This window comes from Stenella coeruleoalba (genome assembly GCF_951394435.1).
Source record: "Stenella coeruleoalba genome assembly, chromosome: X".
In the NCBI taxonomy this organism is placed as follows: domain Eukaryota; kingdom Metazoa; phylum Chordata; class Mammalia; order Artiodactyla; family Delphinidae; genus Stenella; species Stenella coeruleoalba.
The window spans coordinates 20,309,167-20,381,255 of NC_137152.1; positions in this window are offsets into that span (position 1 = coordinate 20,309,167).

Genomic DNA, 72,089 nt, shown 5'->3' on the forward strand with positions numbered 1-72,089 from the left:
AGCGGCTGGGCCCGTGAGCCATGGCCGCTGATCCTGCGCATCCGGAGCCTGTGCTCCGGGACGGGAGAGGCCACAACAGTGAGGACCCGCATACCGCAAAAAGCAACAACAACAACAACAACAAAAAAGTGCTGAAATGAGCTCAGGACAGAAATAATAACCTTGATTCTTATTTTCTTTAGAAATGTTATTTATATACAAAATGAAAAATAGATGCTATATAAGATTTATTAATTAGGTGCTTGAGCAACTTTTCCAGTTTTCTTGCCTTGTTTGTCTTTAATTTACAAAATACTTTTCATTAAACATATTTATTTTTTCTTGAATAGAGTCAAGTAGTTTAATAAAGACATCATTACCTCTGCATACTCTCCAACTCCCACAGAGACAGAAAATGTAAAATCTAAAATAAATTCTATGGCTATGAAACAAGTAGCTTAATTGAAGTACATTAATTTTGGTCTGCTTTCAAAATTAAAAGTTATTTCAGTTAACAGATGGGGAAAAGTCTGGAGGTCTTAAACCTAATACTACCCTAATAAACTCAGCATAAGGTTCTTATTTCTCTAACATAAAGCGACTTAATGCAAATGAGGATACACAGTAAATATTACTTAGCGCTCATTATGAAGTGTTAAATCCATCATCACAGCATGTGGCTCAGGACCTACGAGTTTAATCTACCGAGTAACATAACATTGGTGTATAAATATGTACTCTCTACAAATCTAAAGTGTATTTCATTTGTTAAAACCTGTAATTTTTAAGTACTTTCTAACTAGCACCCTGTAAACAGAATGATTAAGATTAATTACAATTCTCTGACTTTTAAATAAGAATATTTTATTGTGTCTTGGTTCCAGCACTGAAAGACCAGATGAACTTAATGCCCATCATTAGCAAGGACAATAAGAAACTTTATGAAACATGCTTATGTTTGTAATTTTATTTACCTTTCCACTTAATAATTATCAACCGATAAAACTCTTGTATATTTTTGTCCCAACTTGAAAAATGTAAGCTTATAAATCACACAGATCTATTAATTAATTATTAAAATGAATAAAAAACTAATATTTTAAAAACTTTCATATAATTAAAATAATTTGAAATAATATTCAAATAATTTTATTAATTGGTAATTACATTTGTCTGGTACGTGTACCTGTACACACACCCCTATATCTATTTATGTCTCTCTCTATATATATAGATACTCTCTCCCTCTATATATATATATAGAGAGAGAGAGAATGAATAAATTAGAGCAAAGCTGTTCCCAGTGACTGTAAAATAAGAGAATCTAGCATATAACATATCAGTTTTCCTTTCATTAACTGTCCACAGAAATGGAAACTATTTCAAATGAATTTTTATATATCATTTTCAGAATGACTTCTATCTTGATCTAAGTTACCTGCGCAGATAGTGTTTCAGTTCTCCTTTGCTTATATCAATGAAATTAGCCATCTTTTAACAAAAGGTATGAAAAAAAATGTATTATGTAGCTGTAGACAAAAAAGGAAAAATGTAGTAGTCATTTTTGACTGATTGATGATCCTATTCGTATGAAGAATGTCATTAGGTGTTGAAGACTGTCGAAACTCCTCATATGAAAAACAAGGATGTACCCAGACTCATTTTTAAAACCTAAGAGGGGCAATCAACCTTCTCATGCTTCTCCTATCCTCACCCATCATGGCCTTGTGAGCAAAGTTTTCTCTTTTTTCCCCAATGTTGTTGCATCACAGGTGGTAACTCCTCTCTCATTAGTTAATTTCCTGCTTCCCCACTCAAATCACAACCATACTCTGTAGGACAATTCTGAAACAGAACTTTCCTCCTGCTTTGCTTTAATTCACCTCAATTAAGGTTAGTCAGTAACATAACCTTAAAACATCCCTATAAATGGCTAATGCCATTAGAATGCAATTGGAATTACATGATTTTAAAGTATATTTGAAAGAATTTGTGTAATCTAACATCACTACTTTTCACATAAACACAGTGAGGCTCTGAGAGTCTAAATGACATGCCAGACTGGTGCCCATTCCAAGTGTCCAGTTAGCTCTCACCAATATTGCACCATATTAATAACTAATTTTGTCACTATTAGTTGGGTATTCTATTACATGTGTCCAAAAGCGTGCTGATTGATACAACTACTACTTGAATATGAAGTATATAGGGCTTGCTGTAGCTACCTGGAATATGAAGTCAACTATCCTGTCAAGACTCAACCAAAATACCTAAATGTTAAAGATTATTTTAACTTTGGTTTCCATATTATCATCAGGATCTTATGTATTTATGCAAAAGCTGTCCTATCAAAACTTAAATTACTGATTTATCTAATAGCCAACATGTGATGCATAGTCCCTATAAAGTGCTAGGTCTTCCAATATAAAGAATACTTTATCACCAATGCTACCTTCGTTTGCATGAATATTCTTAAGTTCTAAGAGATAGCAAAGTGTGATAGAAAGCAAAAATGTTTAATAATATATATTTCATTTATTGGCACTATGAAATGAACAATGGCAGCGTGGAAAAGCAAAACTTAAAACATCAGTGACATAATTAATAGTGATGTAATTAATCACACCATAAAAATGTTGAAAATAAATTTTCAGAATACAACCAGATATTCTCACTGAAGATTTAGCAACTGTTCCAAATTTTCAGGATGTTAAATTATCTGGGTCCTATAAAATTTCTTAAAAGTTTTTTATAGCATAATGTCGGTCAAAGGGTACAAACTTTCAGTTTCAAGATGAGTAAGTTCCAGGGATCTAATGTAGAGCGTGATGACTATAATTAACAATACTACACTGTACGCCTGAAATTTGCAGTAAAGATCTTAAATGTTCTCACCATAACAACAAAATGGTAATTATGTGAAAAGGAGGATGTGTTAAAGAACTTTACTGTGGTAAACATTTCTCAATATACATGTGTATCAAATATCGTCACTTTGTACACCTTAAACTTATACCATGTTATATGTTGATTATACCTCAATAAACCTAGAAAACATTGTTTTTTTATAAAATCATTCTTCTAAATGTCACGACATTCCAAAGTTTTTCTTCTATTTATGAGTTGTGTAGGACTGTATTAATCACCCATACTTGTAAGTTACCTTTTAAGAAATAACTCCATTATAATAGAGATTATCAACAAATTTTTTAATTTATTTATTTATTTATTTTTGGCTCTGTGTTGCACTGCGCAGGCTTCTCATTGCGGTGGCTTCTCTTGTTGCGGAGCACGGGCTCTAGGCGCGCGGGCTCAGTAGTTGCGGCTCATGGGCTTAGTTGCTCCGCGGCATGTGGGATCTTCCCCAACCAGGGCTCAAACCCGTGTCCCCTGCATTGGCAGGCGGAGTCTTAACCACTGCACCACCAGGGAAGTCCCTCAACAAATTTTTTTTTTAATTTACTTTTTGAACTTTAGATTCAGGGAATTCTGTTAATCCTATTTATCAGATTAGCAGGCTGTGCAAGGTCCCCACTCTTGGCTTATTTCACTTTTTTAATATGACTTGATGTTTGTCCATTTATCCTAATTTCCCCTCTCACTTCCTCCCTCCATATAGCACCACCAAGGGTACTCACTAGAATGAGTTATATTCTAACATATGTATACTTGAATAACATATTATTGTTTATGCATTTTAATAATCACATTATAATATTATTTTGTATTTCTTACTGTGTGTCACATTTTCTTAATATGCCCAATTTTATGATTTATTCTTGGGCTCTATGTATAGCTAATTAATTGTTCCTTAATTCTGCATAGTATTCACAGAGTTTATTAGAGTTTTAAAAATAGTCCACTTTTACTCGTCTTACTTTTCGAGAATACCTATTACTCACTACTGCAACATACAATTTTCTAAAAGAATAAATATAGGCCTTCACCGGTCATTTTTATAAAGATTTTATAAGAAAATCATTAGGAAACAAAAGCCAGCAATGTAACATAATGAAAACAGAGTCTTGATGGTGATTCTTCAACGTTCCTTTTCAGCGCCTCCAGTCGAAAGAGCACAGGACTGGGTGTTAGCGCCTGTGGATTTAATCCAAAAACTGCCCGACAGAAGCTCTGATCTTTCATTAGTCACTTAATGTCTCTAGACTTTTTTTCCCCCACTAATAAGATTTGTCGTTAGATTATATCATGTTAAACTTTTAGGTTCTAAAATTCTAAGCTACTCTCAATTGTTTAGAATACGTAGAAAATAGAAATTTTGTCTAACGAGGGTTTAAACATGAAAGGCACGGGATTTGCATTGTGCTCAAGATGCTGGCACTGGTATTCTTCCTCATAGGAATATGCAAAACATAATCCTCTTGGATTTCAGGAATAATCAAACCTGTATCTATACACTTAATTGTATTAACCTTGTTGAAAATGTTAAATAGTAACACATATAGAGTTAATCTTAAAAGAACAACATCTGTTAGCAATTGATAAATTTGTGAAACAATTATTTCTGAGAATGATACAGGTAATCTTCTCTTGTTGAAAGTAAACTTTGGAGCAAAGTAAGTCTAAGTTCAAATCCCAATGTTGTCACTTAAAAATTATTTGACTTCTGACAGATTATTAAATAGCTACGTATACTAGAACCTGTGAAGTGAAGGTAATGGAACTGTTTTGTGTAAATTGTTATTTGTTTGTTGTTAAACAATATACCATGAATCACTGGTAGGCAGGAGTGACATTTACTTTTCTTTTCATCCTTTCATTTGAGAATAATGTCTACAAAGATACTTAGTCCATTTTCTCCAAAAATTGAGCAAATTATTGAATCTTAATGAATCTATTTCATGTCTTTATAAATGTACATTTTTAAAATACAAGGAATCTTACTCTATTGAGAATAAGAACTGTTTGGCAGCTAGGCACTCAATTAACATTATTTCCACTTTCCCAATGCATATAGAAATGAATCATGAACAATGATCAAGCCATACTGTGAATAAAGTGTGGCATTACCTGTTCATTCGCTTGAACTTTTATTAAAAGAACATTTTACATCAGATACTGATCCAGTAAATAATCTAGTATTTTGTTTGAACATTTGGAAATTTCTGTTTATCTTCAGGCAGATAAAGCATCTTGGTGGTTAAATATTTTTTTCACTTGGACATTTTTAAAACCTGTAGAAAAGACCTACAGCTTTTGTCCAGAAATAAATAAAACCCATTATAGGTTAATAAAATGAACTAACTTGACCTGTAAGATTGGTATTGTTAAATTCTTTATTTTATCAAAGAGCACACATAGTTTAACAAATTAAATGTGACTACAGTTTAAAATAAAATACAATGATTTCACTTATATGTGGAATCTAAAAAACAAAACAAATGGACCAATAAAACAAAACAGAAAAAGACGCAGATACAGAGAAGAAACTGATGGTTGCCAAAGTGGAGAGGGGCAGGGGTAAAATAGGTGAAGGGGATTAAGAGGCACAAACTTCCAGGTATAAAATAAGTAAGTCACAGAGATGTAATATACAGAGTAGGGAATATAGTCAATAATGTTGTAATAACTTTGTATGTTGACAGATGGTTACTAGACTTATCATGGCAATTTGTAATGTATATAAATGTCAAATCACTACGTTGTACACCTGGAACTGATATAATATTATATGTCAACTATACTTCAATTTCAAAAAAAATAGAATAACAGTGTCCCATCCCTCACCAATCTCCCAATCTGGAATTTTATATCTCCATATTTCCACGTGATGTGCATATGGCTATTTTAATTCAAATATTATTACCAAACTTCAAGTTTCAGCATAAATACAGTTGCCACTTAGTTCTAAATCTTCCCTGAAAACCATACAGATGAATTCGGAGAAAACACACACACACGTGCATGCACACATACACGTAACACGAGGGAGGCTGCTATTGTTTTCATCTTCTGTAAGTGATAGAACAGCTCTTCACATTGTCACTCGTGTGTTTTCCTTCTTTCAAATACCCATTATCGCTATAGCACAAATTTTAATTACATTAGTATTTAGAGTAACTACTATCATGCTTTAATCTGGACGGGTGCACACTTGTAACCCTGTAACCTCCCTTCCTGACCAATCTGGAAACTCCCTTTGAGTCCTTCCTGTGTTGTGGCTCCTGTTTTCTGAAGGCCATTTCTTCCCCTTTCCTTACTTACTGGCTTGTGATGCTGGAGGTCATACTTTACTAAGTTACTTTTTTAAAAGGTATACTTTTGAGATTTTTGACTGTCTGAAAAGTATTTTTATTTTCATCTCATGTGCTTAATTATATTTTTTAACATATTGCTCCAATGTCTCTTTGTTCTTGTGTCATTGTTAAGGTGGCCAAAGCTATTCTGATTACAGATCCTTTGCATGTGACATTCATTTTTCTTCTGGGAAATCTTATGGGAACTTCTTTTTGGCTCTAGTATTCTGAAATTTCACCATTATGTTATTTGGAGGGAGTCTGTTTTCATCTACTGTGCTAGGCACTCAGTGGATTCTTGTGACCTGGAAATTCACATACTTGAGTTCTGGGAAATTTTCTTGAAATATTTGTCTATTTCTTTCCATGGATTTTTGTTTTCTCTTTCTAGGATGCTTATTATTCAACCATTAGGCTTCCTGGAACAATCTGCTAATTTCCTAATTTCTTTCCTTTTGAAGATTTACAGAATTTTATCTTCTAATCTATTCACTGAGATTTTCATTTCTCCTAATTATGTAGTGTCAGAGTCCTTTGAGGAGAAAGAAATTCTCTCCTTTTTTGAAAGGAGAGAATTTAGTAGAAAAAAAATTACCTAGCCAATAAACTTATAGCCAATTTGTTGTTTGTTGACTAGGTAACTGAAAGGTTAATCCCACTACTGGGCATATATATCCAGACAAAACTATAATTTAAAAAGATATATGTACCCCAATGTTCATAGCAGCACTATTCACAATAGCCAAGACATGGAAACAACCTAAATGTCCATCAACAGATGAATGGATAAAGAAGATGTGGTACATACAATGGAATATTACTCAGCCATAAAAAAAACTAATGGCATTTGCAGCAACATGGATGCAACTAGAGATTTTCATGCTAAGTAAAGTAAGTCAGAAAGACAAATACCATATATCACCTGTATGTGGAATCTAAAATATGACACAAATGAATGTATCTGTGAAACAGAAACAGAATCACAGAAATAGAGAATAGACTAGTGGTTGCCAAGGGGTAGGGGGGTGGAAGAAGGATGGATTGGAAGTTTGGGATTAGCAGAGGCAAACTGGTATATATAGAATGGATAAACAACAAGGTCTTACAGTATAGCACGGGAATTATATTCAAAATTCTGTGATATTGGAACCATAATGGAAAACAATGTGAAAAAGAATGTATATATAACTGAGTCACTTTGCTGTACAGCAGTAATTAACACAACACTGTCAGTCAACTATACTTCAATTAAAATTAATTAATTTAATTAAATTTAAAAAAGAAAGCTCACAAAATTAGTGATGGCAGGAAGTGGCCACCACCCTAGTGTTAAAGGAACAAAGGTAAGAGGCTGAAATAATTAAAACCTAGAAATATACAAGAGGGGTGTCCTGGAACTGATTTCTGAGAAGATACTAGTGCATTGGTGCTGGTGTCTCTGAATTCAGAGGAAGGGCCTTCTGGGCCTGTGACTGTGACATCTGAGGAGGGGCTCCAGTAGACAAGCACTGATACCTCTGATGTGGGAGGGCATGATGAAGCTAGTTTTGCCAGTGTTGGAAAAAAAGATGCCAACTGTACTTATCTAGACGTTGCTATTAGAAGAAAGCGATGCTGCTGGGGTGGAGAAGCATTTTGGGGAAGCAAATGGGAATAAGTCCTCTGTCCTTGCCCCAGCCTCACAGCCTCCCTCTCACCGCCCCCTACCCTAGTGACAAAGTCTAACCTGGAACAGCTGGTAAAGCAGAAACAGAGTTTACAGAGTCCCTGTTCCACCATCACAAAGCAGAGGATAGAAGGATGGGTTTGGAAGTGAGAAACAGTAACTCTTTTATTGTTTTTGAAGATTTCATTTTTTATAACATTCTGACCAAATATCATGAATGTGGCATTTTCTATCTCTGTAGATACTGAAATTTTCTTCTCCCTATATAGTGTCTGTTCCTCTAAGTTATAGTTCCTGTTTTTTTTCTTTGCTGTTTTTGTTTTATTTTTTGTCTTCCTCCACTTCTGATTATTTTCTTTCCAGTTATCATATTCTATGTGTGAAACTTGCCAGGAATACTTGGGCATCTGCCTACACTTATAATTGAGAGACTAAAACTCTAAGTATGTGGAAGAAACTTAGCAAATTTAAGCTTATCTTAGATCCTTATGAATAGGGATTTCTTAGGGAAATCCTGGTGGCAGTACCTCTCCTTTTGAGCAGGTCAGTTTCCCAGAGGACTCTCTCCTTTTGAGCAGGTCAATTTCCCAAAGGACTTTCTCAGTCTCTGGCCTGAATGTAACACTCTGCCACTGAACCCAGAAAGGCAGATTTCTGTAATCTAATTATTCCGATAAATCAATTACTGCCCATCCACCTGCTTTACAGATTTTTCTTTTTTCTGTTTTACTCTCATTTTTTCAAGCTATGGCCATGAGTGCTTTATCATGAAAATCTACTCAATGTATTAATATGGTAATAATGACAGTAGTCCAGTGAAAGACTCCATGCTAACATAGATGATGGGTTGTTATATTTGAGCTGTTTATTAACAATATCCACAAAAATGATTTTTAAATGAAGTGCTAAATAATTGAGGCTAGAAAATTTACGCTAATAGAATCACTGGAAGTTTTCCTTACTATCCTTCTTCAGACACGTTGCACCTCAATGGTCTTTACAAAATAAACTCTGAAAACATTTTTAAACTTTTAGGATAACCAAGTATATAATCCCACTTAATTCTCTTCAACTTTAAGTACAGGTTGCCTGAAATAGTTATTTCTTATGAATGAGAGTTTTGTAAAATGCTCAGCACAGAATCCTGCAATGTGTAATGCTAGAGGATTTATCTTATCTGCAACTTTATTTAAAAGGAAGGAAAGAAAGAATAACACCCTCTAGAATCACTTCACTCTCCAATTCTATACTGCTGTAAAGAGACGGTTTTATCAGAGTTTCTGTGTGTACTGCGAAAATCTCTGTGCATCAAGCGGATTAGGAAAATAAATGGTCAGATCTTATCTCAAGGAAATTGTCATTAACCAAGACTGATACCTTAATAATACTAGAGATGTAATTATAGTTTAATTTGGAATTGAATTTCGATCGGTTCTTCTGTAAAGAATGAGTTATTATCAAGCAATACTAGAACCTCAAAATCTTATTTGTATTTGTTTTCAAATCAATAAAATGTGCTTTCAGCTTATCAAGACTTTAATATTAGATTTTTTTGAGATTAGCTAGAGACGAATGTAATTGGAAAGTAGTATTTGTAGTATTAAAAGAGCATGCCTCTGTATTTGATGACTCAGATTAATGTAGATTCAGTGTGAAAATATGAGCTTCATTTATTGGCTTGTATGTTCTTCATATACAGCCAGATTGCATAATTTGAATTTTCCCTGCTGTATCAAAGAAACAACCTAGTTATTTTAGGTAGACATAATACCTAAACTATAGTCATATACAAGGCACACAAATAGTTTAGTATAATAATACACATAATAGATACTGTTTATTAGTCAATGTATATCAGACACCTGCTATGACCTTTTGACAAAATTCAACACCCATTTATGATAAAAACTCTCCAGAAAGTGGGCATAGAGGGAACCTACCTCAACATAATAAAGGCCATATACGAAAAACCCACAGCAAACAGCATTCTCAATGGCGAAAAACTGAAAGCATTTCCTCCAAGATCAGGAACAAGACAAGGATGTCCACTCTCACCACTATTATTCAACATAGTTTTGGAAGTCCTAGCCATGGCAATCAGAGGAGAAAAAGAAATAAAAGGAACACAGCTTGGAAAAGAAGAACTAAAACTGTCACTGTTTGCAGATGACATGATACTATACATAGAGAATCGTAAAAATGTCACTAGAAAACTACTAGAGCTAATCAATGAATTTGGTAACGTTGCAGGACACAAAATTAATGCACAGAAATCTCTTGCATTCGTATACGCTAATGATGAAAAATGTGAAAGAGAAATTAAGGAAACACTCCCATTTACCACTGCAACAAAAAGAATAAAATACCTAGGAATAAACCTACCTAGGGAGACAAAAGACCTGTATTTCTTATAGAACACTATAAGACACTGATGAAAGACATTAAAGATGATACCAGCAGATGGAGGGATATACCATGTTCTTGGATTGGAAGGATCAATATTGTGAAAATGACTATACTACCCAAAGCAACCTACAGATTCAATGCAATCCATATCAAATTACCAATGGCATTTTGTAGAGAACTAGAACAAAAAATCTTAAAATTTGTATGGAGACACAAAAGATCCCAAATAGACAAAGCTGTCTTGAGGGAAAAAGACGGAGCTGGAGGAATCAGACTCCCTGTCGTCAGACTATACTACAAAGCTACAGAAGTCAAGACAATATGGTACTGGCACAAAAAGAGAAACATAGATCAAGGGAGCAAGATAGAAAGTCCCGAGATAAACCCACACACCTATGGTCAACTAATCTATGACAAAGGAGGCAAGGATATACAATGGAGATAGGACAGTCTCTTCAATAAGTGGTGCTGGGAAAACTGGATAGCTACATGTAAAAGAATGAAATTAGAACATTCCCTAACACCAAGCACAAAAATAAACTCAAAATGGATTAGAGAATTAAATGTAAGACCGGACACTATAAAACTCTCAGAGGAAAACTTAGGAAGAACACTCTTTGACATGAATCACAGCAAGATCCTTTCTGACCCACCTCCTAGAGTAATGGAAATAAAAACAAAAATAAACAAATGGGGTCTAATGAAACTTAAAAGCTTTTGCACAGCAAAGGAAACCATAAACAAGACCAAAAGACAACCCTCAGAATGGGAGAAAATATTTGCAAATGAAGCAATTAACAAAGGATTAATCTCCAAAATTTACTAGCAGCTCATGCAGCTCAATAACAAAAAAACAAACAACCCAATCCAAAAATGGGCAGAAGACCTAAATAGACATTTCTCCAAAGAAGACATACAGATGGCCAAGAAGCACATGAAAAACTGCTCAACATCACTAATTATTAGAGAAATGCGAATCAACACTACAATGAGGTATCACCTCACACCAGTTAGAATGGGCATCATCAGAAAATCTACAAACAACAAATGCTGGAGAGGGTGTGGAGAAAAGGGAACCCTCTTGCACTGTTGGTGGGAATGTAAATTGATACAGCCACTATGGAGAACAGTATGGAGGTCCCTTAAAAAATTAAAAATAGAATTACCATATGATCCAGCAACCCCACTACTGGGCATATACCAAAAGAAAACCATAATTCAAAAAGACACATGCACCCCAATGTCCATTGCAGCACTATTTACAATAGCCAAGTCATGGAAGCAACCTAAATGCCCATCGACAGACGAATGGATAAAGAAGATGTGGTACATCTTGGAATACAATGGAATATTGCTCAGCCATAAAAAGGAACAAAACTGGGTCATTTGTTGAGACATGGACGCTTCTAGAGACTGTCATACAGAGTGAAGTAAGTCAGAAAGAGAGAAACAAATATCGTATATTAATGCATGTATGTGGAACCTAGAAAATGGTACATATGAACCGGTTGGCAGGGCAGAAGTTGAGACACAGATGTTGAGAACAAAGGTATGGACACCAAGGCGGGAAAACTGTGGAGGGGTGGGGATGGTGGTGTGATGAATTGGGCGACTGGGATTGACATGTATACACTGATGTGTACAAAATTGATGACTAATAAGAATCTACTGTATAAAAAAGTAAATAAGATTAAAAATTTAAGAAAAAAATTCTCTTTTGTTCTTTAATCTAGCTCAAATGGGGTGTTCTTCCTTGCAATCAAGGAGTCTTCTGCATTATTTGCCTGAAAGTGACTGTACAGGATTTTGATACAGGGAAAGGGAAACATTTTTCAGCTTGAATATCAACCTCTTAAATTGGTAGTAGTTGAGAAGTAATATGAATGATGACTTATTGTCTAATTTACTTTATTTTCTGAAAAAATAGCATGTGAAAAACCTCAAGAAAGGAGTCGTAATCTTGTTTCTTAACTGGATCCCCATCAGCAGCTAAAAGGCTGTGACACTCACTAGAAGGTAATGTCAGCTTAATATGTATTGATTAATGGTTTTGTAATTTTCAAAGTGCCTGTATTGTTCCAAATCTTGTTAGGATTTTACACAACATTGATATGACTTCTTTCTGTAAAAAAAGAATATACTCAGTACTTATTGGTGACCTTCCAATTTTTTTTTTTTTTTTTTTTTTGCTAAACTGAAACCATGGCAACCTGTAGATGCAGCGTGTCATTTTTTCTCTCCTGAGTTAAAGGAATTTCAATCTTCTTAGACTAACCTTTCAGATAAAAATTGTTTTACTACAGATATATAGCAGGAGCGTATTTTCCTAAAACTTGAAATAGCTCCAAATATATTATTTTGCATACTTTAATAGTATCTAAACTAATTAAATACGTCAAAAAAAGTGACTCTCTTCATTTTTTAACAGTTTTCAAAATATGTTTTCCAAAACAAAACTGCAATTTCTTTAACACGGCATGTTTTCTCTTTCCTTGATTAACTATGAGCAGTAAAAATAGGACTAACTGACTAAATTCTCTAGCATGGGTCATGATCCAGTTTAACTACAATGTGAACCTGAGAATACTTGATGCAGATTACATGTGAGCACGCAGCACCTTCTTAGTTGTGCTAAAGCTGAGAAGGCATTTTATTTAGTTTAGGTATAAAACCAATCTATGGGAACTGGGCTTCCCTGGTGGCACAGGGGTTAAGAATCCGCCTGCCAGTGCAGGGGGCACGGGTTCGAGCCCTGGTCTGCAAAGATCCCACATGCAGCGGAGCAACTAAGCCCATGCGCCACAACTACTGAGCCTGGGCTCTAGAGCCCACGAGCCACAACTACTGAGCCCACGTGCAGCAACTACCGAGAGCCCCTGCTCTACAACAAGAGACGCAACTGCCATGAGAAGCCTGCGCACTGCAATGAAGAGAGGCCTCCGCTCACCGCAACTAGAGAAAAGCCCACGCGCGGCAACGAAGACCCAACGCGGCCAAAAATAATTAAAAATCTATAGGAACTACTTTCAGAATAATATTTGTAATACAATAATAATAATAATCAAAAAAGCAGCATTATGATGTTTTAGATAGAGCCTCTGGCTGGGAATCAAGACATCTGGGATGTGGATATATTTTGGCTGTCCATTCAAGATGGATTTCAGAGGGCTTGCTGTGTAACAGCCACTGCACCACACACTGGGGTAATAAAAGAGTGAACTAACCCCAAAAGTCCTCAACTCTCATAGAGTCTAATGTGAAAGATAGAAAGTGATGATGGCTACGAGGGATGATATTTGGGTACAATGAGAGAATCAAAGGGGTATAAGATATTGTGGGATATATGATGCCCCCACAGCTGCCGCCCTGCCCCCATCACATGCCAAAAAAAAAAAAAGATGCCCACATCCTAGTTGCTGGACTCTGTTGCCTATGTTATCTTATAGGCAAAAGAGACTCTACAAATGTGATTAAGGATCTTGAGACGAGGAGATTATCCTGGATTATCTAGGTGGGCCCAGTATAATCATAAGGGTCCTTTTAAGACAGATAAAGAAGGGTCTGGAGGGCTTCCCTGGTGGCATAGTGGTTAAGAATCCACCTGCCAATCCAGGGGACACACGGGTTCGAGCCCTGGTCCGGGAAGATCCCACATGCCGCGGAGCAACTAAGCCCGCACGCACAACTACTGAGCCTGCACTCTAGAGGTCACGAGCCACAACTACTGAAGCCTGCACACTTAGAGCCTGTGCTCAGCAACAAGAGAAGCCACCACAATGAGAAGCCATCACACCACAACGAAGAGTAGCCCCCGCTTGCCGCAACTAGAGAAAGCCCGTGCACAGCAACAAAGACCCAACGCAGCCAAAAATAAATCCATTAAAAATAAAAGAAGGGTCAGAGCCACAGAAAGATGTGATGATGGGAGGAGAGGTCAGGAAAGGAGAAAAACTGCTACAAACATGGCTTTGAAAGTGGTGAAGGAGCCACGAACCAATGAATCTAAGCGGCCTCTAGGAACTAGAAAAGGTAAGGAAACATTCTCCCCTAGATCCTCCAGAAGGAATATGGGCCTGCTGACGCTGCATTTTTAGCCCAGTGAGAGCCCCTCTTGGACTTCTGACCCACAGAACTGGAAGAAAAGAGTGTTATTTTCTTCCAAATTACTTGCAGTAATTTGTTACAGCAGCAATAGGAAACTACCCCTGGAAAGCTCTTTCTGAACTAAAAATTAATCTTAGATATGATTCTGTGACTAATTCTAAATGTAGACAATTGATTTTAAGTCAATAGTTTCCCTAATTACAACATTAACAAAGACACAAAGAGTGAAAATACATACACATAATAACATTCTAAATATTCCCTTCCTGCTTCTCAGTGATTCACTTTGATGTGTTCCTTTGGTTTTTCATTTTTCCTCCACATGTGGCCATCTTGTTGATGTCTGTTCATATTCAGTGTAACTTCCAATATTCATAGTTCTTCAAATCTATCTGATCTCTCTTTCACCCTCTCTTGCCCCCATCCCAAGCCTCTAAATATATCTGCATGCATACACACACACTCCCAAACACATAAGGCTTTTCAATTCAGAAAAATTATAGCAAGAACCCCCAGTATTGTATTGGTAAGGATTTGTACTTTGTTCTAGAATTTAAACAGATTTTTCTTCCCTTTTCTCCTTCGTACTCGCTGAGTGGAATAAGATCCAACAATGTGAAAAGAAAAATAGAAATATCATACATAGTGCTTAAGTACTATATATCTGGGGACACTCAGTGTATTTTTAAAATTATACTCTATAATTACTGCACAGTAAATGCCAGACTTCAGAACTGAACCCTTGGTAAATTGCCTTGACTGTTACCTACTTAAATTTTTATTTTAGGTACTGATAAATCTCTTGGCCCTGACAAGATTTCAATCCCATGCTCAGGATCTGAATGTGAAAAATCTCAAAAATGATGTAGGCAATGTGGCCGATTCACAAACAAACAAGAATTAGTAACACTGTCCATCAGATAAGTCCATTCATAGAAATGCTCATGTGTGTGAAACAGAATGTTAAAATCACCATTTCCCCCCAAAAAGCAACTTTACAATGTATTATGTATAAAATCCACATGGCCTTAGAGAAATCCTCTACATAGAGATCATTCTGGAATATCTCATTCAGACAAAAAACTTCCTTCAGACACATGGATTTTAAAGAATTTATGTCTGAAAGTAAATAAGTTATGTGATTCTCTCCTCTTCAGCAATACAAGCAATCTGAGTTATTTTTCTCTCAATTTACTAAAATGCTAACAAAAGTTTCAATGATCCCTTAAAAGTAGGAGATACAGGTTTTGCAATTTAAGAAAAAATAACTGAGGGCTCTGTGAATCCTTCCAATATAATTGTCTCCTCCTCTTTTGTTATTTATTTAATTTTTGGCTAGACTCTTTGCCCGTTTATTGTTGTCCCATTCTCTTGAGACAAACCAGAACAAAATACTATTCAACATCTTAAAGTTTGGGGAAGCCTGTTTGGTTTTCACAATACAGATTTAACTCCTTATCTGTGGTGAAACCTGTTAATTTGCAACACAGAGAGAAATCAAGAGTTTATTACGCCATACTGCAAATATCTGGTTACAAAAAGACAAAATAATCATTAAGACAAAAATTATTTTTGCTGTTTGAAATGATTAGGGATTTGCTGTCACTTAGATCATTTTGATTTTTCCTGATGGGATATTTTAGACAACTGAAGTTGAATCGGTTTTTTGCAGAAACTAATACACACATTTACAAACCCAGATCATCGGTAAAATCTGTGATTTGTTGAAAGTACTGCCGACTCTGGAGCAACACAGGTTTGAACCGTGTGGGTCCACTTATAACTGGGTTTTTTTCCCCAACAAATATTGGAAAATGTTTTGGATATAGGTGACAATTTGAAAAAATTCACAGACAAACCGTGTAGCCTAGAAATATCTCAAGTTAGGTAAGTCAAGAATGCATACAATATATGTAGATACTAGTCTATTTTATCATTTACTACCATAAAATATATGCAAATCATTAAAGGTTAAAATTCATCAAAACTTATGTACACACACACTTACAGAACATGCATAGCACCATTCAGTCGAGAGAAATGTGAACAAACGTAAAGATGCAGTATTACATCATAACTGCACAGTACATATTGTTCTACTGTAATAACTCCCTATGTGTCTCCTGTTGCTATTACACCCAGTTCAAGGGTCCAGAGTATCTGCTTAAAACGACATGTGACACTAATTATGTCCTGGGATGATGTGTGTTTATCCCTCCTAAACTGTGTATTTCAGTAAACAGTGATCCCCTGTGGTTCTTGGGTATTTCTCGTGTTTAGTAGGATACCATAAACCCTGAGTAACACCATGGGACCCATACAAAGTGCCATTAGTGCTGCTGGAAATGCTCCCAAGAAGCAAAGGAAAGTCATGACATTACAAGAAAATTTGAATTGCTTGATTTGTATCGTAGATTGAAGTTTGTAGCTGCAGGTGCCACCGTTTCAAGATGAATGAATCCAGCATAAGGACCACTGTGGGAGGGAGGGAGGGAGGGAAGGAAGGAAGGAAGGAAGGAAGGAAGGAAGGAAGGAAGGAAGGAAGGAAGGAAGGAAGGAAGGAAGGAAGGAAGGAAGGAAGGAAGGAAGGAAGGAGGGAAGGAAGGAAGGAAGGAAGGAAGGAAGGAAGGAAGAGAAAAATTCATGAAGCTGGACCTGCAGCTATACCTTGCACTTTTTGCAAAAAATATCTTTTTATCTCATATTGAAAATGCAGCTTTTATGTGTGCAGCATTGCTTATAAGCAAGGCCTACCCATAGACTCTAATATGATTGGAGAAAAACAAAGTCATTACTGTATATGACAACCTAAAGCAAAAGGATGGTGAAGGATTTAAAGGTGGAGAATTTAATGCCAGCAAAGGATGGTCTGATAATCTGAGAAAGAGGTTTGGCTTTAAAAATGTCAAGATAACAGGAGAAGCAGCTTCTGCCGACCAAGAGTTCCCAGATACTATTAAGAAAATCATTGAGGAGAAAGATCTACCTGAACAGGTTTTTAATGCAGATGAAAGTGCCCTGTTCTGGGGGGGGCGGAAAATGCCACAAAGGACATTTATTAGTAAGGAAGAGAACCTAGTGCCTGGATTTAAGGCAGGAAGGGATGGACTAACCACTGTTTTGTGCAAATGCAGTTGCGTTTATGATCAGGACTGCCCTTATCTATAGAGCTGATAACCCCCCAGGCTTGGAGGGAAAAGATAAACACCAGCTGCCAATCTTTTGGTTGTACAACGAGGAGAAGACCTGGACAACAAAAACCCTTTTTTTGCATTGGTCCCATCAATGCTTTGTCCCTGAAGTCAGGAAGTATCTTGCCAGTAAGGGACTGCCTTTTAAAGTTCTTTTGTTATTGGACAATGCCCTTGGCTACCCAGAAGCCCGCGAGTTCAATACCAAAGGTGTCAAAGTGGTCTACTTGTCCCCAAACAACATCTCTAATTCAGCTTGTAGATCAGGGAGTCATAAGGACCTTTAAAGCTCATCACACATGGTACTCTATGGAAAAGACTGTCAACACTATAGAAGAGAACGCCGCTAGAACAACACAAAAGTCTGGAAGGATTATACCGCTGAAGATGCCATTGTTGTTATAGAAAAAGCTGTGAAAGCCGTCACGCTCAAAACAACAGATTCCTGAAGAAAACTGTGTCCAGATGTTGTGCATGACTTCACAGTATTTACAACAAAGCCAATTGAAGAAATCATGAAAGAGACTTTGGATATGGCAAAGAAGGTGGGGGGTGAAGGGTTCCAAGAGATGATCTTGGAGAAATCCAAGAGCTAATAGGCACTACAGCAGAGGAATTAACAGAACACAACTTGGGATGGAGATGAGTGGTTCCGATCCAGAGCCAGACAGTGAGAAACAGGACTAGAAAAAGCAGTGCCAGAAAACAAATTGACATTAGACAGTCTGGCAGGAGGGTTACGATTACTCAGGACTGCTTTTGACTTCTTGTATGACATGGACCCTTCTATGATACGGGCAGTGAAACTAAAGCAAATGGTGGAAGGAGGATCTGTCCCATACAGAAACCTCTTTAGAGAAACGAAAAAGTAAAATTGTCGGACAGAAATTACAACGTATTTCCATGAAGTTACACCGGGTGTGCCTGCTTCTCCTGCCTCCCCTTCCACCTCCTCTACCTCTTCCATCTCTGCCGCCCCTGAGACAGCAAGATCAACCCCTCCTATTCTTCGTCCTCCTCAGCCTACTCAACATGAAGATGATGAGGATGAAGACCTTTATGATGATCCACCTCCACTCAGTGAGTAGTAAATAATCATCACGCCATACAGTTAATAAACTTATCTGTTGGGTATGTTGTGAGTGTTTTCGTGTGAAAATCTAATAACTGTATGGCAAGAACTGTATGAGATGTCTTTGTGTCATCATCATCACCTTCATCATCATCATCAGAGTATTCATCATGTAGAACATTGTATGCAAGACTTGTATTGAAGTGGATAGCCTACCATTACATAGGCAGAAGGTGAGTGATATTTAACATAAAATTAAGTGTGTTAGTTTTCTTACTGTTTTATAATTTGCTTTCAAAGAATTGTATTACTGTACAGTATGCCTCTTCTCTTATGCTTGGAGAAACTGCATATCAGCCTATCATCACAGGTAAGTGGTTTTTTAAAAAATGCAACGATGTTTCCAATACTGTATTATGATTATGACTGTAATACTGTATGCCATAAAAATTTTATAATGATTCATTCATTAATGTATAGGCTAGGCTGCCATGAAGTAATTGTATCAATTACATTAGGCTACCAGAACGCAATCATACTGCCACGTCTTCATTTTCAATACATGATTAGTTATACCTGTAAATATGAATTTTTTGTATTATCTTTTCATTTTTGATGTCTAGTGTTAATTATACACATAATAGCTAGAGTATTTTGTATCACATAAGACAACATGGATGGAGGTACTGACGATACATCTTATAAACAGGACGTAAACTTACAGGATTGGTAAGTAGAGTACAATACTATAAATGTATTTTCCTTCCTTATGACTTTCTTAATAACATTTTCTTTTCTCTACCTTATTGTAAGAATACAGTATGCAATACATGTAACCTGTTTATGTTATTAGTAAAGCCTCCCGTCAACAGCAGGCTATTTGTAGTTAGGTTTTGGGGGAGTAAAAAGTTCTCAACTGCCCGGGGGCTGGGGGGGGAGGGGCCGGGGGAGTGCAGAGTCACATTGTTCAAGAGTCAACTGTGCTGCTGTACACAAAGAGAAAGTAAAAGGACCAGTTTTGGCCAATCATGTCTTTAAGTTAAATGTTAAAACATATGTTGAAAAGGCTGCTGTCCCTAAATAGGATAAACTGTGAAGCACTGATTTGAAAAATATGCCATGTTTTTTCCTTTTATAAAAAGAGCACTTTAAAAGTTAAATTAAAAGACATGGAAAGGCCCTGTGACTTACCACTGATATTTTCTAGGAGGAGCTGATGTATCACTGCAAGATGTTAAAGAGATGCCAGATACGCTTACAAACTATTTTTTCAAATGTTGATTTGTGGCAGTTTTCCATAGACTGATTCTTAATTTGAATCCTACTTTCCATTTTTTAAAGATAATAAAAATATTTTGTATTGCATCTGTCTTCTACTGGCAATAGTGCCAGTTTGTACCAATTTTTGGCATATTTTCCCTCTTAATTGCCTTTCCATATTATACAGCATTTCAAATAAATGGTGATTAAACACTTTATCCCCCTGAAAAAAGGGTATTTGAAACCTTACTGAAATGGAAGCAATCCTTGCAAACTCTATTAAAATATGAAAAAAATAACTTTCATTCTTAAAATGCCCAGTAGTAAATTATTTCCAGTATCTGTGATTAGAGTTTTCCTTAACTAAAAGCAACTCTTAATTCATTATTTCTATAAATGTTCATCTTTGTGACATCAGCTCTACCTAATACTCATTATATCTCACTCCAAAAGATAGATTCATGAAGTCAAAGTAGCGCGGTTCTTGGATATTACATATTTATCTTATATCTTATCTTATAACTACTAATATGTAAATTCTATTTTATTGTTTCAAAAAGTTACCTTTTTTTTCGGCCTACCAATATGAATTCTTAGTTTTCCACTGTTTATAAAAGGTAAATTATTACCCTTAGCTGATTATCCAAGTACTCATAAAACTCTTTATGTTACAAAAACTAGACTCGATGAATGTAACAATTTATGTTCAGGAGGCAAATAGCCTTTTTGTTTTGCTATAAGAAGAAATAGCTAAGAAATGGTTCCCCAGTCTAGTATTTACTTCATGTCATAGATTTAAATTAACTGCTGGCTCTGAACTCATTGCCACGTATTTAAATCAATAAGGGAAGAATCAGAAGGTCAAAGCAAATGTTTTTAAGAATAGAAGATAGGTTCAAAGATTCATTACCAGGATCTAAGTTTTCTACTAATGTAAGGATATTGTAATCAGAAAGAACTATATTATCTTGGCAGCCTGGGGCCCTAATGGCGCTGTAAATGGCAGGTTTCTGATCCTAAAACTGAAGAACAGGCAAGTGTCCACAGGCATGCCATCGTGGTGCATTTGTCTTAATATGGATTTGGCAACACGTGGACTTGTCCTGTTTTATCTACAAAACTCCTTTTTATCATTTTCTTTCCACATTCCTAACCTAATAAAGTTTTCTTACTCAGTTGGACAAAGCTGTAGTCCATTTCACAAGGTCTAGATGTAGCTTGAGAAATGCTTAACAGGTATCTTACAGGCTTTGGCAACTAAAGTAGACAAGTAGAGTAACTGAATAGATGTACTTCTAAATTTTTCCCTTCCAGGGACTTCAAAATCTTGTTAAATATTCTTAGAATATTCCAAAAATGACATCATAGGCCATAAGTAAAACCCATTTCCAAACATGGATTTTAATCAAAACAAACTTTTAAATTTAAAAAATCAAAATATTTGAGGGAAAACACTTTTCCAAAAATATTTTGGGGGCTTCCCTGGTGGCGCAGTGGTTGAGAGTCCGCCTGCCGATGTAGGGGACACGGGTTCGTGCCCTGGTCCGGGAAGATCCCACATGCCGCGGAGTGGCTGGGCCCGTGAGCCATGACTGCTGAGCCTGCGCGTCCGGAGCCTGTGCTCCGCAACGGGAGAGGCCACAACAGTGAGAGGCCCGCGTACCGAAAAATATATATATATATATATTTTTTTTATTTTGGAAGAAGAAATTAAAATAGAAATTTTACAGTTATGCATATATCACAATAAAAAGTGAAAAAAAATTAACTCCAAGAAGTTAGAAAAGCAATGATCAAATAAAACCAAGAAAATTAAGAGATAATATAAAAATATAATTAGATATGAATTCATTAGAAAACAGAGAGACATTACATTTTTGAAAAATACAGGAACCTTTTTTTAATAAATTAATAGATCCACAATTGGCAAACTTTTTCTGTACAGGGCCATAGAGTAAATATTTTAAGCTCTGCAGGCCATACTACATAGCTATTCAAAGCTGTCACTGTAGCATGAACACAGAGGAAATATGTAAATGAATGGGTGTGGCCGTGTTCCAATAAATTATTGACAGAAACAAGCAACAGGCAGGATTTGGTCTGTATGCCTTAGTTGGCTGACTTCTGGATTAGACTGAGTGTTCTCAACAAGAATGACTATTAGTTTTCTAGGATGACAAAAGCCTTTAGGACATGAACAACTATCCAATATTCCTTGACTATTCAGAGGAAACAAGGCAAAAGAAAACAAATGTACTTATTTTAATTATCAAAACAAATGGGTATATATCATAGAATGTTGCAAAATGTACATGGATTTGTTGATAAAACATGAGTCTAAAGGAAAACTTTATCCTTCTTGCAGAAACCCAGGAAGTTGAATTCACTAGGTGTGTTAGGAACAGGCATTAGAAAAGCTCAAGAACCACTGATAAGAGTCTCTAGCAAAACTAAACCCACAAAACAGAAAACGCAGATATACAGTATTAGAAGAAAGACGTAGCAACCTGTACATAAAACTGGTGTAGAAGTTCATATGTTTTATAAAAGAAAAAATATATGTCTTATGTGTAAGCAAAAAGCACTATGATCAGGTAGGGTTTATTCTATTCATGTAATAATTATTCAATATTTAAATGTTTTTATTTGCAAATAACCCTTTGTTTTAAAATCAATAACCAATAAAAACATTTTCTGAGATGACAAAAATAATAAAAGAGGAATAAAACAAATGAGAAATGTATACAGGAATATGAATAAAAATTTAAAACTACTGAAAGACAAAAGAAGGTTTGGTAAAATGGAGACACATCATGATCTTTTTTAGAAAGATTCAACATTGTTTACAAAAAATTTATCTCCAATCAATATCTAAATTCCGATTGTAATTAAATTACATTAGAATTTGGAACTTGGAAAACTGATTCTGAACTTAATCTGAAAGAATACAAATGACATTAGCCTAGATTTATGAAAGGATTCGCTGATCAGTAGCAAGGACTGTGGGTAGCAGACCGTCTCCAGCTGTAAGCACCTTCAGAGGTCAACTCACCTTGAGCTGAGCCTACTCTTCTTATTTATCCCCAGAAAATAAGCTCAGATTAATATGTCACTCCCCAGCACTGCCACATTGGTCTTTTTGCAGCTCACATCTACTCTGTATAAGAGGCCTTGAATGATGAGTTGAAAGAAGAAAAACCTGGGCTTGCTCTGCTGATGTCAGCTCAGAATATGGGACAGTTCTGAAAAGGGATAATGGCTCTATTTCAGGCACTCCCTAACACCATACACAAAAATAAGCTCAAAATGGATTAAAGACCTAAATGTAAGGCCAGACACTATCAAACTCTTAGAGGAAAACAGAGGCAGAACACTCTATGACATAGATCACAGCAAGATCCTTTTGGACCCACCTCCTAGAGAAATGGAAATAAAACCAAAAATAAACAAATGGGGTCTAATGAAACTTCAAAGCTTTTGCACAGCAAAGGAAACCATAAACAAGACCAAAAGACAACCCTCAGAATGGGAGAAAATATTTGCAAATGGAGCAACTGACAAAGGATTAATCTCCAAAATTTACAAGCAGCTCATGCAGCTCAATAACAAAAAAACAAACACCCCAATCCAAAAATGGGCAGAAGACCTAAATAGATATTTCTCCAAAGAAGATATACAGATTCCCAACAAACACATGAAAGAATGCTCAACATCATTAATCATTAGAGAAATGCAAATCAAAACTACAATGAGATATCATCTCACACCAGTCAGAATGGCCATCATCAAAAAATCTAGAAACAATAAATGCTGGAGAGGGTGTGGAGAAAAGGGAACACTCTTGCACTGCTGGTGGGAATGTGAATTGGTACAGCCACTATGGAGAACAGTATGGAGGTTCCTTAAAAAGCCACAAATAGAACTACCATATGACCCAGCAATCCCACTACTGGGCATATACCCTGAGAAACCCATAATTCAAAAAGAGTCATGTACTAAAATGTTCATTGCAGCTCTATTTACAATAGCCAGGAGATGGAAGCAACCTAAGTGTCCATCATCAGATGAATGGATAAAGAAGATGTGGCACATATATACAATGGAATATTACTCAGCCATAGAAAGAAACGAAATTGAGTTATTTGCAGTGAGGTGGATGGACCTAGAGTCTGTCATACAGAGTGAAGTAAGTCAGAAAGAGAAAGACAAATACCGTATGCTAACACATATATATGGAATTTAAGGGAAAAAAATATCATGAAGAACCTAGGGGTAAGACAGGAATATAGACACAGACCTACTAGAGAATGGACTTGAGGATATGGGGAGGGGAGAGGGAAGGGTAAGCTGGGACGAAGTGAGAGAGTGGCATGGACATATATACACTACCAAATGTAAAATAGATAGCTAGTGGGAAGCAGCTGCATAGCACAGGGAGATCAGCTCCGTGCTTTGTGACCACCTAGAGGGGTGGGATAGGGAGGGTGGCAGGGAGGGAGACACAAGAGGGAAGAGATATGGGAACATATGTATATGTATAACTAATTCACTTTGATATAAAGCAGAAACTAACACACCATTGTAAAGCAATTATACTCCAATAAAGATGTTTAAAAATAAATAAATAAATAACACACGCCTCAGTGGATGACTTAAGAATCAGAGACAGTGTGGGTGAAAGTGCCTGGTATACTCCCAAGCATTGTAACCATAAGAAATCATGATACATTTTCAAGCTAATAATGAGAATTATTAACCTTGACTACATGGTTCACCTTATGTCCAGGTTTATAATATTCATAAAGAGCATCCACTTGATGGTTTTGTTTTTTTAAAAAAGCTAAGATCTTTTTGGATCCTAAGTCCACAATTTCTAAGGATTCCAAAAGCAGGCAGCCATGGCTAGAAATATGACAAAAATGATAAATTGTTCCGGAAAGAAACACAAAAAGACTTACAAAGTTTGTCGTGCATTTATAAAGGTTATTATTTCAAGAAAGCAGGGCAATCCAATCGTTTCTATTCATACTCAGTTTAGGTCACTATTTGTCAGGGCCTAAATGCTTAGCACCAAGTGAATGGGCAGAGCAAAAATTCTGAGAGATTTCTAAAGTACATATTGAGAGCATATCATTGCATACTTAAAAGGTTTCTAAATAAACAGACTGTAATTAGTTTCCCACCTTTGAGAAGTTTCATTTCTTAGACCAGAATTAGTAAAATGGAAAAGTTATGTTTTTAATAACCTATCAGTCAAAGAAACCCATAGAATCAATATAAGCAAACATGCAGAAGAAAACTGAGTGACCAAATACTGGGGTTTAAAGGCTGTGCTGGTGCCAGAAATGCCTTATAGACATCATAGGGCTTGTTGATTCATCACCTTTTTGATTCACTGAGTTAACTACGGTGGTATGCAGAATTATAATTAGTTATAAGCCCTATTACTGTTACATCAAAGACATGCTCTTCGAACAGCTTAAAAAAGGCACTCTGACAGAGACGTCAATAAATCCATAAATAATCAGAAACTACATCCATTTGCTCTTCCAGAACATGCTATTTTAAGCATATCTATACATTTCAATAACCCAAAAAGCTCACTAAATATCAAGTCCTTAAAATCATTTTCAGCAATTACAATAATATCTAAAAGCCACTAGCTAATGAACATCTATGTGTCAGGTTACGTATAAACACTATCGGAAAAAACCCAAAACATTATTTAATGCCAGTAATAACCCTACTTCTTTCAACCAAAAGAAAACTGAGACTTCAGTTTCAAGTCTCTCCAGAGACACGCGACTAAAAGTAATTGAAACATACCCTGCCCCCTACCCTCCATAACACCACCACAGCCTTGTTCTGAGCCTACCCATCCCAGGAGAAGTGGGTGTGGAAAACTACCACCTTTTCAGAAAATAAACTTCACCACCAAAACTACCAGGAAGGTCATCACTAGGCACTCTCAATATACTTACATGTAATCAGTAAGAAGAAACTCAAGACCCCTACTTTATTTCCCATCACCAGGAACTCATCCCATATATTCTGGGCACCCTCTAATTTTACACCATTATCACCGCTTTCCAACATTCAACGTCGTTTCACTCTGTTCTCTGGAAAATCCCATCTTTCCTGAATGTTCTTCCTCTAACTGAAAGCACACATTCCTCTTAGGACACTGTTCCCCATGTAGTCTTCTCAAGAGTTTGTTACCTTACCACTGTGCCTAGAAGTAGGGTCAATGTCTTCCTTGTTTGTTATTGCCACTTCCAGGCAATGGTACTGTTACTCCCTATCTCTGGAAATTTCAACTTTAAACGTAAATACTATTGACATATCACTTGCTATTATTATTATCATCATCATCACATGCACCCGGGTCCCCTCTCATTATTTAACACATTCAGCAGCTGGCTCACTTTCATTCTAAAACTACTTCTTTCATAATTCCTGGTGATCTTTATTTCCCAATCAATGCCCACGTACTTGGACTTCTCTCATTAGTATGAATGAATTGGCTGCGCTCCTGGTTAAGGCTAACTCATCTCTTTTATTCTGCAGTTCTCTTAACTTCATATTATTCCTTTTTAACTCTATGAGATAATTCTGAACGCAGTGGAATATGCTATAATATCACCTAACTACTGGCTAAATTTTTCTGCTTTCTTTGCAGTACATATCCTCAAAAAATTGTCTATACTCGCCGCTTGTACTTCCTTTCCTCTGACTCTTTCTTGGTTTCATGCCACAGAAGAGTGGGGGTTGCTATAACAAAAACTTCTTTTTGCCAAGGTCACAAACAACCTCAGTATTAACAAATTTATTGGCCAACTCTCAGTTCTTAAATTACTAGGTTTATTGACAGCATTTGACACCGGTTTTTCCTCTTTTTTTTTTTCCACTTCAAGGACACCTCTCACTCTGGGTTCTTCTCCAACCCTCTGCCTACTTTTAGTCACCTTCAGCAATTCTTCCTTATCTTCCCATCCTCTAGTGATGGAGGGTCTTAGTGTTGTCTTCTGATTACTTCTGTGTCTGTGGTAGGTCATCTCAGACAGACTCAGGTTAACTTCCCAATTCATATATCCTCTGAATGTCAGACTCATTTAGTTAACTACCCACTTGACATCTGTGTTTGAATGTCTAATAGACATTTCAACCCTGTTAGGTTAAAAACTGAATTCCCTGTCTCCCCCACTTGCCAAACCTGTTCTTCCCATTCCTGTCATTTCTCTCAGAATAGAAACAAAACGCTCTCCCTGATCTACAAGGTTCTACACGATCTGGTCCTCTGAGACTCCCCTGACATTTTATTCTACTTCCCTCCCTTCACTCACTCAACTGCAGCCAACTGGTCTTCTTGCTAATCGCACAAATAAGCCAAAGGAAAAAATCAGCCCCTGACATCCAAGCACTCACCACCAGGCCTCAGTGCAATTACAAGGTGTCCTGATGCCAACAATTAGGTCTTGGTATTATGGTAACTGGTGTGATAGGCACAAGCTAGGCCATGTTGTTCCCCTGATGATTTCAGTGGCACTATATAAAGTACCAGAAATGTGGCCAACACTCAATAGACATTTGCTGAATAAAGGGATTAAGTGAATTAAATATATTAAAAACAAAGTCATAGTTGTGGTACCTGGATTGTCCAAATTGGGATAAGCCATACTAGATATGCTTATGCATGTTTATAATAAATTTCGCCTAATAATAATTATGTACCTCATTTGGTTTGCTTAAACTTCTTCTCACTTAATCCTTTAAAATTTGCTCCTCTTTATTTTACCTTCTAGAGGTACCTTAGCTAACCACTCATTCGACTTTGTTTTTATGACAGTAAGGGAGTTTGATTTTGTTCTTAGCATATGTTTCTCTCAATATATCACCTTTATTCATCCAAGTCTAAATTGTTGGCTACTATTAGTTGCCTATTTGCAGCAGTAGCTCTGGATAAAAACTGAATACAGGGCTTCACTGTGATTTTGTTGATAGGATGAATTTTTCTTTCTCCCAGGCTGTCACATTAGCCTCATCTCCTATGTATTAAATGTGACTTTCCAAACTTCTTATTTAGAGATATATGTAGGTAAACAATGAAGAATTTGCCTACTATTTACCCCTTGAGGGGACCCCTGTTAGGGAATACGCTATGTGGAGCATATGGAATCATGCTAATAACGTTTTTGCTTATAAATTGTCTAGAGTTTTTATTTTTGAAATATATGAAGACGTGCTGAAGCTATATTTTAACTCGTGCGGCTAATTTATCTACTTAAATATTAAATATTCACAAAATTACAGTAATGTTAGTTAAATCACAGTGACTCAAATATTCACATTATATCACAATATAGATCTTACTAGCCCTGGGTATGAAGAAAGCAAATGTATAATATTCATTAAGTAAGCTACAATTATAATTTTGAAGGTAGTTCTTTTAAAAACATTGAATTAATCTGTTTGCAGGGTAAGATTTCAGTGGAGAAATATTTTTATTTAAGTTGTTTTTATTTAATTCATATCTTGTAAGGATATATCATCATTTTAAGTACAGAATACCCATAACTGCTTTTTTAAAACATCATGTTCAGGAAAAAATCTGTATTTATTTGCTTGTATCTAAGTGTGGCTACATTGTGGGTTTGTTTATGGAATATATACTGTGAAGTACAGAATTTCTTATTAGTATTTTTGTATTAAAGAGACGTGCTGAAGAATACGTATCTTGGACCTATCAATTAATGGTACTGTAGCTAGGTTTTTCATCTCTGTTGGATTCTTTTAAACCTCTTATAGAGTCCCCTTGCAACTCTCATGAATAGCTACTTTTTTTCAGTCCTAGAAGAGGAAGCATGATTCTTTAAAGTTTTTAAAAGTATCTCAATCTGATAAAGGACACATATGAAATATTTACAACTAACATCTTACTTTCTTACTTAATCATGCTACATTGAACATTCTTTACTAAACTCGGAAAAAGAACAAGGAAATCTGCTCTTACCATTTTCATTTAACATTGTACTGGAAGTCACGTCAAGTTGTAGTAGGGCAAGAAAATTAAATAAAAGCTGTAACATTTGTCAAACAATAAGCAAAATTGTCACAAACAACTTACTCGTCTATATATAATGCCCTAAAGAGTCTAAAAAATCCTATGCGAGTTAAAATGTGGATTTTACCCACATAATATGTAGGATACGCAATTTTTTTTTTCTTAGGATACGCAATTTATATACAAACATCAATTTTATTTCCATATGAAAGAAAAACCGTGGAAAATGAAAGAACCATTCTATTTAAAATGGCATAAAATGTAAATATTGAGAATAAATTTAACAAAGGATATATCACTCCTCTACACTTCCAAGATAAAGAAAAGCTAAATAAATGTAATCTATACCAAGTTTATATATTTGAATACTCAGTATTACTAAGATGTGCTTTCCCTCTAAATTGATCTATAGATGCAGCACAATCCCAACTAATATCTCAGTGGGCTTTACTGAAATATGGAAATGCGAACGACCTAGCATAGCCAAAACAATTTTGAAAAGAACAAAGTTGCTGGACTTATAAGACATGATTTCAAGACTTACTATAAAGTTTCAGTCAAGGCAGTGTGGTACTTATATGAGGTTATACTATTAGATCGATAGAACAACACCAAGTCCAGAAATATACACATATATAGATGAACTGATTTTGACAAAAGTGTCAATGCAATTCAACCAGGAAAAAAATCTCTTCAACAAATGGTGATGCAACAACTGAATATCCATCGAGGAAAACACAAGCCTCAACCTCTACTCACACACAAAAATGAATTCAAGATGACATATGGACATAAAGGTAAAAAAAAAAACTCAGAAAGATCTCTACAGTCTTGATTAAGGCCGATATAGACAGAAAATAAATGCACTAAACGAAAAAGAAAAAGTAATGTTTGCAACACACGTATCTCACAAAGACCTTGTATCCAGAGTGTATTAAAGACTCTTACAACTCGAAAGTCTCTTTTGTGAACAGCCTCTTCACAAAATAAGTATATTAAAGAAAATTTTTTTTTAATAATAAGGCAATTTCCTTACCTGAATCACGGCAGAAACATTCTGGAAATGAAGCATGCTCATCTCCTAAACCCATTTAGAAATACCTGGGAATAAATACATGAAAGTAAAACATTTAAAAAACAACCATAAAACAATAAAGACAAAAATAAAAATAACACTGTTCTTTGATACAAAAAACATTATTGCAATCAATGAATATTATTTGTAATAAACTACTAAGACATTCTCTTATTTCCTTCCAAAGAACATTAGGGACAGGGGAAGTTTCAGTTCAAATATAAAGTCAGCCAGAACTACCCTCTTATCACACACGTTTCATCTGGTCCCTTCACACTCACTACCAATCAATTTACTTTTACATTTAAACATCCATTTTCAGACTTGACATTTTGGGTTGGCATTTTGGGGAAGGATTCCTTAGGAGATAATATCAAAGAGTACTTAAGATAATTTTATCTAACTTTTTAATCTAACTTCATCACACATCGACTCTCAAATATAGAATAACTAAATTTAATTATTAAAATTTTTGATCCTCAACGCACATGACTGAAACAAGAGCCATATAGCTACTTAATGCAAATATTTCTAAGACCTTTCTAAAAGTTACAGATTTCAAATATTAAATAATATTTGGATACCTACATTGAATATGCAGTGTCTTAGAACAGCTATTAATATATTTTAATATATTAATAGTTTATTAATATATTTTCACAACTGATATAGTAATAAAAGATTGGATATACTGAAATGAAAAAAGATTATAAATGTTATGCATATATTCATATTTCCATATCCTTAAATTTATGACTGAATATAAAAGGACTGAAATAAGAAATGAAGGGGTTACAGTGTTGTGAGCACTGTCAACTGCTTAAACTTTCTACCAGAAAAAAGCCCATCAATGAGGAGAAATTACCGGTAATATAATCCAAGTTAAGGAGGACAGGACCAATAGGCGCAAAGAAAAGGTAAGTTCCAAATAAAATTTAAGGAGTGGAACAGAGGAAGCAGATCCCAGAATATATGAAGCAGGATTTATTGTTAATTCATGAAAACAGTAGAAGAACACTAGGATGATGAAGTTAGGAAGGATATCCTGGCCAGTTTACTCTCGTAAAGCACAGGAAAAGACATTTGATTTCAAAATACCAAACAAAAAATGGATCCTGGTTAAAACTCCATACAAAATTAGGTTATTAAAAAAAATAAAGAACAAAATAATGTATAGACACTCAAGGTACAAAAGAAATGCGTGCCCACAAAGTAGATTTTTAAAAAGCAACTTACATTTCACTCAAAAACTATTTTTTCAGCTTTACTGACATAAAACTGACATGACATTGTGTAAGTTTAAGGTATACAGTGTGATGAGCTGATACAGGTATATACTGTGAAATGTTTACCATAATAAGGTTAACATATTTATCACCATACATGATCACCTTTTTTTATGGTGAGAACATTTTAGAGCTACTCTTAGCAACATTCAACTATAGTCACCAGGCTGTACATTAGATACCCCAAAATTATTTATCCTACAACAGGACGTTTGTACCCTTAGATCAACATCTCCTCATTGCCCCTGCCCCCAGTCTCTAACATCCACCATTCTATCATCTGTTTCTATGACTTTAGCTTTTTTTCTAGATTCTATATATGAGTGAGATCATACAGGATTCGTCTTTCTCCGACTTATTTCTCTTACCATAATGTCCTCAAGGTCCATCTGTGTTGTTGCAAATGGCAGGATTATCTTTTTTCAATAAATATTATTTCACTGTATATATACACCACATTTTCCTTATCCATTCACTGGTACATGAATACTTAGATCGTTTCCATATCTTGGCTATGGAGAATAAAGCTGCAATGAACATGGGGTGCCCATATCTCTTCCAGCTTATAATTTCATTTCCTTTCAGTATATGCTCAGAAGTGGGATTGCTGGATCAAACAGTAGTTCTATTTGTAGTTTTTTGAGGAACCGCCACACTGGCTTTAATAATTTACATTCCCACCAACAGTGCACAAGGGTTCCCTTTTCTCTACATCCTTGCCAGCATTTGTTTTCTCTTGTGTTTTCGACAGTAGCCATTCTAACAGGTGTGAGGTGATATGTCATTGTAGTTTTGATTCTCAATTTCCTGATAATTAATGATGTTGAGCATCTTTTGAAATACCTTGTCACAAATTTGAAGAACTTAGTAATGAGGTGACTGGAGAAAAGGAAGATTTGGAAAAAGAAACATCAAGACTCAGAAAAGAATTATAAATAAATCAAAAATATTTCAGATTTGAAAACTAAACTGGAAGGAAAAACCAATAAACACAGGAATGCTGTCTTATGGAAACAAGATGAAAAGAAGGGACTTTTTATCATAAGGAATTGGAGATAATAAAAAAATAGAGGAAGAAAATCAAATAAATGTGATGAAGAACCAATACACACAACATAAATGGAAAAACTGACCAAAGCTATCAACACTGACACATTTGAGTGGAAGTATTGGACTATAAGAAAAAAGAGGAATATTCAGGCAAAAATTCAAAGTCACATATAAGGGAAAGATAATTTGTTGTCAGATTTTCCCACAGAGTATATACTTAATGCCAGAAGGCAATGGAAATGTCTAGTTATTACACTTTAGTAAAGAAAACCTTAGCTAAGAATTTTGTATCCAGCCAATAAATATTTAAGTGTTAAGGCCAGGGCCAGAGACAATCTTTTCAACAATCAAGAACTCAGCAAATATTTTTCCCACGAGACTTTATCTAGCAAAGTTCCAGAGAATTAACTTTAGACATTTCAAAGGACTGGAGAGAGCAGTAGTGAGAATTAAGTATTACCTGTACTTAAGACCATAGGTTGGTTATAAGGGTAACAATATAATATGCAATGGCCAATATGTTCTGAAAATACAGATGTTCTCAACTAAAACGGAGAGAGGGTCCAGAGGGTAAGACTCCGTGCTCCCAATGCAGGGGGCCCAGGCTCAGTCCCTGGTCAGGGAACTAGAGCCTGCATGCATGCCACAACTAAGAGTATGCACGCCGCAACTAAGAAGTCTGCATGCTGCAACTAAAGATGCCACATGCTACAATGAAGATCCCGCGTGCCACAACCAAGACCTGGCACAGTCTAAATTAATTAATTAAAATAAAATAAAATAAAATAAAATGGAGAGATGGGGAGAGTACATGAAAAGTAAAATAAACTTACAGATTGCCTAATAAGCATTAAGTAAAAGAAAAATGACTTTCAAATCTGATGCTAAGAGAAAGGGAAGAGATGGAAAAGAAGGTATTAATTAGCTAAAACTAATTTCATAGTTGGAAACCAATAAAGTATAGCCAAATAAAAAGGAGGCCAAGGAGACTAAATATATAAAAAACATATGAGAGAGAGAGAGAAACATATCAAGAAGTATAAATGGGCTGAATTTACCCAATCAAAAAAATATGTTTTCACACTAACGATGCTAAATCCAATAATATGCTGTGTGTAAAAGATAAACTTAAAACAACTAAATTCAGAAAATTAAAAAAATTTAAAAGATGTGCATAAACGGAATGCAGAGTTCAGGAGGTTCTAAATTTTCAGTTTCCCTTTAGATATTTGGCATTGTATAATATCATAAAAGAAAAACATAAAACTTTAATAGGGAAATACATTAAAACAAGGAAAAATGCAATGATCCATTTAACTTCGTCAAAATATATTCAATAAGCCTATTTTAAGACTGCTGGCCATATATTATATTTCCAGGATTACATGACTTCTAACACAGAGATACAGAGTTCTTGAAATACAGTCTTATCATTAGTACATTCTAGATTCTCTCTTTTTAATGGTAATAAAAGGGGCCACATACTACTTATTTTGATTCAAAAGCATTCTAGGACAAACCTTTCATTATAATCACAGCATCCATTCATTCATGCTCAGAACACCAGTTAGTAATTGCTGAACTGTCATTGAGATAGGGTTAGAAAAGAGACAACTAGAAATTACAAACATTATGGGAAGTAATAACACGATATTTAAGAAGTTTATTTTAAAGACAGTCCTTTGAAAATGAATTTACCTGTTTGATATGCCTTTAACAAACTGCAGAACACATCACTAAAATTCAAGTATTGTTGAGAAGCAATAATTAATGTTTCTTTCTTAATCGTGATCTCTTAATAATGCCATCTATCAACAATCTTTCATCAAAATATTTTTGAGAAGGCTTAAGAGCAGTAAGAACCTATTCTCATTGACCTATTTTTAATAAAATCATAACGTTTCCTCAAATCGCTTTCCATTAACTGTAACGTTTCACTTGTATTACAATTATGATTTCAATCACAGTGTCTTGAAATTCTCAACATGACTGAAGTGTTGCTCTGTTTTAATTTACATCATATCAAGGCTTGTAAAGTTCCTCATCACTGGGGGGAGGTTACTGTACCCTGAAGTTCTCTCTCCCTCTAGGTTTAGCCTTTGTTTGACTTCACCTCTTCTGGTGTCTTTTTATTTTTTAAATTTTCAGCCCTTGTATCTCCGACCAAAACGAGCCCTCTGAAAACTTTTCTGTGACTCACTACTCCTTTTCAGCAGATGGCACTGTTATTTAGGCTAAACAATTTGTCAACAGGGCAAGGTAATTATTTTCCCGAGATTTTTTTTCTAGAATAGGGCATCTACGTGTATAAAAATAACACTGACTCATGCTAAAAAAAGGAGAATGAGCCAAAGAAACTCCGCATGAAGTATGGCTATACCAAAATCATGAAAATATTTAAAATATCACAAAATACCCAAGTGAACTCAAACTGAAATGTTCAATTGCCATTTTTGTATTTCTAATTTTGCTAAAATCAAGGGTGGGGCTTCCCTGGTGGCGCAGTGGTTGAGAGGCCGCCTGCCGATGCAGGGGACACGGGTTCGTGCCCCGGTCCGGGAAGATCCCACATGCTGCGGAGCGGCTGGGCCCGTGAGCCATGGCCGCTGAGCCTGTGCTCCGCAACGGGAGAGGCCACAACACTGAGAGGCCCACGTACCGCAAAAAAAAAAAAAAAAAAAAAAAAAAAAAAAAAAAAAACCAAGGGTGATTTGGTTCAAGAGCTAAAAACCAAAGGCTCTCTTTTGCTCCTACTAAGCTTAGATGATCAATAAATTGGCCTTATATAATTTATATTGTTAAATTTTTTCAGATATCTAATTTTCTATAAATGGATAAGAGGCCAGATTCTATTGGAGTTGGGATTTGAGAGGGGATCAGGGTGAAGATATCAAGCCAATCACTTATTAGCCAAGTGAAACAGGATTTTGTGGGTCTCAGTTTTATCCATAAAACAGAAATAATACTGAAGATACAGGGTAAAAGAAGAGATAAAACAAGCAAACAAAAGGAGAAGAGATAACGTGCGTGATTTTTTTTTTTTTGGCCATGCCTTGCAGCATGCAGTATCTTAGTTCCCGACCAGAGATCGAACCTGTGCCCTCTGCAGTGGAAGTGCGGAGTCCTAACCACTGGACTGTCATGGAATTCTCAATGTGCATAATTATTATTTACCCACCAGCTCAAATAAGCAAAACGAGGTAAAAAGAAACTCCTGAAGGAACACGATCAAAAGGAATATTCTTTTCTCTAACAAAAGAAGTGATTTCCACACACATTTCTTTTATCTTTTTTATGAGAGTTATATTTATGTATTTCTTTTTATTATTTTTATTATCTTTGGCTGTGTTGGGTCTTCGTTACTTCGTGCGGGCTTTCTCTATTTGTGGCGAGCGGGGGCTCCTCTTCGTTGCGGTGCGTGGGCTTCTCATTACGGTGGCTTCTCTTGTTGTGGAGCACGGGCTCTAGGCATGCAGGTTTCAGTAGTTGTGGCATGTGGGCTCACTAGTTGTGGCTCGTGGGCTCTAGAGCACAGGCTCAGTAGTTGTGGCTCACAGGCTTAGTTGCTCCACGGCATGTAGGATCTTCCTGGACCAGGGCTCAAACCCGTGTCTCCTGCATTGGCAGGCAGATTCGTAACCACTGAGCTACCAGGGAAGCCCCCCCCGCACACATTTCAATGGATGCATTGCCATTACATCTCAGAACACCAACAGTGGCCTTATAGGTTTCACTTTTGCATCTAGTAGCTGATTCTACCTAAGCCAGAAGGTCACACCACTTTTTGCACTTGCCAGGGCGAGGTTATTCGTAACCACATAATACAACTTTGTATGTATACAGTGATCATCATGGAACAGTCTCAAGGACTTTGAACCACATTCTTAAAGCTTTGTTTTTATAAACAAAAGGATCTCAGGTCTCTCCTAGCACCTCGTTATCCAAATCCTGACTATGCAGGTAGTTTATGTGTTTGCTTCAACTACCAACAGATAGAATCTAGCACGTATTGATTGCAACCTCTCAAATTAAAAACAAAAACAAAAACAAAAACTATCAAATAAATGTTTAGTAACCAATATAGTATTGACAGATTATCCTCCCCCGGGAGAATAATGAGAGGGGCCTTATGATGCCACTCGCAGCACTGCATTCCAACTCACCCACCTTCATCACCTCCTCCAATTACAAGTTTGGGGAAATACAAGCATCCTCTGATTACACATGGGGATCCCCTAGAGGGGATTCTCATATCAACCACATTAAAAATATCTTCCTTGGGGCTTCCCTGGTGGTGCAGTGGTTAAGAATCTGCCTGCCAATGCAGGGGACACGGGTTCAAGCCCTCGTCCGGGAACATCCCACATGGCGCGGAGCAACTGAGCCCGTGTGCCACAACTACTGAGCCTGTGCTCTAGAGCCCGCAAGCTACAACTACTGAAGTCCACAGGCCTAGAGCCCATGATCCACAGCAAGAGATGACACCGCAGTGAGAAGCCCACGCACCGCAACGAAGAGTAACCCCCGCTCGCCGCAACTAGAGAAAGCCTGCGCACAGCAAGAGTCAATGCAGCCAAAAATAAAATAAATAAAATTAAAAAAAAAATCTTCCTCTCTTTCAAATGCCTAGAAAAGGGTTTTCAGATTCCTTAAAGATGATCAATATAATCCTACACTAGAGCAAACAGCAAATATACCCTGGAATTGCAGGTATTCCCATAGCAAAGGGTGGAGTTGGTTGGAAAGAAATTGCTTCCTTGGGAAACGGGAAGTGATATCTGATCTGGTGAGAAACATTTAAAAACCCTTTCTTTTTTATGGCCAAGGAATATTTCAGTGTGTGTGTGTGTGTGTGTGTGTGTGTGTGTGTGTGTGTGTGTGTGTGTGTGTGTGTGTGTGTGTGTGTGTGTGTGTGTACATATATACACCACATCTTTATCCATTCATCTTGGCCCAAAAAAAGAATGAAATATTGCCATTTGCAGCAACATAGATGGACCCAAAAAATACCATACTAAGTGAAGTAAATCAGAGAGAGAAAGACAAATATCAAATGATATCACTTATATGTGGAATCTGAAAAATAATGCAAATGAACTTATTTACGAAACAGAAATAGAGTCACAGAGATAGAAAAAAAACATAGGTTACCAAAGGGGGAAGAAGGGGAGAGGAATAAATTGGGAGTATGGGATTAACAGATACTACTATATATATAAAGTAGGTAAACAACAAGGACCCACTGTATAGCACAGGGAACTATATTCAATATCTTATAATAAATCATAATGGAAAATATGAAAAATAGATAACTGAATTACTTTGCTGTACACCTGAAACTAACAATATTGTAAATCAACTATAATTCAATTTTTTTTAATTAAATAAATATATAAATAAATAACCCTTTCCCCTAGAGATGGTGGTAAGTATGTAGTAGTTCCTGAGCAGTGGATTTCAGATACAAGGCATGTCAGCACACCACTGAGGTGGTCTATAATTCTTTACATGTCTTAAGAATTGCAGAAAAGGTGGATGTAAAATAAATCAGGGAGTTGTCTACAACAGGAACATGAAGGAAGCTTGTCTGACTTTTGAGTTTTGAAAAAGATCCTTAGGTGACTGTGACACAAACTTTAGCAGGAACTTGAAAGAAGATGTAAAAATGTAAAGTCAAGCCATAAATATGGCTGCCATAATCTAGGTGAGGTAAGCACAAGGTCAGGGATTTTGCTATTTAGGGGTAAAGGTATGTGTAAACTGTGTAGATCGATCACCAAAATTACTTTTATATTCATTTAATTTATAGGAATCTGTAGTAAGAGTAATTGTCATTATTTCAGAGAGTTCCAGGAATGCTAGAATAAGAGATTATAACAAACAAGCAATATTCTATGAAAAAAATTACCAATGGTATGACTGCTACCTATATAAAATCTAAACAAATGAATGGACTGATTCCATCCACACACAAATGGGAGTCCATGATTTTTAGCTTTATTTCTCCTGGCCCTCAGGGTCATTTGGGGCACTACTGCTGTTCCTCACAGATGAGTAGATGAAAAGAGTATTTCTAAAAAATACAATATAAATAGTGGTGCTTTTCTTTTTTGATCTTTGATGGAATTGGATTTGTTTCGTGGTTCAGCAGCCTTCAGTGTCTTATTAAGAAATATGTTCTCTACCACGCTATGAATGCCATCCCCATAATACTCTTGTCAGTGGCAGGGTTGGCCCAAATATGAGAAGGCTTTCTACAGAAGGTGAAATACAACCATCAAATAAAGGAATAAAATTGGTCTCAAAAACCTACACTTCTCATGCTAGCCTCCAACAAAGGGAACATTAGTTTCAAATAGAAAAATAAAACATATTCACCTTCTATGGAATATAAATCTCAGTCTAAAGCATGGATTCTAAAAGTGTGGTGGTCCAGGAACCCCTGGCCTTCCCTGAAACCCTCCCAGGGGTCTACAAGCAAATCTATTTTCATAATAATTACGTCATTTGCTTTTTTCAGTCTCATTCTCTTTCAGGTATTACAATCAAGTTGCCCAGTGGTTGTGTGACACATGATGCTGCAACAGACACAGAAATGTATATGAGAAATCAAGTGCCTTCTATTAAGCCACGTGGTTCGAGACGGTTGCTTAGGAAGCTCCTGAACTCACCTCCTTCCCCGAATACGGAAGGATTTTCTCTTGAAAGAGACCTGTAAACTAGCTGAGCATCACATCAGGCAAAGGAGAAAAAAAGCCACATTGAAGCGAGTAAGAGAGGCTGAGAACCAATCTTACTATAACACACCCCCTTCCATCCTGGGGAGTAACCCATAATAGGGAGGGAACTCGCGAACCTGGACCTTCACACACCTGAGGAGTAAAGTGTTCATACCCTATATTGGGCACCCCAACTTTTAAGACCCGCACCTGAGATGAGCCCCCAGAATACTTGGCTTTCAAAAACACTGGGGGTCACCGCCACGAGACCCAAAGAGCTGTAGGGATCTAAGAGCTCTTAAAGGGCCTGCACCTGGACCCACACACCCCAGGGTCCAGCGTAGAAGCAGCCATTTGAAAATGTGGAAAAGATTCATTTCCTAATCTCAAGGCTTCACCAGAGGGGCAGGGGCCTGCTGGGACACTCTTTGGCGAGGGAGGCTGTCGGGTGTCATTTTCATGCTCTTACTCTGCGAAAGCCAGTGGGCACCATTTTTTCCCCTAACAAAATAATTCCAGATATTTAAGAGATTTTCAGACATGTAAAACAATGCCATATTTAGCACTATTTTTTTACTATCAAGATATATTTTTAAATAAAATTATATCTACAGGTAATGGGTTTATTATTGCTATTTTTAAAATGATATGTTTCAGAGTCTTTTCAGTTTTAATTTCTAATGTGATAAATATCAATAGGTTTAATCCATATCAACACTAGCCTTTGGGGAACCTCCTTAACGTTTTGAGTTTAAATGGTTTTCCTGAGGCCAAAGAGTTTGAGAACTGATCATCTAAAGACTTGATTATCTGTTCTTTACCTCAAAACTTTGACCTTTGTTATTTTTATAACAGTTCAAAAATTTTGACCTTCTTTTAAATAAAACAAATATGTAATTCTATTATTTTCAGAATGTGCCTTAAAAGATCTGGTCCAAAGTGAAGGCACATACGGCAGTAAGTTCAACTCTTTTGGCAATTTACAATGATGGGTGAAATACTGAGAAACGAAGAGCAGCATTTCTGTCAGAGAAAAAGTGTTACGTATGTTTATGCATTGCCCTTAACCATTTCTTACAGCATATCACAATTTAATATATACTGAATATTTTTTAAATCTTAATTTTTTAATCAATAATTTTAATCTTAATACTTTAAACAATATGTAATTTAAAAATAATATGAACACAGAAGTATTTTTCCTGCATGTGTTTCTCACTTGAGGGTTATGAAGGAGCCACCAAATGGCAAATACAAAGCAACTTACCAAAATTATTTCATAGGATGGTCAAACAAAACTCCCTATCTGGCGTTAAAGAATTGTGATATACTTCTTTCTTTTAAAAAGAATTATTTGAGAGAGTCAGAAGGAGGCTAATTTTTACCACCAAGCACTGACAAGACATCTAAATCTTGTGCTGAAATTGCTGGTCCAGGCTTGGACTACTGAGAACTATCTGCCAATCAAGCTAAATTGTGTGGTGACTTGTCAATCCTTGTCCACAAGCAATTAGAAGAAAATGACCTACAGCACTTCCATTTGCACAGAGAGAATTTAAAGGCCTGTCTCGAAGGTGAAAGGCTATTGCATTAACCCACTGCTGACGGAGAAAGAAGACCCTCTTGATGGGACTTCAGCCCATAAATAACACAGTCCTGGCAATAAACAGTAGTAATTGTTCCTTACAACTAAAAAGGAATTAGGGCAGAGATACTAAATCTAAAGCAACAGGCCTACATTACAGTAACTTGCTTTACACTGTTTTTGTGTTTTCTCTCTTACAATAACATTTTGGTAGGCCTCCCAGATTATGTAAACTTTTTGTCTTGTCTATGACTTCGGTACTTTAGTGTTATGGTAAAATAAAGCTAACTAATTGTTTGATAAGCGAAAATTTGTCTCTCTTGTATATTCTTTTTTCTTTTAATGTTTTTTTATTGTGGTAAAAGTCACATAATATAAAACATACTATTTTAACCATATTTAACTGTACATATTTATTTTAACCATATTTAACTTACTTCGGTGGCACTAACTACATTCACATTGTTGTGCAACACTTACCATCATCCGTCTCCCGAATTTTCCACCTTCCTAAACTGAAATTCTGTCCCCATTAAACACTAACTCCCCATTCCCCCCCCCACTCCCCCTCAACCCCCGGCCCCTGGCATCTACCAATGTACTTTCTGACTCTATGAATTTGACTATTCTAGGTAGCTCGCATAAGTGGAATCAAACAGTATTTGTCTGCACTTAATATATACTGGAATGCATTTTTAAGGTTAACTTAATATATGTCCTACAAACAGATTGTACCTTCTTATTTTCCCCGTGTTATACAGCAGGTTCTCATTAGTTATCTATTTTCTATATAGTAGCGTATATATGTCAATCCCAGTCTCCCAATTTATCCCACCACCCCCCCTCGCCTCTTGGTGTCCATACGTTTGTTCTCCACATCTGTCTCTATTTCTGCTTTGCAAATAGGTTCATCTGCACTATTTTTCTAGATTGCACATATATGCATTAACATGATATTTGTTTTTCTCTAACCTACTTCACTCTATGACAGTCTCTAGGTCTATCCACATCTCTGCAAATGGCACAATTTCATTACTTTTAATGGCTGGGTAATATTCCATTGTATATATGTACCACATCTTCTTTATCCATTCGTCTGTTGGTGGGCATTTAGGTTGCTTCCATGTCCTGGCTATTGTAAACAGTGCTGCAATGAACATAGGGGTGCATGGACCTTTTTGAATTATGGTTTTCTCCAGGTATATGCCCAGGAATGGGATTGCTGGGTCATATGGTAATTCTATTTTTAGTTTTTTTAAGGAACCTCCATACTGTTCTCCACAGCGGCTGTATCAATTTACATTCCCACCAACAGTGCAAAAGGGTTCCTTTTCTCCACACCCTGTCCAGCATTTATTGTTTCTAGATTTTTTGATGATGGCCATTCTGACTGGTGTGAGGTAATACCTCATTGTAGTTTTGATTTGAATTTCTCTACTAATTAATGACATTGAGCATCTTTTAAGGTGCCTCTTGGCCATCTGTATGTCTTCTTCGAAGAAATGTCTATTTAGATCTTCCGTCCATTTTTTGATTGGGTTGTTTGTTTTTTAAATATTGAGCTGCATGAGCTGTTTGTATATTTTGGAGATTAATCCTTTGTCAGTTGCTTTGTTTGAAAATATTTTCACCCATTCTTAGGGTTATCTTTTCATCTTGTTTATGGTTTCCTTTGCCAAGCAAAAGCTTTTACGTTTAACTAGGTCCCATTTGTTTACGTTTTTATTTTCATTTCCCTAGGAAGTGGGTCAAAAGTGATAAGCAAGGATGTCCACTCTCACCACTATTATTCAACATAGTTTTGGAAGTCCTAGCTATGGCATCAGAGAAGATAGAGAAATAAAAGGAATCCAAATTGGAAAAGAAGTAAAACTATCACTGTTTGCAGATGACATGAAACCATAGATAGAAAATCCTAAACATGCCACCAGAAAACTACCGGTGTTAATCAATGAATTTGGTAAAGTTGCAGGATGCAAAATTAATACAGAGAAATCTCTTGCATTCCTATACACTAGCAAAGAAAGATCAGAAAGAGAAATTAAGGCAACAATCCCATTTATCATTGCAACAAAAAGAATAAAATACCTAGGAATAAACCTACCTAAGGAGGCAAAAGACCTGTCTTCAGAAAACTATAAGATACTGATGAAAGAAATCAAAGATGACACAAACAAATGGAGAGATATACCATGTTCTTGGATTGGAAGCATTAATATTGTGAAAGTGACTATACTCCCCAAAGCAATCCACAGATTCAATGCAAACCCTATCAAATTACCAATGGCGTTTTTCACAGAATTAGAACAAAAAATTTTACATATTATACTACAAAGCTACAGTAATCAAGCAATCAAGACAGTATGGTACTAACACAAAAACAGAAATATATAGCACATGAAAAGCTGCTCAACATCACTAATTATTCAAGAAATGCAAATCAAAACTACAATGAGGTGTCACCTCACACCAGTTAGAATGGGCATCGTCAGAAAATCTACAAACAACAAATGCTGGAGAGGGTGTGGAGAAAAGGGAACCCTCTTGCACTGTTGGTGGGAATGTACATTGATACAGCCACTATGGAGAACAGTATGGAGGTTCCTTAAAAAACTAAAAATAGAATTACCCTATGTTCTAGCAATCCCACTACTGGGCATATACCCAGAGAAAAGCATAATTCAAAAAGACACATGCACCCCAATGTTCATTGCAGCACTATTTACAATAACCAGGTCATGGAACCAACCTAAATGTCCATCAACAAATGAATAGATAAAGAAGATGGAGCACATATATACAATCAAATATTACTCAGCCATACAAAGAAATGAAATTGAGTTATTTGTAGTGAGGTGGATGGACCTAGAGTCTGTCATACAGAGTGAAGTCAGAAAGAGGAAAAGAAATATCGTATATTAACGCATATATGTGGAACCTAGAAAAATGGTACAGATGAACCAGTTTGCAGGGCAGAAATAGAGACACCGCTGTAGAGAACAAACGTATGGACACAAAGTGGGGAAAGTGGGGGGGGGGGTGATGGTGTGACGAATTGGGAGATTGGGATTGACATATATACACTAATATGTATAAAATAGGTAACTAATAAGAATCTGCTTATAAAAAATTAAAATTCAAAAAAGTGTATAGAGCATACACAAGTATTTTGTGAGAATGTGAATTCATTTTTCTAAGCATTTTACTTCTCAAGCATTGGCAGTCAAGATATAAAGAGGTTTATGGGTACAGATGATCATTTTTAAGTGCAGTTAATCTCCTGGTGCAGGGAAAATTCCATTTCAGCTTTGGACTATAACAGTGGTCATACAGGGGCATGAAATGAGTTTTCCTCAGAAGACAATAAATCTTCTTTTTGTGCGGGGTGTATGCGTGTATATGTGTGTGTATGTATCTATGTATAGAAATCTTAATTCATACATTCACTTTTACATGCCCATCTTACTTCTTCCAGTTCTCCCGAGTCTGTGCTCATGACCACACATATTTCCAGGTTATTCCTGATTTAACTCAAAATAATGTTTAGAATATATTAATAACCCAAAATACCTCTCCCTTCCCTCTGCCCCTGCCTCCCTCGTTCCATCCTTCCCCCACTCTTATCCCTCCCTTTCTATCTATAACACTTCATACATAATTCTCACTATATATAACTATATATATATGCCATGAGGGAGCCATTATACTGTGAGATACCAGTTAGATTTTTACTTGATATTTTCATAATTTTTCCAATGCCAACAAATGTTGTATCACAAGCCTTGTTGTTTTTTTGTTCTTTTGAAATTTGTCTGCATCTACATTTTCTGCCTTAGATTTTAGTCTGTGGTGTGGCCTGTGTTCATTCAAGGCGCTCAGTGCCCAGCCCTGTACCATGGACACTTGGCTCCTTATTAAAACATGTTGTAATAGAACACTAACTAGTGACCTAAGAAGAGGATTAAAATAATCTATCATTTGGACTTAAAACCCATCTCTGAGGCCTTCCAGCATTATAGCCTTTAGCAAATAAACACAAAATCTCAATTTTCTTATCTATAGCTTTTCTACCTTAGAGGCATTTTTCTGGAATTAATAATGTGTGAATCACTTTTACATCCACAGATGAAAAGCCCTCTCTAAATGCTATGGACCGGTTAATTATACCATAGGGGACATTCGGGTTTATATTGTAAAGCATGCATATTTATAGCTCTTTTATTTTAATGCAGGTTATTTTTACTACTGAGGATGCCTGGTATTTTCTTGTTAATAACTTTGAAAGATATAAATACTATACTGTAGCAGTTAAACCCAAAGGTCAAACGTGCTTGATGCATGAAAGGGGTGCATATATTATCAAACCTTTTTAATCACAGAGTATACATCATTGGTGTTTGCACCCTGTTTAACACATGAATGGAGAGATTCATTTTAGTATAGAACTCACTGTGGGCCTCATTTGTCTATAACATCTTGATATGTAGCCTTGCACTGTCATTAAGAAGTGGTGGTGAATAAATAGTGTTTTTTTCCTGTTTTCTTCAACCCCATTTTATAGTCTTTGTGAAAAAGATGGTTTCAACCATCTGTTTTTCCATCTGATCCACATGTAATAATATACCCATTACATGGAAGCTGATAATGCATATAAAAATAAAGTACAGTTCTATTCCTATAGGACGTCAATCTACTGGAGCAGTCAGGAGATAAACAGATTACTTCAATACAACTAGTTCTATAATAGGGGCTTGAACACAAAACTGTAAGTTCTCACAGAAGGGAGAAACTTCCTTCTTTTGGTGTCTAGGAGAATTTCAAAGAGGAACTGATATGTGACCTTTAGAGTGTGGACCATGAACATGAAAATGGAATCACGTACGTCAAAAGGATCAAAAATGGAAGCCACCACCCCCACCCCCAATGCAACAAACTTTTGTCCCAGCCATCCTGAGACCACCTGCAACTTGCTGTTTTAACTCCCTAGAGACCACAGCATAGCAACCAAGCTGCTGCTGGCAAATGCCTGAATGCTCGCCAGCACTTACTGTAGTTCTGCAAAGATAACCTGTATCACTTCTCTGGAATGTCTTTGTCTGTTGCCTTTAGAAACCCCCATCACTTTCTGTTGCCCTCAGAGCATATTTGGGTTGCTCCTCAAATCAGTGCCTCCTGAATTAAAATTCCCAAGACTCCACATAAACTCTGGTTCTTATTTGCAGCCTTCTGCATATCTTGGTCGACAAAATACAATTTATCTAGTTATTTAAGGAAAAGAGGAATCACATAGTAGAATTTCAAAAAAATCTACCCAGGACTGTGTTTAAACAGAGAGGAAGGTCATCCAGTTAGTTGGATCTGAGGGCTATCATCCTATTTTACCATCCCACACACATTCCCCTCTTTACACCTGACATGTGACTCTGGGACTCACACACGTGTACTATACTTCGGCAGTAATGGTGACTGCACACCATGGGTGTTTTCTCTCCCTCCCCCAACCACCCTTGTTGCTAATTGTGTCTATTTAACTAAACTCTGCCCAAAGGCAAGTCTGTGAGAGAGGAGAGAAAGGTCTCTGAGAAGGATTAAGAGTCAGAGTCAGGACTGATAACGAAACAAAAACCCTTATCTACTTAACACTGTACAGATGTGACACCTATTTGGCCTGAGTATCACCAGGCAGTAACATTCCTGAGAATGAAAAGCCAGTACTCTAGTGTGGAGGAAAATCATTTTGGCAAAAGCCTACTTAATGACATTGCTAAGCATCTCAAGTTATCCTGGAGATTCTTCTCTCCAGACTTTTTGGTAAGGTAAGTACTGTACTTGATGTCAAAACTCTGCTAATGGATACATTATATATATATATATATATATATATATATATATATATATATATATATATATATATATATATATATATATATTTATCTATGGCCATTTACTAGACGATTTTATGTTAATAAATGGTTTGATATATTTTAGAGTGTATACTTCAACATACAGTATCTAGAAATGTTAATAGCTAGTATTTTAAAAGAATATTTTCTTAGATGTATTTATAGATTCTAAAGAAGTAACACATGGTTATTGTTCTTAGTAAATTTGATTAGCTCATGTACTAATTGTGGCAACCAGAAAGGATGTGATTGCAAAAAGACAACTCACAGGACTGAAATGGCATGGCTTATGAACATACAGTTTATTCTGAGCAAAGGATATGATATAGAAACAGCATCAAAGCCAGGCTGTGTACCACAGCCAAAGACTGCGTCACAGTAGGATCTGAAGAGGCCAGGTTCAAGCACCAATTATCCTCCCTCTGTAATGGCTGTACCAAGACAGCATTTCCCTCAGGAACCACTGATATGTATACAGGACACTGTGAAATCGGGGAGCCCAAAGGGAGTCTCAGCTTGGGTTTCTTATACAATTCTGTTCACTTAGACATATTCTTGCTATGTAACCAGCTTGTGTCAGAGCCCTCTGGGAGGCCTGGGGGTGGGGTGGGGAGTCCCCTAAACCAGGTGTAAACCATCAATCTCTATGTAATCAGAAAATAATGCTGAAAAGCTGGTATAAAATGCCCCATATTACCTCTTGAACCCATGGTTACAAAACAACACTATTAATCAGTATGTTTCATGTTTTGACCATTGGTCAGGGTTGGGCAGGTACAGGTCTCACTTTAGCAAGACAACACAGGCCAATTTCAGGCCTACTAGAATTAACACAGCATAGATGTAACAAACTCCACAATTCATACTTCTACATTAAACAAATTATTTGTGCAACAGTGTATGTATCTGTAAGCAACAGATTATCGTAAGTTATCTGAAAATTCTCTGAAAACCAAAGGTAATAATTTCTTGAAAAAAACATTTTAGATATGAAGAACTAAACAAATATGAGACGCTATGTTTTACTGCTACTGCTTGGTACGCTAGAGCTGTTCTCAAACACTTTGGTCTCAGGACCTCTTTGCAGTCTTAAATATTATTGAAGACCCTCAAAGAGTGTTTTTGTTTGCTGGGGAGGGGGTATATTTATTAATATTTACCCAATTAGAAATTAAAACAAATTAATTTTTAAAGAATGATATTTGACAAAATATAAAACATTTACTCAGAAGAGTGGTACTGTTTCACATTTTTGCAAATCTTTTAAATGTCTAGCCTAATAGACAACAGGTGCGTTCTCATACATTCTACTTTAAATCTGTTGTGATGTTACTTTGGTAGAAGTACACATATGAACAAAATATGGCCTCTCATAGAGAAGTATTTGGAAAAGGGGGGCTATTTTAATAGCCTTTTAAGATAATTTTGGATATTCTTTACAAGTGATAGTTTCATAAGAGTTACAATGCAGAATAAAACTATCAATGGACTTTTTGTACTGTTACATTAAAATCCATTGATATATCTTACACATTTAATGTATCTTTTATGCGCCTGCAATTTTGTAACATCGAACATTGATCCCTGGAGAATTTTGGTTCACTGACATTTCATTATACAATATAAAAATCATCTTAATACCACCAGTATTGTCATCAGAAAAGTTTTTTTTTTTTTTTTGCTGTACGCGGGCCTCTCACTGTTGTGGCCTCTCCCGTTGCGGAGCACAGGCTCCGGACGCGCACGCTCCGCGTCCATGACTCACGGGGCCAGTAGCTCCGCGGCATGTTGGATCTTCTCGGACCGGGGCACGGACTCGTGTCCCCTGCATCGGCAGGCGGACTCTCAACCACTGCGCCACCAGGGAAGCCCAGAAAAGTGTTTAAGTACTGAGAAGGTGTCAAGCTTATGGAAGCATTTACAAGTTTTACAAAATTCTAATTTTTGCATGAAATTTCAAAATTTTTCTTTGGCAACAAATATGTCAATCATTTTCCTTGAAGTGGCAGTCTCACTTTTAATTATTTTCAGACATTATCTTCCAACTGCCCAAGTCTGAATAACCAGTTCTTTTCTGTCAGGAGTTCTTTCAAAATAAAATAAAAATAATGTTCCATGAGGGCTTCCCTGGTGGCGCAGTGGTTGAGAGTCCGCCTGCCGATGCAGGGGACGCGGGTTCGTGCCCCAGTCCGGGAAGATCCCACATGCCGCGGAGCGGCTGGGCCCGTGAGCGATGGCCGCTGGGCCTGCGCGTCCGGAGCCTGTGCTCCGCAACGGGAGAGGCCACAGCAGTGAGAGGCCCGCGTACCGCATAAAAAAATAAAATAAAATAAAAAATAATAATAATGTTCCATGAAAAACAAAACATCTACTTCAGCTAAAACAACTGCACAAATCTCTTGAGACAATATTTACTTTAGCATACAGCAGAAATGCTTTCTCCGTACTTCCCAGGTCAACAGACAAAATGCTAAAAGATGTGCAGCTGAGATTTTGGAAACTTAGTATTTTTTCCCCGCTTTTCCCAGAATATTTTTAAGTGAACCCAGCATTTTTTTTTAAAATAGTGTGCATATATTTCGGTGCCACTGTCTTGACTTGTTCTAAGGTGCCAGCTCTTCTATCCTGTTGCTTTTGTAACTTTGGCGCAAATATTAACACAGTGAAAAAGAGAAATAATTTTTCCGTATAATTATTGATTTCCTTACGTTCACAGACCACCTGAAAATGGTCTCATTGATGCCGAGACTTCGGTAGAACATATTTTGAGGGCCAAAGGAGAAGTCTAAACACAGACTGAATATATGGATTCAAGTTCTATGTCTGCAATTTTCTAGCTATATTGTTGGGAAAAAAGAATGAGCCATTCGTGGGATCTTTTTTCCCAAAGTTAACAGCTTATATTTGTAAGGACAAAATGAGGTAATGTAAAGGAATGTTTTACGTAAAGTAATAAATGCTATGAAAATATATTTTAGTTACCACCACCACTGGTGAACACATAAAACAGTTAATAGCATCCCTTTAACATTTAGGTATGCCAGTGCTGTGTACTGGCAATACAATGTTACATGATGTCTTCACGTAAAAAGACTTTTAAGCAATTAAAGTTGAAAGGATCACGAAAATCCATTTACCTCAATTCTGTTGATGTATTAGTAGCTGTAACATTTTAAATATCAGGAAGATACAGATGGTCCATTACCAGAAATAAAACATTACTCTCAGAATATCACTGTACACGTAGAACTGGTAACACCACAACAGATCATAAGAGCCTACCTTGGAGAAGAATCATGGAGTCCCTTCCAATCTGGTTTTCCTTTCTCCTTCTGTCTTATGGTGCTCCGGCCAGTTTGCTCGTCCACCTCTCACTGAGACCCCTGCGTTTTAGCTCACTTCCTTTGGTTTTCTGCTTGGTAGAGAAGCATTCCCGTCTTCTGAGTCTTCTCTCAAAGGACCAACAACTGCTATATCAAGGCTTTTCAAAGCCTTAAGTGCATAAGAATCACTTGAAGAGACTTTTAAACCAATTACTCCTGAGAGCCCACCCTTTGAGACTCTGACTCCGTAGGTGGGGCTCAGGTGTTTGTAAAGCATCCCAGGTGATAATCATGTTACTAATCTCAGGACCCCACTTTAAGTAGACAAACTTTTACTAACACAAACCACCTTAAAAATAAACTTCGGGTATGTTATTGTAGGGGAGAAAAATTTGCCACCGCAAAATGCATCTCTTTAGCATGCGGATTATTTGGAGCTGAAAACAATCAAGGTCCAAAAGACTCCCCGAAAATCTTTGACCTTCCCCCTAATTGCCTAAAAGAATGCAGATAGAGGATCTGTTCTAGGAAGGGAGCCATCACAATAGATAACTATAGCATAATAAGAAGTAGGTGTGATAGCAAAGAGTTAAAATTTCTCTCAGTGTCCCACTTTCTCTGCAGGGCCCAGCAAACATTTGTTTACCAAACATTTATTTTCTATCTCCATGTCAATTGCCTTCCTCCCCTTTGAAATGCCAAACCACTACCCCCAACATCCTCTTTCGTTTTTACCTAAAGATGGTACAGAAGGTGATGGCTTCCACCATTTTGATGTAAGTTACTCAGTTCTTCTGGGTATCTCCCATGTATACATACTATTAAACTTTTGTTTGATTTTCTCCTGTTAATCTCTCTAGTGTCAATTTAATTCTTAGAGCAGCCAGAGGAACCTAAGAAGGGTAGAGGAAAATGTCTTCCTCCCTGACACAATCATGCCATCAGAGTCATGGTCTCTTTTTTTTTTTTCTGTCTTACCAAGATAACTAGGCAGGTAGGGCAGGGAAGCAGGGAAAATCGGCATGCTGGATATTTAAAAAAACAAAACAAAAAAACCCCACAAACAAGCAAAAGAAAAGTAAATGCAAGAAAGTAAACAGTTCCTTAATGACGACATTGAATTGGCAGTTTAAATTTAGTTTAAATTTAAGTGAATTAAGGTATGCATGTTAAAAGAAACAGCTGATGGTATTTAATTTTCCCTTTCTCTTATTTTAAAGGCTCGGAGATTCACCCAATTCATTGTAGATGAAGGTAGTTTCTGTTGACTTTTTTTTTCCTCATGGAATTTTTGTTCCTTATTTGTCTTATAGGTTGCATACTTTAGGACTTGAATTTTCCTTTGGAAATTACCTTTTCGACTTCATGTGAGGTAATTAATTCTTCTTTAATAATAAACCATTTGCAGAAACGTGTTAGCCTAGAAGAAAACTGAAGTTTCTATATCTGTTAAAGGGCAGAAATCAAAGATCCCTAAAAAATGTCTGTCAGGGAGAAGTTGAGTCAATCAATTCTTCTAACGGCCATTTATTTTGGAATGAAGTCTTAGGGGAATTAGCTATGAATGTTCACAGTAGTCTGTTAAGTCATATTGGAGGGAAAAACCCAAATGGCTATTTGCTGATTATTTTTGAAAATTTAACGCCCAAACTGGTAACTGAAAGTAACTTTCCAGTAGAAAAACTATTCCAAATACTTAGCCCATCTTGCAGAGAACTTTTAGAGAATACAGCACAATTGCTAAACACATCCACGAATGAGATACATACATGCAAGGCGGGTGGTGGTGGGATAGAGGGGTACAGAAAGTTTACTCTGTAAGTATGTTTTAATGATGAGGTGGATGCTTGAAACTGCTTCAAAGTCAGTAATGTTTTGAACACTAGGACGTAGTTCTACGCTTAAATTGTGCAAATATTAAAGACCATGTTTAAAGGTAATGGACCAGATCAACCATTCTCTTTCCATGTTTGAGAAAATTTCCCTGAATTACTCCCTTTAGGGCTTTAGTAGCCAAAATTATTTCATCTAGTTCAATCATTATAGCATTTAGAAGGTGTCTAGATCTCATTTTGTTTATCATGGCATTGTATATGAATGAAACTTCCAGAATAAAGAACTATTAAACAAATTGGCTTTATTAGGTGATTCATGTAGCAGGCAGCATACTATCTAGCAACTAGAAGGCACTTTGAGGGGTTGTACAAAATGGAAGGTTTTTATAGGAAGAAAAGTGGGGCAAGGGAGCTATTAGTAAGAGAAAAAAAATTTTTTAGGTCAGGACATCGTTGGAGGCAGGGGAAGGGGTGGGTGGTGGAAGGAATGGCGAGGGTTTTATCATGTAGATTGCCTCTTCTTCCACTGGGGGAATAGAGAGGGTCTATGTGACAGATCAACTTTTTGAAGCTGATCAGAAAATTCTTAGATTGGTTGATTAAGATTACCTATCTACAGAAAGTCAAAACTGCAATTAAGTCTTGATTTACTATTGAAACCCAGCAGGACCCTGTCGGGGCTTCCCGAGTACAAAGCCTTTCCCTGTCCCTGTTTTCTTATTTACAGGATAAAGGCTTCAGCCTCCCAGACCTTCCCGGGGTACCAAAGAGGAGATTCAAACAGTTGCTAATCAAGGAAGGGAGGGAATGCAGAAACAAAGAAGCAGTGAGAAACAATAGTGCAGCCTTTAAAGCAGGATCCTAGTACCTCAAGGAATATATACATATCAATATTTTTGAGTCCTTCTGCAGGAACTAAGGCTCCCACCCAGGTGGAGGATGGTAACTTCAGGCTGAGCACCAGATTCCTGGAGCACCGCCCTGTTACACCCTGCAGCCCTTACCCCAAATTTTGCCTATGAAAACTTCTCCCCCAAAACCACTGGGGAGTTTGGGGATTTTGAGCATGAGCCACCCGTTTCTCCTTGCTTGGCCCTGAAATAAAACTTTCTCTAATCCAAACTCCGACATTTCGGTTTGTTTGGCTTCACTGTGCGTCAGGTGCAAGCACTCGTGTTCGCTAACACTGTCATGGTGGGTAAATGACTCTACTTGGGGCCTGTTATTTCTTTTTTAACAGACCTTTAAATGCCTAAATGCCGTACCTTTGTTATTTCTTCTCCCTGAATGGGAGATCAGCAAATGCATACACAACATTGTAAATCAACTATAATCCAATTTTAAAAAAAAAAAGCAAATGCTTTTCAGAAGGGAGACACATGAGTTTAATCTTGGATTCATTGGCATAACTCAGATGAAGGAGGGAGGATATCCTGAAGCACAGAGATCATGGAGAATATGTTACAATCTTCAGCTCATTCTTAACACAGTATAGAGATCCATGGGGATCTTATTAAGATCTATGTTAAATCATGTCATTTCTCAAACATGCTGATAGCTTCCCACATTACTAAAGACAAAGTACTTACGATTCCTTTAAGGCACTATATGATCTAGCCCCCTTTTATTTCACTTTCCCTTTGTTCCCTTTGCTTGAGCCACAGGCCTGATTACTCCTCAAACAGGCCATTGAAACTACCTGGTCAGTACTGTTAAAAAACAAAATTCAGCTGAGTAAATTTTAAAGCTCTAATTGACTTTACTGAATGGTTCGTGAATTGGGCAGCATTCCACCTGAGGAGTAGAGGGGAGCTCCAAAGCGCTACAGAAAGGGAAAGGTTTTTAAAGACAAGGTAGTCATAAATGAAAAAAGATCATTTCAGGCTCAGATCATTCAACCAACCTATGGGGTACAGAAGGGGATCTATGGGGCAGATGGCCTCATCTTCCTTTGGGGGACGGAGAAGGCCCTTGTGATAAGTTACCTCATTGGTGCTGATCAGAAAATTCCCGACTGACCGGTTAAGACTACCTTTCTGGGGGACGTTGACCTTCAATTAGGTTAGTGGTGTGGCCTAGCATAAGTGACTCCATTTTGGGCCTGCGATTGGTTTTTTCATTTTGTTTTGCTTTTAAACAGTACCACTGCTTTTGCTGGTGGGCGTAGGAAAAATAATTTTTCCTCTACCTTTCTAGGTTATTGGCTGAGACACCCACGTAGTAAAAGACAGATTAACAGAAGAAAAATGAACAGAAGTTTCATAGCATGTATACCTCCTGTATACATGGGATATGCCAGGAAAACTATAAACTAGTTACAAAAGGTCACAAATTATATGATTTCCTTTATAGGAAATGCCCAGAATAAGCAAACCCGTAAGAACAGAAAGTAGATTAGTGTTTGTCAAGGGCCTGGGGGGGTGGGTGGTTGGAGGGTGGAGGGAATGGACAGTGATGATGAAAATGTTTAGGAATTAGCAGTGAGGATTTCACAGTTTGTGAATATACTAAAAACCACTGAACTGTACACTTTAAAATGGTGAATATTTTGTATGGTATGTGAATTTTATCTTAATTTTTTAAAAAGATTCAAAACCACAAGCCAGAGTGTGAACAGTTAACCACTATTCTATACTGGCAGCTGCGTAATTATGTAGTATTTCTAAACTCTGCTAAATTGCTTACTACTTTCAATTGTTTTTCTAGGTTAGTGATTCCCTGACTAGCTTTTGCAATACCAGGGATATCTCTAATGACCAATGGGTGTCAGAATTATCAGCTCCCAATATTTTTCATTTAAGAATTATAAGACTGTTAAAAAATATTTGACTCCTATATTGCAAAATACCTTTAGGAAGTACAGGAGGAAGTGGTATGACCAAAAAAATTAAAAAATAAAACAGCGGGACCTTCAAGATGGCAGAGGAGTAAGACGTGGAGATCACCTCCCTTCTCACAAATACATCAGAAATACATCTGCATGTGGAACAACTCCTACAGAACACCTACTGAACGCTGGCAGAAGACATCAGACTTCCCAAAAGGCAAGAAACTCCCCATGTGCCTCGGTAGGGCAAAGAAAAAAGAAAAAGCAGAGACAGAAGAATAGGGACGAGACCTGCACCTCTGGGAGGGAGCTGTGAAGGAGGAAAAGTTTCCACACACTAGGAAGCCCCTTCACTGGTGGAGATGGGGGACGGGCAGGGGGGAAGCTTCAGAGCCATGGAGGAGAGCGCAACAACAGGGGTGCTGAGGGCAAAGCGGAGAGATTAGCACACAGAGGATCAGTGCCAACCAGCACTCACCAGCCTGAAAGGCTTGTCTGCTAATGCCCCGGGGCAGGTAGGGGCTGGGAGCTGAGGCTCAGGCTTCCGAGGTCAAATCCCAGGGAGAGGACTGTGGTTGGCTGCTGAACAGAGTCTGAAGGGGGCTAGTGCGCCACAGCTAGCCAGGAGGGAGTCTGGGAAAACGTCTGGACCTGCCTAAGAGGAAAGAGACCATTGTTTCCGGGTGCGCAAGGAGAGGGGATTCAGAGCACCGCCTAAACGAGCTCCAGAGACAAGGACAAGCTGTGGCCATCAGCACGGACACAAGAGATGGGCATAAAATGCTAACACTACTGCTACAGACACAAAGAATCCTGTGTGCAAGCACAGGTCACTACCCACTCCTCCCCTCCTGGGAGCCTATGCAGCCCGTCACTGCCAGGGTCCCAGAACTAGAACAAAAACTTTCACAATTTGTATGGAAATACAAAAGACCCCGAATAGCCAAAGCAATCTTGAGAAAGAAAAATAGAGCTGGAGGAATCAGGCTCCCTGACTTCAGACTCTACTATAAAGATGCAGTAATCAAGACAGTATGGTACTGGCATAAAACAGAAATATAGATCAATGGAACAGGATAGAAAGCCCAGAGATAAACCCATGCACATATGGTCACGTTATCTTTGATAATGGAGTCAATAGTATACAAATGGAGGAAAGACAGCCTCTTCAATAAGTGGTGCTGGGAAAACTGGACAGCTACATGAAAAAGAATGAAATTAGAACACTCCCTAGCAACATACACAAAAATAGACTCAAAATGGATTAAAGACCTAAATGTAAGGCCAGACACTATCAAACTCTTAGAGGAAAACATAGGCAGGATACTCTATGACATAAATCACAGCAAGATCCTTTTTGACCCACCTCCTAGAGAAATGGAAATAAAAACAAAAATAAACAAATGGAACCTAATGAAACTTCAAAGCTTTTGCACAGCAAAGGAAACCATAAAGAATACGAAAAGACAACCCTCAGAATGGGAGAAAATACTTGCAAATGAAGCGACTGACATAGGATTAATCTCCAAAATATACAAGCAGCTCATGCAGCTCAATATCAGAAAACAAACAACCCAATCCAAAAATGGGCAGAAGACCTAAACAGATATTTCTCCTATGAAGATATACAGACTGCCAACAAACACATGAAAGAATGCTCAACATCACTAACCATTAGAGTAATGCAAATCAAAACTACAATGAAGTATCACCTCACGCTGGTCAGAATGGCCATCATCAAAAAATCTACACACAGTAAATGCGGGAGAGGGTGTGGAGAAAAGGGAACCCTCTTGCACTGTTGGTGGGAATGTAAATTGATACAGCCACTATGGAGAACAGTATGGAGGTTATGTAAAAAACTAAAAATAGCACTACCATATGACCCAGCAATCCCACTACTAGGCATATACCCTGAGAAAACCATAATTCAAAAAGAGTCATGTACCACAGTGTTCATTGCAGCACTATATACAATAGCCAGGACACGGAGGCAACCTAAGTGTCTATCGACAGATGAATGGATAAAGAAGATGTGGCCCATATATACAATGGAATATTACTCAGCCATAAAAAGAAACGAAATTGAATTATTTGTAGTGAGGTGGATGGACCTAGAGTCTGTCATACAGAGTGAAGTAAGTCAGAAACAGAAAAACAAATACCATATGCTAACACATACATATGGAATCTAAAAAAAAAAGGAAAAATGGTTTTGAAGAACTTAGGGGCTGTACAGGAATTAAGATGCAGATGTAGAGAATGGACTTGAGGACACGGGGAGGGGGAATGGTAAGCTCGGGCAAAGTAAGAGAGTGGCATGGACATATATACACCTCCAAATGAAAAATAGATAGCTAGTGGGAAGCAGAAACAGCACAGGGAGATCAGCTCGGTGCTTTGTGACCACCTAGAGGGGTGGGATAGGGAGGGTGGAAGGGAGGGAGACACAAGAGGGAGGAGATATGGGGATATATGTATATGTATAGCTGATTCACTTTGTTATAAAGCAGAAACTAATACACCATTTTAAAGCAATTATACTCCAATAAACATGTTAAAAGAAATAAGTAAAATGCTTAAAAAAATAAAATAATCGCAGTGCTACAACTTCAAAAAAATTATTTATGTAATTCTCTATGCTCTACTATTTTTATAATATATAATTTACACACACACACATATACATATATATGTATATATACATATATCTCAGGTAAAAATGTTATTGTTTTTTTCTGCTTTTTTAACTTAGAAATTCACATTTTCATATTGATACATTTAGCATTTTCAATAGTGACCCACTGGCCAATCATTTCAATATAATTTGTTTAGATCTCAGTTTCCCAAATAGGGATTGAATCCGGGTCACAGTGGTGAAAGCCTGGAATCCTAACCACTAAGCCACCAGAGAACACCCCCCACACCCCCAGTTTTGAATTTTTATAAGCTCATGAAACATTAAGTCACCAGCATTGAAGAGAGGTGATGTAATTTCTCTGATATTCTTTACCATGTTTTTCTAGGCTCATTTGCTGTCTCCTACTCCTCTCCTAGACCTCCTCCAAATACTGGAGTGCCCCACAATTCATTTCTGTGACCTCTTATATTTTCACTCTAGTTTTATAATTTTGATGATCTTATATAGTCACACATCCTTAAATTTATCTATATGCTGATTACTATTAAATGTATGATTCCAGCCCATTCCTCTCTTCTGACCTCTGGACTTCTATATCTACCAGACTATTCAATATTCACTTGTGTCTCTGCTGGATATCTCAAGCACAGAATGTCCAAGACTGAGATTCTATTTTTTCTCCCCATTCCTGCACCCCTTTCAGTTTTAACTAGGTTAGTTAATGACAGCTATATCCTTACGCTTCTTCAGTCAGAATATTTGATGTCATCTTTGACTCCTCTCATTCTCTTACAACCCATATCCATCCTGTCACAATGTATCATCTCTACCTTCAAAGTACACACAGAATGTGACTGCTTTTCAGGGTTATTGTATAGTACAATTCCAGGAAGCATGTTAATATGCATGCCATGTTGAAACTGAGCAGGACCCTGTGGTGCTCCTGGGCACAGAAGCCTTTCCTTGTCCCCCATTCCTTGTTTGCAGGGAGTAGACTCCATCCTCCATGACCTTCCCTGAGTCCCAAAGGGCAGATTCGAACAGTTGCTAATCAGGGAGGGGATGCAGAGAAAAGGGAGGAGCGGCCAAAAACAACAGTGCAGGCTTGGGGCAGGGTCCTGGTTCCACCTCAAGGGATACACAGAACAATATCTTTAAGCTCTTTTGCAGAACTAAAACCCCCAACAAATGGAAGATGTTAGCATTCTTCATTCCAGAGAGGACAACCTGAGGCCACATTAAAGGAACCAGAGAAGCTCATCAAGAGACTAACTGAGACCAGATTAAAGGAATCAGAGAAGGTCATCAAGAGACTACCTGAGACCAGATTAAAGAAGTGCAGGCCCTGCACACACCCTAATCCTTATAAGCAACCCCACCCTTGAACCATTGCTATAAAACTCCTCACCAAATCCTCCCAGGTTAGGACACACAGTTTTTGAGAGGCTAGTCCACTGTGCCCCCTTTGCCTGGGAAAGCAATAAACCTATTCTTTTCTATTTCACCCAAAACTCTATCTCTGAGATTTGGTTCAGCACCTGTGCACAGAGGCCAAGTTTTTGGCATCGATGTGAATGTTGCCCCCTAAAACAGTACAGTGCATAACCACTCACATAGATTGCAAAGTTAATATACCCCTGCTACTGTGAAATATGATGTCTGTGTTCACCACTTCCACTGATATGACCCTGATCCAAGAAACCATAAATTTTTGCCTGGAATACTATAATAACTTTGTAAAAGGCCCTCTTGAATCCACTGATAAAATATACATCTCATCCTGTCATTCTTATGCCCAGAACCTTCTAGATTCCCATCGCAATCACAGTAACAGCCATATATTTATACAAGGTCTAGCCCTCCTCTCATCACCCCTTTTAACTTTATCTCCTACTACTCTTCCACTTGCTCACTCTGTTCTAGTCATCAGTTTCTTTCTTGTTTCCTGAATAAGCCTGTCATGATCTTGTGCTATTTCATTCTGAAATAATCTCACCCCAAACATCTGCATAGTTTCCTATCCCAGTTTCTTTGAGTCTTATATGCAACATGTCACTTTCTCAATAGGCCCTTGTTTCACATCCTATCTAAAATCTCAGCACCTTTTTCCCTTTACAGTTATTGTTAGTAATTATTACCCTCTAACATATTATATATTTCATTTCTCTATTTTCTCTCTTACTTCTTAAGATGTAATTTCCATGAGTGCAGATATTTTTGCCTCTTTTGGTCACTTACATTTCCATAGTATCTAGAAAAGTGTCTGGCACATAGTTACTGTTTGAAAACCATATGTTGAGTTAAACAATATTTAAAACTTTGTAAATATAACTGAGTTTCTATTAAATGTAACCACAAGGAATCCAAAATGATATAACCACCAACTTACTGACCTGTGATAAAGTGATTTAAGAATAAAATGGGTGTTCAGCTTCTCTTGACTCTTGGCAAGAACACTGTCAATGTAGCTGGAAAAACATCACCTATAAAAATAGTATACAAATACATTAGAATGACCATTCCACCACCATATAGGTTCTTCTCTATCTTCACTCATTGATTTCATTATTCCATAGATGTTTTTGGTATTTACTAGAGAGTCACAGGAAATATGTGTATCATAAAAAGAACACAGTCCCATACTTATATGGTTTAAATATAACATAAATTTTATTGGGAAAACTTATAGGGAGAAAGTCTACAGTGAACAAAATCTTCTGTTTTATTATTCTGGATCTGGCTTAGCTAGATGTACCAGGAAAAGTGATCCAAAAGAAAAAACCCCACCCACCATGTTGCTTGATATATTTATAGGAAAAGTACATGAGGGACAGTTTATCTAGTCAATTACATAATAATGGAAGTTTCTTCTTTTTTTTAATGGAAGTATAACTGACTTACACTATTATATTAGTTCCAGGTATACAACGTAGTAATTTGATATTTTTATACATTACAAAATGATCTTGTTTGAAGAAGCCTGTCAAATAGAAGTCTTGGAGGAGACGTACCCACCCTTGCACGAGCAGTTTGTGTAAAGCAAAAGATAGAGCCATACAGATTTTTAAAAGTGGGCACCCACCAGTTTGAGAACTTGGATAAATGTGAGCCTTAGTTGAAATTTTATTTCCATTTCACAGTGGAACTTTCTGGGACTTATCTCAATACATGGGATCTTAATTGACAGAACCTGTGGCCAGTTGGAAATGTTGGGTCGGTTAGTAAAAAATTTTCCTTCAGTGAGATGATCTGTTTCTATTGGGTTCACTAAGATGCAAGGCACTTCACCTCAAAAATCATGTAACAGGACAGTTTATTAAACATGTACATGAAAGTGCATGTTACAATGACTGGTTTATGATGGACAGTCAGTAATTATTCATTGACTCTAAATGTGAAACAAAAGAAGCGGGGTTGTTGATGAGAATGTAGCCAGGACTATTCTACATGCTTAGTGCATCATATTTCATTTATTTCTCACATCAACTCTGTGATGTACCTCCTATTATTCTCATCCCCACTTCACATATGATGAATTTGAGGCTCAGAAAATTGTCTCAAATCACACAGTTTTTAAGAAAAGGATTATAAACCAAATCCTGGCATGTTTCTTCCATTCTACGCTCTTAACCACCAAGCATATTGCCTCCCAATTTCCTTCCATAAATTGTTCAGTAAGATAATATGAAGAAGGGGCAAATAAATCTTTTTTTCTTTCTTTCCATGGTAAAAAAAAAAATCTACAATAATATTGAGTTTTGTGCAAAAAGGGAAGTAGTTTCTTGTGTTTCATATTTGTACTATCCCATGCTATTAGTATAATGAAAATAGTGAAGAAATAAGGATCTGCTTCTGTGACTGTAGTAACTTAATTAAAAGCAAAGTCATTTAAATTTTCTTTCCCCTTTCTATCAAAGGAGTTAGTTGTCCACTTCACTTCTCAGGGGTACGGATATTAATGAATGAATGGCTGTAATAGGGTTGGAAAGTTTAGAGGAAAGAGTGTACAAGAATGAATCATAAATTGTATGGTTCAGATTTCCATTCTTAGATTCAAAACCCTTTAACAAGGTGAACGAGCACTGATAAAAAGCACATAGAACAGGAAAATGTTATGTCTGAACACAGGGAGGAAAGTATAGGCTTAAAAATGGAAGTTGTCAGTGTCTCCGGAAAGACATAATTGTGTTTGGGAAGATTTTAAAGGTTAATAAAATGTTTATCTCCTACTTTTGTCTTTTGGGGAATAAATGTAAATTATTGACATGATAGTTACAGAATATATCATGGTGTCCTATGGGGTCATTAATTCAATATTCTCCATATCTAAATTAACAAAGAGAATTATATTTCTACTTATGCTTGTAGATTTGCTGTGAGAGAAGTTGATCTGGATAGGAGTTATTCGCATCACATGTCTGTTTCTTTGCAATTATATGTTTCATGTTTCTAGGCCTGATTAGTCACTTGAACATCATCCTGATCATATACCAGGTACCTAATTATTGTTTAGCAGTAGCCATAAAATACACATGAATCCTTGTCAAGAGTCCTTTGAGCATTTTTTAGATTGCCCTTTTAGTTGTTTTTTTTCTGTGTCTCCCTACTATCTTTGGAAATCAAATAAAAACTTAGCAACTCAAATGTATTTTGAAAAACAAATAAAAAAATACAAGTTTAGCTGTCTAGAGTTTCCAATTCACCAATGTGATTGTGGCAGGCAGGATAATGCCCCCCAAAGATTTCCATATCCTGATCCCTGGAACCTGTGAATATGTTAGGTTACACAGCAAAGGAGAATCAAAGTTGTAGATGGAATTAAGGTTACTAATCACATGACCTTGAAAGGGGAAGATTATCCTAGATTATCTGGGTGGATTCAGTAGAATCACAATGGTTTTTACAGGTGCAAAGGGAGGCAGGAGAAGAGAGCAGAGAAGGGGATTTGATGGGATAAGAGGCTAGAGTGATGTGACTGTTGACTGAAGATAGAAGAAGGCCATGAGTCAAGGAATTCAAGTAGCCTCTAGAAGCTGGAAAAAGCACGAAAACAGATGGTCCACTAGAGCTTCCAGAAAAGAACGCAATCCTGCCAATTTCACGATTTTAGCCCGTTAAGACCCTTTTTGGAATTCTGACCTTCAGAACTGTAAAGTAATAATTTTATGTTGTTTTCATCCATTGTTTGTGATAATTTATTACAGTAGCAATGGTAACCAAATACAGTAGTTTAAATTTTTCCAATGCTAAAATCAAATAAAAATAGAATGTTTTAATTGACTTCAGTTACATTGAAAAATGCAATACAAGCACACCTCAGAGATATTGCAGGCTCAGTTCCAGACCACCGCAGTAAAGCAAATATTACAACAAAGTGAGTCATAAGAATCTTATGGTTTCCCAGTGCATATAAAAGTTATGTTTACACTATGATGTAGTCTATTAAGTGTGCAAAAGCATTATGTCTAAAAAACAATGCATATACCTTAATTAAAAATTACTTTACTGCTCACAAATGCTAACCATCATCTGAATCTTCAGTGAGTTGTAGTAGTAACATCAAAGATTACTAATCACAGATTACCATAACAAATATAATAATAACGAAGAAGTTTGAAATATGGGGAGAATTACCAAAATGTGACACAGAGACATGAAGTAAGCAAATTTTGTTAGAAAAACGGTACCAACAGACGTGCTCCACGCAGGGTTGCCACAAACCTTCAATTGGTAAAAAAAAATGCATTATCTGTGAAGTGCAATAAAGTGAAGCTCAATAAAACAAGGTAGGCCTTTAATTGCTAACTTTGGACTTTATCACTGGTTAATAATTAGTTATTTTAAATACACTGGTAATTGGATTTAAGTAAATTTTATTCTTTCAGTATTCTTTTAAAAACCCATCTATATACATATTTATTCATGAATTGATGAGGCTGCCTGCCATTATCTAAAAGTATTAGGATTAAAATGGATATAAAGTAACCAGAGAACACAGGAAAGGAAAAAATATAGTTTATATTAGAAAATGCATATTTAAATATGCAGAGGAAAGAATGAAAGACGTAGTGATGATGTAAACTAAGAAGATACGTTTTTATAGGTTTATGGAGTTATGGAAAACTATAGTTTTAAATTTTGGCATTTTCTTAATTGCTACAAAGAATAATCATTGGTTTTTATGAGAGTAAGGAGATAGATGGTTTGTTTTAATTTTAAAATTTATTCTTATTTATTTTTAATTGTGGTAAAATAAATATAACATTTATCATTTTAATCATTTTTAAGTGTATATAGTTCAGTGGCATTAAATACACTTACATTGTTGTGCAACAATCACCACTATCCACCACCATAGCTTTTTTTATCTTATAAAACCAAAACTCTGTACCCATTAAACAATAACTTCATTCCTTGCTTTCCCTAACCCCTGGAAACCACCATTCTACTTTCTGTCTCTATTAACTACTCCAGGTACCTCATATAAGTGGAATCATATAGCATTTACCCTCTCATGACTGTCTTATTTCACTTGGCATAATGTTTTCAAGGTTCACCCATGTTGTAGCTTGTGTCAGAATGTCCTCCGTTTTTAAAGCAGAAACATATTCCATTGTGCAAATATGCCACATTTTATTTATTCATCTGTTGACAAATACATGGTTGTATATCAATTATATCTCAATAAAGCTGAAAAAAATGAAATAACCAGAAATAAGACAAAATAATTTAGACTTAATATAATTTTCATCTTCTAGATCTTTGGCAAAAACTTTGTGTATATTCATAGACATTCTTTCTCAGGAAAGTCAATATACTCCTTATTTTAAGGTAATAAAATGAAACTCTGAATGAAAACTATTTTCTTACAGGAACGCGCAGGCCCAGCGGCCATGGCTCACGGGCCCAGCCGCTCCGCGGCATGTGGGATCTTCCCGGACCGGGGCACGAACCCGTTTCCCCTGCATCGGCAGGCGGACTCTCAACCACCGCGCCACCAGGGAAGCCCTGGAACTAATGTTTTTAATGTTAAGACTTTCCTTCCTTCCTCCCTTCTCTTTCTTTCTTTTTCTTCTTCCCTACCTTCTTTCCTTTCTTTCTTCTTTCCTTCCCTCTTTTATTTCTTCCTCCTTTCCTTCTCTTTTTTCTTCCTCTCATTCCAGTTTACACTAAAGTAGTGAACTGCTCACTTTTCAAAGTCCAGCCTTGAAGTATCCTCATTTTGGGGGTGAGACACCTTTAATCTAACAGCCCACATTAGGTAATATCCTAATATTGTTTCCTAGTTGCATTTTAAACTGGAGGTAATAGCAAAATAAATAAAATCTCTAAAATATATTAAGTGCCCATATGTACATGGAATTTAATAGACTCAACTAGAAAACTAATAGAGAAATACTCTATCCACATCTAAAAAAAATAACCATGTGAGGATTTCTTTATAATGATGTAGGGGAGAAAAATTTTCCACCCTAAAATGTCTCTTTGGCATGTGGATTATTTTGAGCTGAAAAAAATCAAGGCCCAAAAGATTCCCAAAGAAGCTGACCTTCCCCCAACTGCCTAAAAGAATTTAGATAGAGGGCCTGTTCCCAGAATAGAAAGATCACCAACCAAAAATATGGGTGAAGTGTGGTGCCAAAGACTGGACAGGGCCTAGAGATTAGAGTCCATCAGTGTCCTATTGTCTCTATATGGGCCGGCAAACATTTGCTTACCAAATATTTGCTTTTCTATCTCCCTGTGAATTGCCTCCCTACTCTTTCGAGTCCCAAAACATTACCCCCAACATCCTCTTGTGTCTTTGACTGAAGATGGTATTGGCAAGTTACTCGGTTCTCCTGGGTCTCTCCCATGTATACACATTAAACTTTTATTTCTCCTATTAATCTATCTCAAGTTAATTTAATTCTTAGATTGGCCAGAGGAACCTAGAAGGGTAGAGGGAAATTTTTTCCTCCTCGACAATGCTCACTTAGAATATTGGTAATAACATTATAAGATTCAGAGAAGTTATCACATTGCATCTTATCTAAGGATAATTAGGTAACAGGCCAGTGTTAATCCTTTAATTAATGACACATTAGGTGATACAGGAAAATCCCTCTATTAAATGTTGTGTGGAGGTAGTGGGGTAATCCTAACTATAAGGCAGTTGCTGATAGGATACTTGCAATACTTGCATACTATATACTTTGACTATTTAATTAAAGGCTATACATAGTGTATGCAAATAATACATTCCCAAGAGTAAGTATACAGTAGAAATACGAAACGATGAAGAACTTCCTATTAAATTGACCGGAAATTGATGTAGGTGCTTTCATTTGCTTTATTCAGTATTAAAATCTTGACTTTTTTGTGATTGATTTGTTTTAAGGTTAACTGTTCCATACACAGCAGGTATTCCATAAATAATGTTGACTGACAGATGGTTAAATGTTAGAATGTGCTTCATCCTTACAGGTAAATAGACACCTGGTGATTGATTATGGTCAAATATTCTTTAAGATAAATTTTGTGCGTGTTTCAGAATAATTACTTGCTAAGTTTAATTCTGAATTTAGAATGGTTTATAACTATCATTAATTAGTCTGATTTCGTTTTTATTATGGGGTTGAATCCAAACTGGTTAAAATGATTTAGTGCCACACTATTTACTGTTCAAAATTCTATTTTTAAAACTTTAAAGATATACAAGGTAGTTTTTCTTCTACTATTGTTGTAGTAAATTCCAGGAGAGTAACTCTAAAAAGACTGCTGCTTAATCATCAATGAGAAAATCAGCAGATTCTCTGTTCATTTCTTTTAACTCATGAAGCTAAGTTATATGAAGTCCGTTCCCTCACAAGGTACGATAGTGTTCGATAACTTTAACCATGATTTTTCCCAACAGGGCAATAACTCTTTCAGGATCCTACTCTTTAAAGCACTAGGGACCTATTAACTCCATATTGTGAAGATAATTCATGCACATGTAAATGTCCTCATTTAAATGTTTCACTTCATTTCTTCCAGTATGTAGAGTTCAGAGGACTTAGGTTCTTTGCAAATAAATTCATGCCAGAACCCCAGGTATGGTTATCCAAATGAACAAATATATTGGACAGAAAAGGTTAAAATAGGTGACTTGAATCACCCCATAACACACCTTAAGCATGTATTTTTTATAATATTCAATGGCATCTTTATTCAGACATTTTCACAATTTACATCTGAGTGTTTGTAGGTTAAAAACTACATCGAGATAATATTTTATTTTAATCCACTGATTTAATAGTATTTTATCTGAGTACTTCTCCAAACTAAATGGTCAGGTCATGTCAGCTCCCAAACTGATATTAGAATAATAATATTAAAACAAAGCATAGAAAATTAAGTAAAATAATTAAAAGGCTATACTTGTGATCTGGAAAATAGTAATAGGTAACATGTCAGACATGCTTACATGGTGGTGTCCTGAATATCACTGAATGAGGATTTGTTAAGATAATACATGACACATTCTGATACATTCTTTTTGTCCCCTTCAACTAATGACACATGTTGTTGTTGGAAAGACAATTAACTAAAACTTTCCCTGAAATTCCCTTTCATGACACCAGATGGTGCTTCCAATTATGAATTGGTTCTAAATAAAGAATTCTTTGGAAATGCTATAGAATAATAGCACTAAAGGAAAATTTTAGAAGATCCAGCCACTTCTCTCCTCCCACCCCCACATTAACAAATGAAGAAGTTCTAAAAAGTTAAATGGCAAGTAACATTACCAATGTCCCCCAGGTTTTTGATGACCGATCTGGGCAGGAACCTAAGAATCCTGACACCCAGTTGTTTGAATTAGTTTTCATTATTTTGTGCTAAAGATCCTGTTTCTGCACTCATAGCTACAGGTGACTGTTTACACAATATGTAATAGGGAATTGCTCTATGTAGATGTGTGTGTGTGTGCACATGTGCATTTGTGTCTAATTAAAAAAAAACTCAAGTCATTTCCTTCCATTGCTATATCAACCTCATGTTAACCAATTCAACAATATTTTATAAAAACCTTATATCTTCTCAAAGGATTTTTTTTTCTAAGTTGGGCCACATAAATAGCTCTATTTCCAGGTAACACTATTTTGTAGAATTCTATTTACCAAAAGAATTTAGTTAGAATGTGTAAATCATTTATTCCATATTTACTGATAAATATATCATACTTTAAAAAATATTTCCAATAAGAACTTAGGAATTGTCATACAAGGTTTGGACTACTCTGTATACTACCCAAACTCTATGCTGTCTCAATGAACACATCCAATAGGGATCTTAGAGGAAATATGAGAGGAGGTATGATTTTTCCCCTGACGTCATTTTAAAAAGTAAAAGATGTAGCTTTAAACACAGTAGCTCACCATTCTCCAATAATAGGTCTCTCTAACATGGACTTATCAATGTTTTTTGTTTTTTTCATCTGCACGGCCTCTTGTAATATTAGAGAAAGTTCTCACTGCCATTTTTCAAAAAGATGATGGATCAGTTTTTCTCAGTCACAAGCCTTAGGAAGTGTCTGACTAGCATAGGCAAAAATTTGAAAGAGAGTGCAGCAGGGTCACAAATCAATGAATAAAACCATATGACATTATAAAGTATAGGTAGGGAGACCCAGTTCCAAGGAGGGTGGTAAGAAGGAAATCGGGAATCTGGGTCTAGGAGGCAGCCCCAAATAGTACAGTTTCTAATATAATCCTATGTTTGCAGGCTGGTACTTTTTAAGTGTAAGAGCATGAGTGAATTGAATTAAACTAGGATGCATTGATATGTATCCTTAATTAAAATTATGATATATATTGTTTATCTACTATTTATCATGGCATCATCAATTCCCTATAAATATTTAACAATTCTCTGCAATTTGTCAGATATCGTGTCTCTTTTATCTCATTGTATGGATGGATCCCTAAAATACATTACATGTCAATGATTTAACAAATATATTGATAATACACAAATGGGCAGAGGACCTGAATAGACATTTTTCCAAAGAAGACGTGAAAAATGGCCCATGGGCACATAAAATGATGCTCAACATCGCTAATCAGGGAAATGCAAATAGAACCACAGTGAGATATCACCCCATACCCGTTAGAATGGCCAGTATCCAAAAGATAGCAAATAACAAGTGCTGGTGATGATGTGGAGAAAAGGGAACCCTGATGCACTGTTGGTGGGAATATAAATTGGTGCAGCCACCATGGAAAACAGTATGGAGATTCCTCAAAAAATTAAAAATAGAACTACCATATGATCCAGCACTTTCACTCCTGGGTATTAATACAAAGAAAAAAAACTAATTAGAAAAGATATACACACTCCTATGCTCATTGCATTATTATTTATAATAGCCAAGATATGGCAGTAATCTAAGTGCCCAGCAATAGATGAATGGATAAAGAAGATCTGGTATATATATATCTCATTGTATATCTTTACTCAGCCATGAAGAAGAATGAAATCTTCCCATTTGCAACAATATGGGTGGACCTAGAGGGTATTATGCTAAGTGAAATAAGTCAGATAGAGAAAGACAAATACTGTATGATTTCATTTATATGTGGAATGTAAAATATAATTCAAATGAACAAACATATCCAAATAGAAACAGAGTTATAGATACAGAGAACAATCAGGTGGTTGCCAGAGGGGATGGAGGTTGTGGGGAGGAAAGAAATAGGTGAGGGAGATTAAGAGATCCAAACTTCCAGTTGCAAAATAAATGAGTCAAGGGGATGAAATGTACAGTGTGGGGAATATAGTCAGTAACTATGTAATATCTTTATATAGTGACATATTGTAACTAGACTTATAGTGGTGATCATTTTGAAATGTATAGAGATATCAGATCACTATGTTCTGTAACAGGAACTAATATAGTGTTGTAGGTCAAGAGATCAGATTTGTGGTTTCCAGAAGAAGGGGGTTGGTTGGGGAAGGGGAATTGGATGAAGGTAGTCAAAAGGTACAAACTTCCAGTATAAGATACATAAGTACTAGGGATGTAATGTATTGATACAACATGATAACTAATTAACACCGCTGTATGTTACATATAAAAGTTGTTAAGAGAGTAAATCCTTAGAGTTCTCATCACAAGAAAAAAAATTTTTTCTTTTTCTTTTATTTTGTATCTATAGGAGATGGATTTTCACTAAAGTTATTGTGGTAATCATTTCATGATGTATGTAAGTCAAATCATTATGCTGTACACAAACTTATACAGTGCTGTATGTCAATTATATCTCAATAAAACTAGAAGAAAAAAGAAAGGTCACACACAGGCACTGACATCTTTGCAAGGCAGAACACACACGTATTGCAACAATTCTTATAGATTGCCTATGACTGTGAGCTTAAATTGAAACACTTGTTTTGAAAATAACTCATTTAGCATCACATTAATAGTCATATTATAAAAAGGATGATGTACAAATAATTTTCAGTAAAGGGCATTCTTGTGTCATTAGGGAAGTGCTCTTTTTAAGTGTCAAACCATTACAGTTGGAAACTGTCACTAAGAAGGTAGCCATCTGTCATTATTTATTGTCAACAGGAACATTCATTGACATTGCTTAAGTGAACTCTGCTAGCATTTCTCACTCTTGTTTAGTTATTACGTCTACAATTGGCCATTTGCATAAAAATGGCATAAGTCTAACAGAATTTTAAAATTAGGTTTTATTTCACGCACTATTTGGATTTCTTTTAAAGAAAAAAAGGAAGCAAGAGCTACAAAAAGTAATTTTTTTCCCATCGAGAATATTGCCTAGTTTATGACCATGAATATCAGTAGATGACAAGTCAATAAGTTTTACCATTTGCAGCTTCTAAAATTTATCACTAAATCAGAAAAATCTGTATGTATTATTTCAGGATATAGTGCCAGCAAGAAATATTCTATCTTAGGAATAATGCTAGCAACTAGAGAAAAGGGGGAATATTATGTGATTATAAGTACTATTTAACTTTAATATGGAAAACAGAATGCTTAGGATGACCATGAAATATTCAATTAGTTCCTTTTAATTACAGGATCCAAAATGGTTCATTTCTTTGCCTTGACCATTTGTCTTTTTTCATCTGGAGGTCATTTGCCCTTCATTCTATTTATCTTTTCCCAATTTTATATCCTTAAGATAAATTTTAGAAATATAACAAATTGCCCTTTAAATAGTTGGCCTTGTCAAACTGATAGGCAGGAAGTGGGAAAAAAATTGCTCACTTCTAAAGGTCCATTTACCTATTAATGACAGGGTAGGTTACGATATTTTCTGTATATGAATTACTTCATCCAAGGTGGAGAGCCTGGCAGAGACAAATGGGATGAAAGGTAGGCTTTCCAAATGCCACTTTAAAAACCTATGACTTATTTTCCATTTGTTAGAGAAATGGTTTTGAAATATGTAACTTTTATTTTACAAAGCGCTTGGAGGGAGGCAAAACTGCAGAACCAGTAAGCATCCTTCCTGGGGTTACCTACGCATGGAACATTACTGGGAAACCTGTTCCATTATTTATTACCTGTGAGATTTGGGGCAAGACATTTCATGTTCCTGAACCTTAGTTTTCTAATCTAAAAAGAGGGGTTAAAAATAACTACTTAGTAATGTTTTTTGAGGATAAGCTATATAAAGTATTTAGAGTAGCTCGCACAGTTGGTATTAAATAATTGGTAGCTAATAATGTTATTATTATTACTAGTGATACAAATATTGGGTGTTTATAAATTGCAGTTATCCAATGGACAATATTGTATATAGTCAAAAGTTTGCATTTAGTTTTGTTTTTTGTTATGAAGCTTATCATTCTATGAATTACAAGAAAAGTTTATATATTTGTCTTTATGCTTTGTAATTGATTTTATATTTGCATAACCATTTTTGTTAATTGATCCATTACCATATATTTAGGGATCGCTCACTGTTTCTAACACCACCCTTCTTGGGCACAGGACACATGACTTAACAAACTGTCAGTCACTGGTGTGTTTTTCCTGTTCACATCAACATGGCAAATATCTTACCCCCTCCTCCCCTCCCCCCAAAAACATTCACGCGAGAGAAAAAAACCCAGCTAGACTGTAAGTGGTCTCCCAACATTCACTAAGAATCCTGACTAATCACTATTTTCCAATGTAGACAAGATTATTGGATTTTGTCACCTACCTGCTTATATCCCTTCAGTGATTCTCACTGATTTTAGGAACATGAGCAAACCCTTGAGGCCAAGACTCTACTTGTCTTCTCATTGACAAAGTGCCAGCCATATTGTATTTCTTCCCATTCCTCAAAAATCTTCAAGCTCCCTCCTGCCACAGGGATTTTTCGCACGCTGTTCCCTCTAATTGAAATGCTCTTCTAAGTTTCTCTTCATTTAGCTCACTCATATTCATGAGTGATTCATATTCATCCTTTGATACTGACTTAAACATTATTTCCCCCAGCGAAACCACCACGGATCACTTACTACATTCAACTCCAGAACATTTCCATCTCATACGATCACATTCCTTTCCTTCAGCAAAAAAAGACATATAACAATGAGATTTCCATTAAATAAGATATGTGTGCGTGGACTTTAAAATTTCCAGGTGTCTAAAGTTTTAGACAGGAGCTCTATATCTGGGACAGTATATCAAGATATATATATTTAAGTATAATCAGCATCTGTTCTGCTTTTGAAAACAAAAATCTATCCTTAAGAATACTTCTGTTACCGTACCACCCAGCAATTCTATCCCTAGGTATCTATTCAAGGTAAATGAAAGCATATGTTCACCAAGATTTGTACAATAATATTCACAGCAACTT